The sequence below is a fragment of the Equus asinus genome, chromosome 27 (assembly GCF_041296235.1).
Source record: "Equus asinus isolate D_3611 breed Donkey chromosome 27, EquAss-T2T_v2, whole genome shotgun sequence".
NCBI lineage: Eukaryota > Metazoa > Chordata > Mammalia > Perissodactyla > Equidae > Equus > Equus asinus.
The window spans coordinates 41,470,430-41,541,549 of record NC_091816.1 but is presented as its reverse complement, the minus strand read 5'-3'; positions in this window follow the sequence as shown (position 1 = coordinate 41,541,549).

Here is a 71,120-nt window from a genome sequence, read left to right as displayed (position 1 = left end):
TCTGCTGTCCCGGCAAGCTTCACGGACACACGGTTTCCTGGCCCGCTTGGAGCAGTCTCATAACTCACCCTTCCCACTTAGCCCAGCCTTGACCTTCGCTGCCGTCTTTTGGCTTCTGAATTTCTCTGCCTTTCAAACGTTCCAGCAGATTCTGTCTAAAGACGGACATCATCTTTCATTGTGGATTATCCAGGTGTGATTTCTGTTCGCCTTCCATTTTCTGGGACCTTTGTCTCTTTTCCATAGGAGAATCATCATGGTATTTCTCAGCTATCCCCCTTAGACATGCTTATCAGTCCGTTCCCCTTCCTTCCAAGTGATTCATTTTGCATTTCTGGAATCACCGTATGTTCTCTAGGCCGAGGTGTGAGTGCTTTCGTGACTCTTGGTTGTTGTCTTTGAATTTGCACCGGTCACTTGAAGGAGTCTTTGCTGTCCTAGCCTGGGTCAAACTAAGCACTGGGAACACGTGGTCATCTGGGTTGGTTTGACATCCTGAGGTCAGAAACTCCAAACTCGAGGTGGTCCTGGCATCCCCCTTCACGGACACAATGTTTCCAGGACAAATTAGACGAGTCTGATGAATCCCTCTCTCCAGGAAAGATATTTTTCTGTCTCCTTTCCGGATTTGGGAAGTTTCGAACTTCACCCCTGATCCTGGAACGTTCCTCCAGCTGCCGTCTAGATACAGGCTTCCTTTATTTCTATAGGCTGTGCCATTTGTTTGCCTTACATCCTCAGCCCTGGCCTGTTTATTTTTCTTGAAACAGAATTGTAATGTTCTCATTTTCAGCCCACTTCCTTACATGTGGTGTCAAAACACATAATCCATAATCCTTCTACGGCAAGAGGTAGGGGGAGAGAATTTCGATGGAGGCAAACTGAGCACACTAGCCTGGGAGGGCAGCCTTCACGAAGGAACGAAGCCCTGTGGAAAAGGGTGCTTTTCAGCACCCTTGTAGAGCACTTGCAAACAAAGAGACATAGCCCAAGTGTGCCGGGACTCCATTCCTTCAAGGCTTCCAAGACATCTCTTGGGACACATTAGCATGTACCCGGTGGGCCCCCGTGACGCCAGAGCTATGGAAAGTGAGACTGATCTGCAAAGAATGCCAGGGGCCTAGGAAAGGAGGCATCGAGTCTTCTCTTCAACGTCCTCAAGACCTCATTCTTGACTTTGGCTTATGCTTAAGGCAGAAGGACCACGTAGGTCTGATAAGGCCCAAGTCCGGCCTCTTGCTTCCAATCAAGTTGCAAGCTTGAATCAGCATGGCCTCCCCATAGACTTGAATAGATGACAACGTTCTCCTCTCGGGGCTTGTCCCTCTATTCTCGCTTCTTGCCAAGGATTCCTTTCTTACCCCTCGAATCAGCGTCTGTTTTATGTCTTCCAGTTTCTGTGTCCGCTTTCTGTTTCTCAAAGCTGTTTCTGGGTATCCCTCCCTTTAATAACCTAGCCAAGGCCAATCCTCAGTCTGTAACCGTGCGGCCATCTTGGCGGACATGATCCTCGGGATGTCATAAACAACCTCAAAATTCGAAGTTGTCCTGACAACCTGCGTGCACACAGAGTTTCAGAGCCATCTCAGGCCAGTCTGACTCCTCACCCTTTCCTGGTAGGATAGTTTTCCTTTTTCTCGATTTCTTGTCGGTTTCTGTCTTGCCCCTCGAACTTTGGAAGGCCTGCTACATTCTCTCTAGACACTGGTTTCTGTCCTGTAAGATTATCCTGGGTTTCACCTCTTACATTTTATGTAGTTGGGCAAGTGGGTGGACGTTCCCCAGAGGAAGTCCTGGACTCCCTTCCAGGTTGAAGTTGCCCGGGCCATCCTCTGATGCGCAATGATCGTGTCATCTCCTAGCACTCTGCCGATTCCACCTTGGCAGGTCCCATGTTTTCCTTCCTTCTTCCTCTGGGGAAGTGTACCAGAGGCGTTCATGGATTGTAAAAGCCTCACGGTTCTTTTTCTGGTGCGTATTGATAAGGTGACCTCACCATTGCTACTTAGTTTATGATCCCTGTCCGCAGCGTACCATGAAATCTATATTTCCTAACACTGCTAATGTGATCTGCACCCGTGATGTGAAACAGTGAGGCCTGGGCCGGCCAAGCGGAACGTGGGCACTTACCCGCTCCGCCACAGGGCCGGCCCTCAATTGGACTTTTGGACCACCTTTTGCCTGAGCTTGGGAACACGTGGGCCTGTTTGGATTATTCGTGAAGGTGATTAGTAATAACATCCTGGACGGTAACCTTTTCCGTGGGTGCATGGGTTTAGCAGGCAGCATGTTCTGTGGCTAGTATTCCTCTTCATCTATTTGGAATGGTCTACCTTTCTGTAGCATCAGTACGCATTTTGAGGTGATTTTCCAGCCTTGGAAGTTCACCTTCTCTAATCTCTTTCAGCCCAAACGCTTTATGCCGTCATTCTGGACCCCATTTTGGATTTTTTTGCTTTTAGGTGAATTTATTGCCGCAACCCTGCATTAGAACATCCTATATCTTTCCGATTTGCATCCTCATCGATGTAGACTTCCGTGTAGCTGACATCATCTTCCCCTGCGTAAGCCTAATAGCAGGCCCTCACCACACACTTGTGCCTCATCATCTGTTTCACCCTCTCACACCTCCCTGCTTTGTCTCTGGGAACCCCCAATCAAATGTCCCGTGCCACCTGTTCCTGACCGCTTGTTTTGGCTTCTCCTACTCTTAAGTGAGGTCCTACGGTACTTGCCTTGCTCCCTGGGGCTTGTTTCACTTCCCTAAAACCCTCACAGGCATTCTGGTGGTCACAAATGGCTGGATTGCATCCTTGGTTCTGGCTGACTGGTATGCCATTGCGTGGCTATAGCCCATCTTCCTTCTGCACTCGTCCCTTGCTGGGCTCCAGGGAGGCTTCCAAGCCTTGGGTCGTGGGAGCGACGCTGTGGTGAACTCAGCGGTGCACATGTCTTTATGCAGGAGTGTTTCCGAGTTCTTTGGATCAACACGCCGCAGAGGAATAGCTGGATCATATGGGACATGGATTCTTCAAGTTCTGAGGCAGTTCCACACCGCTTGGCGTAGTGGCTGCACCGGTCTGCACTCCCACCAACGGTGCAGGAGGCTTCCCTTCTCTCCACCTCCTCTCTGACACTTGTGGCTTCCTGTCTGCTTCCTTATAGCCATTCTGACCACAGTGAGCTGCTGTGCCCTTGCAGTTTGCATTTGCATTGGCCTGAGACTTCATGACGGTGAACAAGTGTTCATGCACCCGTTGGCCCTCTTTCCATCTTCTTGGCAGAAATCTCTGTTTCCATCTTCTGCCCAGGTTTTCATTGGCTTGTTGTGTTTTTTTTCCTGGTGGGGATGTGTGAGTTGATTACATCTTTGGGCTTTTCACCCCTTGTCCGATGTGTGGTTTGCAAACATCCTCCCCCAGTCGTTGTGCTATCTTTGCATTCAGTCGATGGTTTCCTTCACTGGGCAGAAGCGTCCGCATTTGACGTGGTCCCGTTGGTTTCTTGTTGACTTGGTTGCCCTGGCCCAGTCGGACTTGCTTCTTCCAAACAGGCGGCTCAGACAGATGGCAAAGAGCACTCTGCCTAGGTCTTCGGCTACAAGGTTCACGGTTTCAAGTCTGCCATTCAAGGCTTCGATCCATTTCAGGTGGTGTGTGTGCCAGGTGTAACATCATGGTGTACTCTCGTTGTGTTCCATGTGGCTGTGCAGGCTTCCCAGCACCGTTTATGGTAGAGGCTCTCCTTTCTCCGCTGTCTCCTCTTGGCTCCCTGGTCGAAAATGGGCTGTCCATGTACGTTTGAGTTGGGCTCTGGGTTCTCGATTCTGTTGCATGGGTCTGTGTGCCTGTTTTGGGGCCCAGACTGTGCCGTCTCGGTACCTAGTGCTTCGTCCTATATGTTGAAATCGGAAAGTGTGCCACGTCCTGCTTTTTTCGTTTTCCTGAGGATTCCTTTGCCTAGTCAGGGTCTCTTGTTGCTGGCTAGAAACTTTAGGATTCCCTCTTCTGTCTCTGTCGGAAACATTGCTGCAACTTTGACTGGGATTGCATGGAATCCAGAGATTCCTTGCTCTGGTAGGGACGTTTCCAGTGTGTTGATGCTTCCACTCCTACATCCTGGAATCTCCTTCTTTCTCCTTGTGTCTTCTTGAATTTCTTTCCCCCAACGTTGGTTAGTTTTCCATTGCCATGGCTTTCACCTGTTTTGCTAAGTTTCTTCATAGAGATCTCATCCTTCTCACTGGCATGCAGTTTTTCACTTTTTCTTTTCAGCTTCAGTTTCTCTATGCTTTGCAACTTGGAATCGGTTTTGTTCTGGCAGAAGTGCATCGCTGAGCTCACATCTGCTGGCAATGCTCCTGTATTTGCTGTGGAAGTCTGGCCCTGTCTAACGTCCCTTCCCATCTGCCTCCACACTACCTCGGACGCCTGCCCCAGAATGCCTGAATCAGTGGTGAGCAGGCTCACCCGAGGGTCCACCCGGCCCACCCCGGGCCACCGACCCAGAAGGTGCGGACCTCACCGCTGCGCCACCGGCCGGCCCCTTTCATGTTCCGTTGGCAACCTGCAGTTGAGGGCAATGGGACTTGAATATGCTACTTGAGCCCAACTCTGGCACTGTGTAGATGAGGCCAGGTTGTTTTTCGGGTCCACTGCGATGTCAGAGGATTTGTCAGAATCGTGTCTCTGCTGTCCCGGCAAGCTTCACGGACACACGGTTTCCTGGCCCGCTTGGAGCAGTCTCATAACTCACCCTTCCCACTTAGCCCAGCCTTGACCTTCGCTGCCGTCTTTTGGCTTGTGAATTTCTCTGCCTTTCAAAGGTTCCAGCAGAGTCTGTCTAAAGACGGACATCATCTTTCATTGTGGATCATCCAGGTGTGATTTCTGTTCGAGTTCCATTTTCTGGGACCTTTGTCTCTTTTCCATAGGAGAATCGTCATGGTATTTCTCAGCTATCCCCCTTAGACATGCTTATCAGTCCGTTCCCCTTCCTTCCAAGTGATTCATTTTGCATTTCTGGAATCACCGTATGTTCTCTAGGCCGAGGTGTGAGTGCTTTCGTGACTCTTGGTTGTTGTCTTTGAATTTGCACCGGTCACTTGAAGGAGTCTTTGCTGTCCTAGCCTGGGTCAAACTGAGCACTGGGAACACGTGGTCATCTGGGTTGGTTTGACATCCTGAGGTCAGAAACTCCAAACTCGAGGTGGTCCTGGCATCCCCCTTCACGGACACAATGTTTCCAGGACAAATTAGACGAGTCTGATGAATCCCTCTCTCCAGGAAAGATATTTTTCTGTCTCCTTTCCGGATTTGGGAAGTTTCGAACTTCACCCCTGATCCTGGAACGTTCCTCCAGCTGCCGTCTAGATACAGGCTTCCTTTATTTCTATAGGCTGTGCCATTTGTTTGCCTTACATCCTCAGCCCTGGCCTGTTTATTTTTCTTGAAACAGAATTGTAATGTTCTCATTTTCAGCCCACTTCCTTACATGTGGTGTCAAAACACATAATCCATAATCCTTCTACGGCAAGAGGTAGGGGGAGAGAATTTCGATGGAGGCAAACTGAGCACACTAGCCTGGGAGGGCAGCCTTCACGAAGGAACGAAGCCCTGTGGAAAAGGGTGCTTTTCAGCACCCTTGTAGAGCACTTGCAAACAAAGAGACATAGCCCAAGTGTGCCGGGACTCCATTCCTTCAAGGCTTCCAAGACATCTCTTGGGACACATTAGCATGTACCCGGTGGGCCCCCGTGACGCCAGAGCTATGGAAAGTGAGACTGATCTGCAAAGAATGCCAGGGGCCTAGGAAAGGAGGCATCGAGTCTTCTCTTCAACGTCCTCAAGACCTCATTCTTGACTTTGGCTTATGCTTAAGGCAGAAGGACCACGTAGGTCTGATAAGGCCCAAGTCCGGCCTCTTGCTTCCAATCAAGTTGCAAGCTTGAATCAGCATGGCCTCCCCATAGACTTGAATAGATGACAACGTTCTCCTCTCGGGGCTTGTCCCTCTATTCTCGCTTCTTGCCAAGGATTCCTTTCTTACCCCTCGAATCAGCGTCTGTTTTATGTCTTCCAGTTTCTGTGTCCGCTTTCTGTTTCTCAAAGCTGTTTCTGGGTATCCCTCCCTTTAATAACCTAGCCAAGGCCAATCCTCAGTCTGTAACCGTGCGGCCATCTTGGCGGACATGATCCTCGGGATGACATAAACAACCTCAAAATTCGAAGTTGTCCTGACAACCTGCGTGCACACAGAGTTTCAGAGCCATCTCAGGCCAGTCTGACTCCTCACCCTTTCCTGGTAGGATAGTTTTCCTTTTTCTCGATTTCTTGTCGGTTTCTGTCTTGCCCCTCGAACTTTGGAAGGCCTGCTACATTCTCTCTAGACACTGGTTTCTGTCCTGTAAGATTATCCTGGGTTTCACCTCTTACATTTTATGTAGTTGGGCAAGTGGGTGGACGTTCCCCAGAGGAAGTCCTGGACTCCCTTCCAGGTTGAAGTTGCCCGGGCCATCCTCTGATGCGCAATGATCGTGTCATCTCCTAGCACTCTGCCGATTCCACCTTGGCAGGTCCCATGTTTTCCTTCCTTCTTCCTCTGGGGAAGTGTACCAGAGGCGTTCATGGATTGTAAAAGCCTCACGGTTCTTTTTCTGGTGCGTATTGATAAGGTGATCTCACCATTGCTACTTAGTTTATGATCCCTGTCCGCAGCATACCATGAAATCTATATTTCTTAACACTGCTAATGTGATCTACACCCGTGATGTGAAACAGTGAGGCCTGGGCCGGCCAAGCGGAACGTGGGCACTTACCCGCTCCGCCACAGGGCCGGCCCTCAATTGGACTTTTGGACCACCTTTTGCCTGAGCTTGGGAACACGTGGGCCTGTTTGGATTATTCGTGAAGGTGATTAGTAATAACATCCTGGACGGTAACCTTTTCCGTGGGTGCATGGGTTTAGCAGGCAGCATGTTCTGTGGCTAGTATTCCTCTTCATCTATTTGGAATGGTCTACCTTTCTGTAGCATCAGTACGCATTTTGAGCTGATTTTCCAGCCTTGGAAGTTCACCTTCTCTAATCTCTTTCAGCCCCAAAGCTTTATGCCGTCATTCTGGACCCCATTTTGGATTTTTTTTGCTTTTAGGTGAATTTATTGCCGCATCCCTGCATTAGAACATCCTATATCTTTCCGATTTGCATCCTCATCGATGTAGACTTCCGTGTAGCTGACATCATCTTCCCCTGCGTAAGCCTAATAGCAGGCCCTGACCACACACTTGTGCCTCATCATCTGTTTCACCCTCTCACACCTCCCCGCTTTGTCTCTGGGAACCCCCAATCAAATGTCCTGTGCCACCTGTTCCTGACCGCTTGTTTTGGCTTCTCCTACTCTTAAGTGAGGTCCTACGGTACTTGCCTTGCTCCCTGGGGCTTGTTTCACTTCCCTAAAACCCTCACAGGCATTCTGGTGGTCACAAATGGCTGGATTGCATCCTTGGTTCCGGCTGACTGGTATGCCATTGCGTGGCTATAGCCCATCTTCCTTCTGCACTCGTCCCTTGCTGGGCTCCAGGGAGGCTTCCAAGTCTTGGGTAGTGGGAGCGACGCTGTGGTGAACTCAGCGGTGCACATGTCTTTATGCAGGAGTGTTTCCGAGTTCTTTGGATCAACACGCCGCAGAGGAATAGCTGGATCATATGGGACATGGATTCTTCAAGTTCTGAGGCAGTTCCACACCGCTTGGCGTAGTGGCTGCACCGGTCTGCACTCCCACCAACGGTGCAGGAGGCTTCCCTTCTCTCCACCTCCTCTCTGACACTTGTGGCTTCCTGTCTGCTTCCTTATAGCCATTCTGACCACAGTGAGCTGCTGTGCCCTTGCAGTTTGCATTTGCATTGGCCTGAGACTTCATGACGGTGAACAAGTGTTCATGCACCCGTTGGCCCTCTTTCCATCTTCTTGGCAGAAATCTCTGTTTCCATCTTCTGCCCAGGTTTTCATTGGCTTGTTGTTTTTTTTTTTTTTCCTGTGGGGACGTGCGAGTTGATTGCATCTTTGGGCTTTTCACCCCTTGTCCGATGTGTGGTTTGCAAACATCCTCCCCCAGTCGTTGTGCTATCTTTGCATTCAGTCGATGGTTTCCTTCACTGGGCAGAAGCGTCCGCATTTGACGTGGTCCCGTTGGTTTCTTGTTGACTTGGTTGCCCTGGCCCAGTCGGACTTGCTTCTTCCAAACAGGCGGCTCAGACAGATGGCAAAGAGCACTCTGCCTAGGTCTTCGGCTACAAGGTTCACGGTTTCAAGTCTGCCATTCAAGGCTTTGATCCATTTCAGGTGGTGTGTGTGCCAGGTGTAACATCATGGTGTACTCTCGTTGTGTTCCATGTGGCTGTGCAGGCTTCCCAGCACCGTTTATGGTAGAGGCTCTCCTTTCTCCGCTGTCTCCTCTTGGCTCCCTGGTCGAAAATGGGCTGTCCATGTACGTTTGAGTTGGGCTCTGGGTTCTCGATTCTGTTGCATGGGTCTGTGTGCCTGTTTTGGGGCCCAGACTGTGCCGTCTCGGTACCTAGTGCTTCGTCCTATATGTTGAAATCGGAAAGTGTGCCACGTCCTGCTTTTTTCGTTTTCCTGAGGATTCCTTTGCCTAGTCAGGGTCTCTTGTTGCTGGCTAGAAACTTTAGGATTCCCTCTTCTGTCTCTGTGGGAAATATTGCTGCAACTTTGACTGGGATTGCATGGAATCCAGAGATTCCTTGTTCTGGTAGGGACGTTTCCAGTGTGAGGATGCTTCCACTCCTAGATCCTGGAATCTCCTTCTTTCTCCTTGTGTCTTCTTGAATTTCTTTCCCCCAACGTTGGTTAGTTTTGCATTGCCATGGCTTTCACCTGTTTTGCTAAGTTTCTTCATAGAGATCTCATCCTTCTCACTGGCATGCAGTTTTTCACTTTTTCTTTTCAGCTTCAGTTTCTCTATGCTTTGCAACTTGGAATCGGTTTTGTTCTGGCAGAAGTGCATCGCTGAGCTCACATCTGCTGGCAATGCTCCTGTCTTTGCTGTGGAAGTCTGGCCCTGTCTAACGTCCCTTCCCGTCTGCCTCTACACTACTTCCGACGCCTGCCCCAGAATGCCTGAAGCAGTGGTGAGCAGGCTCACCCGAGGGTCCACCCGGCCCACCCCGGGTCACCGACCCAGAAGGTGCGGACCTCACCGCTGTGCCACCGGCCGGCCCCTTTCATGTTCCGTTGGCAACCTGCAGTTGAGGGCAATGGGACTTGAATATGCTACTTGAGCCCAACTCTGGCACTGTGTAGATGAGGCCAGGTTGTTTTTCGGGTCCACTGCGATGTCAGAGGATTTGTCATAATCGTGTCTCTGCTGTCCCGGCAAGCTTCACGGACACACGGTTTCCTGGCCCGCTTGGAGCAGTCTCATAACTCACCCTTCCCACTTAGCCCAGCCTTGACCTTCGCTGCCGTCTTTTGGCTTGTGAATTTCTCTGCCTTTCAAAGGTTCCAGCAGAGTCTGTCTAAAGACGGACATCATCTTTCATTGTGGATCATCCAGGTGTGATTTCTGTTCGAGTTCCATTTTCTGGGACCTTTGTCTCTTTTCCATAGGAGAATCGTCATGGTATTTCTCAGCTATCCCCCTTAGACATGCTTATCAGTCCGTTCCCCTTCCTTCCAAGTGATTCATTTTGCATTTCTGGAATCACCGTATGTTCTCTAGGCCGAGGTGTGAGTGCTTTCGTGACTCTTGGTTGTTGTCTTTGAATTTGCACCGGTCACTTGAAGGAGTCTTTGCTGTCCTAGCCTGGGTCAAACGAAGCACTGGGAACACGTGGTCATCTGGGTTGGTCTGAAATCCTGAGGTCAGAAACTCCAAACTCGAGGTGGTCCTGGCATCCCCCTTCACGGACACAATGTTTCCAGGACAAATTAGACGAGTCTGATGAATCCCTCTCTCCAGGAAAGATATTTTTCTGTCTCCTTTCCGGATTTGGGAAGTTTCGAACTTCACCCCTGATCCTGGAACGTTCCCCCAGCTGCCGTCTAGATACAGGCTTCCTTTATTTCTATAGGCTGTGCCATTTGTTTGCCTTACATCCTCAGCCCTGGCCTGTTTATTTTTCTTGAAACAGAATTGTAATGTTCTCATTTTCAGCCCACTTCCTTACATGTGGTGTCAAAACACATAATCCATAATCCTTCTACGGCAAGAGGTAGGGGGAGAGAATTTCGATGGAGGCAAACTGAGCACACTAGCCTGGGAGGGCAGCCTTCACGAAGGAACGAAGCCCTGTGGAAAAGGGTGCTTTTCAGCACCCTTGTAGAGCACTTCCAAACAAAGAGACATAGCCCAAGCGTGACGGGGCTCCATTCCTTCAAGGCTCCCAAGACATCTCTTGGGACACATTAGCATGTACCCGGTGGGCCCCCGTGACGCCAGAGCTATGGAAAGTGAGACTGATCTGCAAAGAATGCCAGGGGCCAAGGAAAGGAGGCATCGAGTCTTCTCTTCAACGTCCTCAAGACCTCATTCTTGACTTTGGCTTATGCTTAAGGCAGAAGGACCACGTAGGTCTGATAAGGCCCAAGTCCGGCCTCTTGCTTCCAATCAAGTTGCAAGCTTGAATCAGCATGGCCTCCCCATAGACTTGAATAGATGACAACGTTCTCCTCTCGGGGCTTGTCCCTCTATTCTCGCTTCTTGCCAAGGATTCCTTTCTTACCCCTCGAATCAGCGTCTGTTACATGTCTTCCAGTTTCTGTGTCCGCTTTCTGTTTCTCAAAGCTGTTTCTGGGTATCCCTCCCTTTAATAGCCTAGCCTAGGCCAATCCTCAGTCTGTAACCGTGCGGCCATCTTGGCGGACATGATCCTCGTGATGTCATAAACAACCTCAAAATTCGAAGTTGTCCTGACAACCTGCGTGCACACAGAGTTTCAGAGCCATCTCAGGCCAGTCTGACTCCTCACCCTTTCCTGGTAGGATAGTTTTCCTTTTTCTCGATTTCTTGTCGGTTTCTGTCTTGCCCCTCGAACTTTGGAAGGCCTGCTACATTCTCTCTAGACACTGGTTTCTGTCCTGTAAGATTATCCTGGGTTTCACCTCTTACATTTTATGTAGATGGCCAAGTGGGTGGACGTTCCCCAGAGGAAGTCCTGGACTCCCTCCCAGGTTGAAGTTGCCCGGGCCGTCCTCTGATGCGCAATGATCGTGTCATCTCCTAGCACTCTGCCGATTCCACCTTGGCAGGTCCCATGTTTTCCTTCCTTCTTCCTCTGGGGAAGTGTACCAGAGGCGTTCATGGAATGTAAAAGACTCACGGTTCTTTTTCTGGTGCATATTGATAACGATACCTCACCATTGCTACTTAGTTTATGATCCCTGTCCGCACCGTACCATGAAATCTGTATTTCCTAACACTGCTAATGTGATCTGCACCCGTGATGTGAAACAGTGAGGCCTGGGCCGGCCAAGCGGAACGTGGGCGCTTACCCGCTCCGCCACAGGGCCGGCCCTGAATTGGACTTTTGGACCAACCTTTTGCCTGAGCTTGGGAACACGTGGGCCTGTTTGGATTATTCGTGAAGGTGATTAGTAGTAACATCCTGGACGGTAACCTTTTCCGTGGGTGCATGGGTTTAGCAGGCAGCATGTTCTGTGGCTAGTATTCCTCTTCATCTATTTGGAATGGTCTACCTTTCTGTAGCATCAGTACGTATTTTGAGGTGATTTTCCAGCCTTGGAAGTTCACCTTTTCTAATCTCTTTCAGCCCCAAAGCTTTATGCCGTCATTCTGGACCCCATTTTGGATTTTTTTTGCTTTTAGGTGAATTTATTGCCGCATCCCTGCATTAGAACATCCTATATCTTTCCGATTTGCATCCTCATCGATGTAGACTTCCGTGTAGCTGACATCATCTTCCCCTGCGTAAGCCTAATAGCAGGCCCTCACCACACACTTGTGCCTCATCATCTGTTTCACCCTCTCACACCTCCCCGCTTTGTCTCTGGGAACCCCCAATCAAATGTCCCGTGCCACCTGTTCCTGACCGCTTGTTTTTGCTTCTCCTACTCTTAAGTGAGGTCCTACGGTACTTGCCTTGCTCCCTGGGGCTTGTTTCACTTCCCTAAAACCCTCACAGCCATTCTGGTGGTCACAAATGGCTGGATTGCATCCTTGGTTCCGGCTGACTGGTATGCCATTGCGTGGCTATAGCCCATCTTCCTTCTGCACTCGTCCCTTGCTGGGCTCCAGGGAGGCTTCCAAGTCTTGGGTAGTGGGAGCGACGCTGTGGTGAACTCAGCGGTGCACATGTCTTTATGCAGGAGTGTTTCCGAGTTCTTTGGATCAACACGCCGCAGAGGAATAGCTGGATCATATGGGACATGGATTCTTCAAGTTCTGAGGCAGTTCCACACCGCTTGGCGTAGTGGCTGCACCGGTCTGCACTCCCACCAACGGTGCAGGAGGCTTCCCTTCTCTCCACCTCCTCTCTGACACTTGTGGCTTCCTGTCTGCTTCCTTATAGCCATTCTGACCACAGTGAGCTGCTGTGCCCTTGCAGTTTGCATTTGCATTGGCCTGAGACTTCATGACGGTGAACAAGTGTTCATGCACCCGTTGGCCCTCTTTCCATCTTCTTGGCAGAAATCTCTGTTTCCATCTTCTGCCCAGGTTTTCATTGGCTTGTTGTTTTTTTTTTTTTTCCAGTGGGGACGTGCGAGTTGATTGCATCTTTGGGCTTTTCACCCCTTGTCCGATGTGTGGTTTGCAAACATCCTCCCCCAGTCGTTGTGCTATCTTTGCATTCAGTCGATGGTTTCCTTCACTGGGCAGAAGCGTCCGCATTTGACGTGGTCCCGTTGGTTTCTTGTTGACTTGGTTGCCCTGGCCCAGTCGGACTTGCTTCTTCCAAACAGGCGGCTCAGACAGATGGCAAAGAGCACTCTGCCTAGGTCTTCGGCTACAAGGTTCACGGTTTCAAGTCTGCCATTCAAGGCTTTGATCCATTTCAGGTGGTGTGTGTGCCAGGTGTAACATCATGGTGTACTCTCGTTGTGTTCCATGTGGCTGTGCAGGCTTCCCAGCACCGTTTATGGTAGAGACTCTCCTTTCTCCGCTGTCTCCTCTTGGCTCCCTGGTCGAAAATGGGCTGTCCATGTAGGTTTGAGTTGGGCTCTGGGTTCTCGATTCTGTTGCATGGGTCTGTGTGCCTGGTTTGGGGCCCAGACTGTGCCGTCTCGGTACCTAGTGCTTCGTCCTATATGTTGAAATCGGAAAGTGTGCCACGTCCTGCTTTTTTCGTTTTCCTGAGGATTCCTTTGCCTAGTCAGGGTCTCTTGTTGCTGGCTAGAAACTTTAGGATTCCCTCTTCTGTCTCTGTGGGAAATATTGCTGCAACTTTGACTGGGATTGCATGGAATCCAGAGATTCCTTGCTCTGGTAGGGACGTTTCCAGTGTGAGGATGCTTCCACTCCTAGATCCTGGAATCTCCTTCTTTCTCCTTGTGTCTTCTTGAATTTCTTTCCCCCAACGTTGGTTAGTTTTGCATTGCCATGGCTTTCACCTGTTTTGCTAAGTTTCTTCATAGAGATCTCATCCTTCTCACTGGCATGCAGTTTTTCACTTTTTCTTTTCAGCTTCAGTTTCTCTATGCTTTGCAACTTGGAATCGGTTTTGTTCTGGCAGAAGTGCATCGCTGAGCTCACATCTGCTGGCAATGCTCCTGTCTTTGCTGTGGAAGTCTGGCCCTGTCTAACGTCCCTTCCCGTCTGCCTCTACACTACTTCCGACGCCTGCCCCAGAATGCCTGAAGCAGTGGTGAGCAGGCTCACCCGAGGGTCCACCCGGCCCACCCCGGGTCACCGACCCAGAAGGTGCGGACCTCACCGCTGTGCCACCGGCCGGCCCCTTTCATGTTCCGTTGGCAACCTGCAGTTGAGGGCAATGGGACTTGAATATGCTACTTGAGCCCAACTCTGGCACTGTGTAGATGAGGCCAGGTTGTTTTTCGGGTCCACTGCGATGTCAGAGGATTTGTCATAATCGTGTCTCTGCTGTCCCGGCAAGCTTCACGGACACACGGTTTCCTGGCCCGCTTGGAGCAGTCTCATAACTCACCCTTCCCACTTAGCCCAGCCTTGACCTTCGCTGCCGTCTTTTGGCTTGTGAATTTCTCTGCCTTTCAAAGGTTCCAGCAGAGTCTGTCTAAAGACGGACATCATCTTTCATTGTGGATCATCCAGGTGTGATTTCTGTTCGAGTTCCATTTTCTGGGACCTTTGTCTCTTTTCCATAGGAGAATCGTCATGGTATTTCTCAGCTATCCCCCTTAGACATGCTTATCAGTCCGTTCCCCTTCCTTCCAAGTGATTCATTTTGCATTTCTGGAATCACCGTATGTTCTCTAGGCCGAGGTGTGAGTGCTTTCGTGACTCTTGGTTGTTGTCTTTGAATTTGCACCGGTCACTTGAAGGAGTCTTTGCTGTCCTAGCCTGGGTCAAACGAAGCACTGGGAACACGTGGTCATCTGGGTTGGTCTGAAATCCTGAGGTCAGAAACTCCAAACTCGAGGTGGTCCTGGCATCCCCCTTCACGGACACAATGTTTCCAGGACAAATTAGACGAGTCTGATGAATCCCTCTCTCCAGGAAAGATATTTTTCTGTCTCCTTTCCGGATTTGGGAAGTTTCGAACTTCACCCCTGATCCTGGAACGTTCCCCCAGGTGCCGTCTAGATACGGGCTTCCTTTATTTCTATAGGCTGTGCCATTTGTTTGCCTTACATCCTCAGCCCTGGCCTGTTTATTTTTCTTGAAACAGAATTGTAATGTTCTCATTTTCAGCCCACTTCCTTACATGTGGTGTCAAAACACATAATCCATAATCCTTCTACGGCAAGAGGTAGGGGGAGAGAATTTCGATGGAGGCAAACTGAGCACACTAGCCTGGGAGGGCAGCCTTCACGAAGGAACGAAGCCCTGTGGAAAAGGGTGCTTTTCAGCACCCTTGTAGAGCACTTCCAAACAAAGAGACATAGCCCAAGCGTGACGGGGCTCCATTCCTTCAAGGCTCCCAAGACATCTCTTGGGACACATTAGCATGTACCCGGTGGGCCCCCGTGACGCCAGAGCTATGGAAAGTGAGACTGATCTGCAAAGAATGCCAGGGGCCAAGGAAAGGAGGCATCGAGTCTTCTCTTCAACGTCCTCAAGACCTCATTCTTGACTTTGGCTTATGCTTAAGGCAGAAGGACCACGTAGGTCTGATAAGGCCCAAGTCCGGCCTCTTGCTTCCAATCAAGTTGCAAGCTTGAATCAGCATGGCCTCCCCATAGACTTGAATAGATGACAACGTTCTCCTCTCGGGGCTTGTCCCTCTATTCTCGCTTCTTGCCAAGGATTCCTTTCTTACCCCTCGAATCAGCGTCTGTTACATGTCTTCCAGTTTCTGTGTCCGCTTTCTGTTTCTCAAAGCTGTTTCTGGGTATCCCTCCCTTTAATAGCCTAGCCTAGGCCAATCCTCAGTCTGTAACCGTGCGGCCATCTTGGCGGACATGATCCTCGTGATGTCATAAACAACCTCAAAATTCGAAGTTGTCCTGACAACCTGCGTGCACACAGAGTTTCAGAGCCATCTCAGGCCAGTCTGACTCCTCACCCTTTCCTGGTAGGATAGTTTTCCTTTTTCTCGATTTCTTGTCGGTTTCTGTCTTGCCCCTCGAACTTTGGAAGGCCTGCTACATTCTCTCTAGACACTGGTTTCTGTCCTGTAAGATTATCCTGGGTTTCACCTCTTACATTTTATGTAGATGGCCAAGTGGGTGGACGTTCCCCAGAGGAAGTCCTGGACTCCCTCCCAGGTTGAAGTTGCCCGGGCCGTCCTCTGATGCGCAATGATCGTGTCATCTCCTAGCACTCTGCCGATTCCACCTTGGCAGGTCCCATGTTTTCCTTCCTTCTTCCTCTGGGGAAGTGTACCAGAGGCGTTCATGGAATGTAAAAGACTCACGGTTCTTTTTCTGGTGCATATTGATAACGATACCTCACCATTGCTACTTAGTTTATGATCCCTGTCCGCACCGTACCATGAAATCTGTATTTCCTAACACTGCTAATGTGATCTGCACCCGTGATGTGAAACAGTGAGGCCTGGGCCGGCCAAGCGGAACGTGGGCGCTTACCCGCTCCGCCACAGGGCCGGCCCTGAATTGGACTTTTGGACCAACCTTTTGCCTGAGCTTGGGAACACGTGGGCCTGTTTGGATTATTCGTGAAGGTGATTAGTAGTAACATCCTGGACGGTAACCTTTTCCGTGGGTGCATGGGTTTAGCAGGCAGCATGTTCTGTGGCTAGTATTCCTCTTCATCTATTCGGAATGGTCTACCTTTCTGTAGCATCAGTACGCATTTTGAGGTGATTTTCCAGCCTTGGAAGTTCACCTTCTCTAATCTCTTTCAGCCCCAAAGCTTTATGCCGTCATTCTGGACCCCATTTTGGATTTTTTTTGCTTTTAGGTGAATTTATTGCCGCATCCCTGCATTAGAACATCCTATATCTTTCCGATTTGCATCCTCATCGATGTAGACTTCCGTGTAGCTGACATCATCTTCCCCTGCGTAAGCCTAATAGCAGGCCCTCACCACACACTTGTGCCTCATCATCTGTTTCACCCTCTCACACCTCCCCGCTTTGTCTCTGGGAACCCCCAATCAAATGTCCCGTGCCACCTGTTCCTGACCGCTTGTTTTGGCTTCTCCTACTCTTAAGTGAGGTCCTACGGTACTTGCCTTGCTCCCTGGGGCTTGTTTCACTTCCCTAAAACCCTCACAGCCATTCTGGTGGTCACAAATGGCTGGATTGCATCCTTGGTTCCGGCTGACTGGTATGCCATTGCGTGGCTATAGCCCATCTTCCTTATGCACTCGTCCCTTGCTGGGCTCCAGGGAGGCTTCCAAGTCTTGGGTAGTGGGAGCGACGCTGTGGTGAACTCAGCGGTGCACATGTCTTTATGCAGGAGTGTTTCCGAGTTCTTTGGATCAACACGCCGCAGAGGAATAGCTGGATCATATGGGACATGGATTCTTCAAGTTCTGAGGCAGTTCCACACCGCTTGGCGTAGTGGCTGCACCGGTCTGCACTCCCACCAACGGTGCAGGAGGCTTCCCTTCTCTCCACCTCCTCTCTGACACTTGTGGCTTCCTGTCTGCTTCCTTATAGCCATTCTGACCACAGTGAGCTGCTGTGCCCTTGCAGTTTGCATTTGCATTGGCCTGAGACTTCATGACGGTGAACAAGTGTTCATGCACCCGTTGGCCCTCTTTCCATCTTCTTGGCAGAAATCTCTGTTTCCATCTTCTGCCCAGGTTTTCATTGGCTTGTTGTTTTTTTTTTTTTTCCAGTGGGGACGTGCGAGTTGATTTCATCTTTGGGCTTTTCACCCCTTGTCCGATGTGTGGTTTGCAAACATCCTCCCCCAGTCGTTGTGCTATCTTTGCATTCAGTCGATGGTTTCCTTCACTGGGCAGAAGCGTCCGCATTTGACGTGGTCCCGTTGGTTTCTTGTTGACTTGGTTGCCCTGGCCCAGTCGGACTTGCTTCTTCCAAACAGGCGGCTCAGACAGATGGCAAAGAGCACTCTGCCTAGGTCTTCTGCTACAAGGTTCACGGTTTCAAGTCTGCCATTCAAGGCTTTGATCCATTTCAGGTGGTGTGTGTGCCAGGTGTAACATCATGGTGTACTCTCGTTGTGTTCCATGTGGCTGTGCAGGCTTCCCAGCACCGTTTATGGTAGAGACTCTCCTTTCTCCGCTGTCTCCTCTTGGCTCCCTGGTCGAAAATGGGCTGTCCATGTAGGTTTGAGTTGGGCTCTGGGTTCTCGATTCTGTTGCATGGGTCTGTGTGCCTGTTTTGGGGCCCAGACTGTGCCGTCTCAGTACCTAGTGCTTCGTCCTATATGTTGAAATCGGAAAGTGTGCCACGTCCTGCTTTTTTCGTTTTCCTGAGGATTCCTTTGCCTAGTCAGGGTCTCTTGTTGCTGGCTAGAAACTTTAGGATTCCCTCTTCTGTCTCTGTCGGAAACATTGCTGCAACTTTGACTGGGATTGCATGGAATCCAGAGATTCCTTGCTCTGGTAGGGACGTTTCCAGTGTGTTGATGCTTCCACTCCTACATCCTGGAATCTCCTTCTTTCTCCTTGTGTCTTCTTGAATTTCTTTTCCCCAACGTTGGTTAGTTTTGCATTGCCATGGCTTTCACCTGTTTTGCTAAGTTTCTTCATAGAGATCTCATCCTTCTCACTGGCATGCAGTTTTTCACTTTTTCTTTTCAGCTTCAGTTTCTCAATGCTTTGCAACTTGGAATCGGTTTTGTTCTGGCAGAAGTGCATCGCTGAGCTCACATCTGCTGGCAATGCTCCTGTCTTTGCTGTGGAAGTCTGGCCCTGTCTAACGTCCCTTCCCGTCTGCCTCTACACTACTTCCGACGCCTGCCCCAGAATGCCTGAAGCAGTGGTGAGCAGGCTCACCCGAGGGTCCACCCGGCCCACCCCGGGCCACCGACCCAGAAGGTGCGGACCTCACCGCTGCGCCACCGGCCGGCCCCTTTCATGTTCCATTGGCAACCTGCAGTTGAGGGCAATGGGACTTGAATATGCTACTTGAGCCCAACTCTGGCACTGTGTAGATGAGGCCAGGTTGTTTTTCGGGTCCACTGCGATGTCAGAGGATTTGTCATAATCGTGTCTCTGCTGTCCCGGCAAGCTTCACGGACACACGGTTTCCTGGCCCGCTTGGAGCAGTCTCATAACTCACCCTTCCCACTTAGCCCAGCCTTGACCTTCGCTGCCGTCTTTTGGCTTGTGAATTTCTCTGCCTTTCAAAGGTTCCAGCAGAGTCTGTCTAAAGACGGACATCATCTTTCATTGTGGATCATCCAGGTGTGATTTCTGTTCGAGTTCCATTTTCTGGGACCTTTGTCTCTTTTCCATAGGAGAATCGTCATGGTATTTCTCAGCTATCCCCCTTAGACATGCTTATCAGTCCGTTCCCCTTCCTTCCAAGTGATTCATTTTGCATTTCTGGAATCACCGTATGTTCTCTAGGCCGAGGTGTGAGTGCTTTCGTGACTCTTGGTTGTTGTCTTTGAATTTGCACCGGTCACTTGAAGGAGTCTTTGCTGTCCTAGCCTGGGTCAAACGAAGCACTGGGAACACGTGGTCATCTGGGTTGGTCTGAAATCCTGAGGTCAGAAACTCCAAACTCGAGGTGGTCCTGGCATCCCCCTTCACGGACACAATGTTTCCAGGACAAATTAGACGAGTCTGATGAATCCCTCTCTCCAGGAAAGATATTTTTCTGTCTCCTTTCCGGATTTGGGAAGTTTCGAACTTCACCCCTGATCCTGGAACGTTCCCCCAGGTGCCGTCTAGATACGGGCTTCCTTTATTTCTATAGGCTGTGCCATTTGTTTGCCTTACATCCTCAGCCCTGGCCTGTTTATTTTTCTTGAAACAGAATTGTAATGTTCTCATTTTCAGCCCACTTCCTTACATGTGGTGTCAAAACACATAATCCATAATCCTTCTACGGCAAGAGGTAGGGGGAGAGAATTTCGATGGAGGCAAACTGAGCACACTAGCCTGGGAGGGCAGCCTTCACGAAGGAACGAAGCCCTGTGGAAAAGGGTGCTTTTCAGCACCCTTGTAGAGCACTTCCAAACAAAGAGACATAGCCCAAGCGTGACGGGGCTCCATTCCTTCAAGGCTCCCAAGACATCTCTTGGGACACATTAGCATGTACCCGGTGGGCCCCCGTGACGCCAGAGCTATGGAAAGTGAGACTGATCTGCAAAGAATGCCAGGGGCCAAGGAAAGGAGGCATCGAGTCTTCTCTTCAACGTCCTCAAGACCTCATTCTTGACTTTGGCTTATGCTTAAGGCAGAAGGACCACGTAGGTCTGATAAGGCCCAAGTCCGGCCTCTTGCTTCCAATCAAGTTGCAAGCTTGAATCAGCATGGCCTCCCCATAGACTTGAATAGATGACAGCGTTCTCCTCTCGGGGCTTGTCCCTCTATTCTCGCTTCTTGCCAAGGATTCCTTTCTTACCCCTCGAATCAGCGTCTGTTACATGTCTTCCAGTTTCTGTGTCCGCTTTCTGTTTCTCAAAGCTGTTTCTGGGTATCCCTCCCTTTAATAGCCTAGCCTAGGCCAATCCTCAGTCTGTAACCGTGCGGCCATCTTGGCGGACATGATCCTCGTGATGTCATAAACAACCTCAAAATTCGAAGTTGTCCTGACAACCTGCGTGCACACAGAGTTTCAGAGCCATCTCAGGCCAGTCTGACTCCTCACCCTTTCCTGGTAGGATAGTTTTCCTTTTTCTCGATTTCTTGTCGGTTTCTGTCTTGCCCCTCGAACTTTGGAAGGCCTGCTACATTCTCTCTAGACACTGGTTTCTGTCCTGTAAGATTATCCTGGGTTTCACCTCTTACATTTTATGTAGATGGCCAATTGGGTGGACGTTCCCCAGAGGAAGTCCTGGACTCCCTCCCAGGTTGAAGTTGCCCGGGCCGTCCTCTGATGCGCAATGATCATGTCATCTCCTAGCACTCTGCCGATTCCACCTTGGCAGGTCCCATGATTTCCTTCCTTCTTCCTCTGGGGAAGTGTACCAGAGGCGTTCATGGAATGTAAAAGACTCACGGTTCTTTTTCTGGTGCATATTGATAACGATACCTCACCATTGCTACTTAGTTTATGATCCCTGTCCGCACCGTACCATGAAATCTGTATTTCCTAACACTGCTAATGTGATCTGCACCCGTGATGTGAAACAGTGAGGCCTGGGCCGGCCAAGCCGAACGTGGGCGCTTACCCGCTCCGCCACAGGGCCGGCCCTGAATTGGACTTTTGGACCAACCTTTTGCCTGAGCTTGGGAACACGTGGGCCTGTTTGGATTATTCGTGAAGGTGATTAGTAGTAACATCCTGGACGGTAACCTTTTCCGTGGGTGCATGGGTTTAGCAGGCAGCATGTTCTGTGGCTAGTATTCCTCTTCATCTATTCGGAATCGTCTACCTTTCTGTAGCATCAGTACGCATTTTGAGGTGATTTTCCAGCCTTGGAAGTTCACCTTCTCTAATCTCTTTCAGCCCCAAAGCTTTATGCCGTCATTCTGGACCCCATTTTGGATTTTTTTTGCTTTTAGGTGAATTTATTGCCGCATCCCTGCATTAGAACATCCTATATCTTTCCGATTTGCATCCTCATCGATGCAGACTTCCGTGTAGCTGACATCATCTTCCCCTGCGTAAGCCTAATAGCAGGCCCTCACCACACACTTGTGCCTCATCATCTGTTTCACCCTCTCACAACTCCCCGCTTTGTCTCTGGGAACCCCCAATCAAATGTCCCGTGCCACCTGTTCCTGACCGCTTGTTTTGGCTTCTCCTACTCTTAAGTGAGGTCCTACGGTCCTTGCCTTGCTCCCTGGGGCTTGTTTCACTTCCCTAAAACCCTCACAGCCATTCTGGTGGTCACAAATGGCTGGATTGCATCCTTGGTTCCGGCTGACTGGTATGCCATTGCGTGGCTATAGCCCATCTTCCTTCTGCACTCGTCCCTTGCTGGGCTCCAGGGAGGCTTCCAAGTCTTGGGTAGTGGGAGCAACCCTGTGGTGAACTCAGCGGTGCACATGTCTTTATGCAGGAGTGTTTCCGAGTTCTTTTGATCAACACGCCGCAGAGGAATAGCTGGATCATATGGGACATGGATTCTTCAAGTTCTGAGGCAGTTCCACACCGCTTGGCGTAGTGGCTGCACCGGTCTGCACTCCCACCAACGGTGCAGGAGGCTTCCCTTCTCTCCACCTCCTCTCTGACACTTGTGGCTTCCTGTCTGCTTCCTTATAGCCATTCTGACCACAGTGAGCTGCTGTGCCCTTGCAGTTTGCATTTGCATGGGCCTGAGACTTCATGACGGTGAACAAGTGTTCATGCACCCGTTGGCCCTCTTTCGATCTTCTTGGCAGAAATCTCTGTTTCCATCTTCTGCCCAGGTTTTCATTGGCTTGTTGTTTTTTTTTTTTTTCCTGTGGGGACGTGCGAGTTGATTGCATCTTTGGGCTTTTCACCCCTTGTCCGATGTGTGGTTTGCAAACATCCTCCCCCAGTCGTTGTGCTATCTTTGCATTCAGTCGATGGTTTCCTTCACTGGGCAGAAGCGTCCGCATTTGACGTGGTCCCGTTGGTTTCTTGTTGACTTGGTTGCCCTGGCCCAGTCGGACTTGCTTCTTCCAAACAGGCGGCTCAGACAGATGGCAAAGAGCACTCTGCCTAGGTCTTCGGCTACAAGGTTCACGGTTTCAAGTCTGCCATTCAAGGCTTTGATCCATTTCAGGTGGTGTGTGTGCCAGGTGTAACATCATGGTGTACTCTCGTTGTGTTCCATGTGGCTGTGCAGGCTTCCCAGCACCGTTTATGGTAGAGACTCTCCTTTCTCCGCTGTCTCCTCTTGGCTCCCTGGTCGAAAATGGGCTGTCCATGTAGGTTTGAGTTGGGCTCTGGGTTCTCGATTCTGTTGCATGGGTCTGTGTGCCTGTTTTGGGGCCCAGACTGTGCCGTCTCGGTACCTAGTGCTTCGTCCTATATGTTGAAATCGGAAAGTGTGCCACGTCCTGCTTTTTTCGTTTTCCTGAGGATTCCTTTGCCTAGTCAGGGTCTCTTGTTGCTGGCTAGAAACTTTAGGATTCCCTCTTCTGTCTCTGTGGGAAACATTGCTGCAACTTTGACTGGGATTGCATGGAATCCAGAGATTCCTTGCTCTGGTAGGGACGTTTCCAGTGTGTTGATGCTTCCACTCTTACATCCTGGAATCTCCTTCTTTCTCCTTGTGTCTTCTTGAATTTCTTTCCCCGAACGTTGGTTAGTTTTCCATTGCCATGGCTTTCACCTGTTTTGCTAAGTTTCTTCATAGAGATCTCATCCTTCTCACTGGCATGCAGTTTTTCACTTTTTCTTTTCAGCTTCAGTTTCTCTATGCTTTGCAACTTGGAATCGGTTTTGTTCTGGCAGAAGTGCATCGCTGAGCTCACATCTGCTGGCAATGCTCCTGTCTTTGCTGTGGAAGTCTGGCCTTGTCTAACGTCCCTTCCCGTCTGCCTCTACACTACTTCGGACGCCTGCCCCAGAATGCCTGAAGCAGTGGTGAGCAGGCTCACCCGAGGGTCCACCCGGCCCACCCCGGGCCACCGACCCAGAAGGTGCGGACCTCACCGCTGCGCCACCGGCCGGCCCCTTTCATGTTCCGTTGGCAACCTGCAGTTGAGGGCAATGGGACTTGAATATGCTACTTGAGCCCAACTCTGGCACTGTGTAGATGAGGCCAGGTTGTTTTTCGGGTCCACTGCGATGTCAGAGGATTTGTCAGAATCGTGTCTCTGCTGTCCCGGCAAGCTTCACGGACACACGGTTTCCTGGCCCGCTTGGAGCAGTCTCATAACTCACCCTTCCCACTTAGCCCAGCCTTGACCTTCGCTGCCGTCTTTTGGCTTGTGAATTTCTCTGCCTTTCAAAGGTTCCAGCAGAGTCTGTCTAAAGACGGACATCATCTTTCATTGTGGATCATCCAGGTGTGATTTCTGTTCGAGTTCCATTTTCAGGGACCTTTGTCTCTTTTCCATAGGAGAATCGTCATGGTATTTCTCAGCTATCCCCCTTAGACATGCTTATCAGTCCGTTCCCCTTCCTTCCAAGTGATTCATTTTGCATTTCTGGAATCACCGTATGTTCTCTAGGCCGAGGTGTGAGTGCTTTCGTGACTCTTGGTTGTTGTCTTTGAATTTGCACCGGTCACTTGAAGGAGTCTTTGCTGTCCTAGCCTGGGTCAAACGAAGCACTGGGAACACGTGGTCATCTGGGTTGGTTTGACATCCTGAGGTCAGAAACTCCAAACTCGAGGTGGTCCTGGCATCCCCCTTCACGGACACAATGTTTCCAGGACAAATTAGACGAGTCTGATGAATCCCTCTCTCCAGGAAAGATATTTTTCTGTCTCCTTTCCGGATTTGGGAAGTTTCGAACTTCACCCCTGATCCTGGAACGTTCCCCCAGGTGCCGTCTAGATACGGGCTTCCTTTATTTCTATAGGCTGTGCCATTTGTTTGCCTTACATCCTCAGCCCTGGCCTGTTTATTTTTCTTGAAACAGAATTGTAATGTTCTCATTTTCAGCCCACTTCCTTACATGTGGTGTCAAAACACATAATCCATAATCCTTCTACGGCAAGAGGTAGGGGGAGAGAATTTCGATGGAGGCAAACTGAGCACACTAGCCTGGGAGGGCAGCCTTCACGAAGGAACGAAGCCCTGTGGAAAAGGGTGCTTTTCAGCACCCTTGTAGAGCACTTCCAAACAAAGAGACATAGCCCAAGCGTGACGGGGCTCCATTCCTTCAAGGCTCCCAAGACATCTCTTGGGACACATTAGCATGTACCCGGTGGGCCCCCGTGACGCCAGAGCTATGGAAAGTGAGACTGATCTGCAAAGAATGCCAGGGGCCAAGGAAAGGAGGCATCGAGTCTTCTCTTCAACGTCCTCAAGACCTCATTCTTGACTTTGGCTTATGCTTAAGGCAGAAGGACCACGTAGGTCTGATAAGGCCCAAGTCCGGCCTCTTGCTTCCAATCAAGTTGCAAGCTTGAATCAGCATGGCCTCCCCATAGACTTGAATAGATGACAGCGTTCTCCTCTCGGGGCTTGTCCCTCTATTCTCGCTTCTTGCCAAGGATTCCTTTCTTACCCCTCGAATCAGCGTCTGTTACATGTCTTCCAGTTTCTGTGTCCGCTTTCTGTTTCTCAAAGCTGTTTCTGGGTATCCCTCCCTTTAATAGCCTAGCCTAGGCCAATCCTCAGTCTGTAACCGTGCGGCCATCTTGGCGGACATGATCCTCGTGATGTCATAAACAACCTCAAAATTCGAAGTTGTCCTGACAACCTGCGTGCACACAGAGTTTCAGAGCCATCTCAGGCCAGTCTGACTCCTCACCCTTTCCTGGTAGGATAGTTTTCCTTTTTCTCGATTTCTTGTCGGTTTCTGTCTTGCCCCTCGAACTTTGGAAGGCCTGCTACATTCTCTCTAGACACTGGTTTCTGTCCTGTAAGATTATCCTGGGTTTCACCTCTTACATTTTATGTAGATGGCCAATTGGGTGGACGTTCCCCAGAGGAAGTCCTGGACTCCCTCCCAGGTTGAAGTTGCCCGGGCCGTCCTCTGATGCGCAATGATCATGTCATCTCCTAGCACTCTGCCGATTCCACCTTGGCAGGTCCCATGATTTCCTTCCTTCTTCCTCTGGGGAAGTGTACCAGAGGCGTTCATGGAATGTAAAAGACTCACGGTTCTTTTTCTGGTGCATATTGATAACGATACCTCACCATTGCTACTTAGTTTATGATCCCTGTCCGCACCGTACCATGAAATCTGTATTTCCTAACACTGCTAATGTGATCTGCACCCGTGATGTGAAACAGTGAGGCCTGGGCCGGCCAAGCGGAACGTGGGCGCTTACCCGCTCCGCCACAGGGCCGGCCCTGAATTGGACTTTTGGACCAACCTTTTGCCTGAGCTTGGGAACACGTGGGCCTGTTTGGATTATTCGTGAAGGTGATTAGTAGTAACATCCTGGACGGTAACCTTTTCCGTGGGTGCATGGGTTTAGCAGGCAGCATGTTCTGTGGCTAGTATTCCTCTTCATCTATTCGGAATCGTCTACCTTTCTGTAGCATCAGTACGCATTTTGAGGTGATTTTCCAGCCTTGGAAGTTCACCTTCTCTAATCTCTTTCAGCCCCAAAGCTTTATGCCGTCATTCTGGACCCCATTTTGGATTTTTTTTGCTTTTAGGTGAATTTATTGCCGCATCCCTGCATTAGAACATCCTATATCTTTCCGATTTGCATCCTCATCGATGCAGACTTCCGTGTAGCTGACATCATCTTCCCCTGCGTAAGCCTAATAGCAGGCCCTCACCACACACTTGTGCCTCATCATCTGTTTCACCCTCTCACAACTCCCCGCTTTGTCTCTGGGAACCCCCAATCAAATGTCCCGTGCCACCTGTTCCTGACCGCTTGTTTTGGCTTCTCCTACTCTTAAGTGAGGTCCTACGGTCCTTGCCTTGCTCCCTGGGGCTTGTTTCACTTCCCTAAAACCCTCACAGCCATTCTGGTGGTCACAAATGGCTGGATTGCATCCTTGGTTCCGGCTGACTGGTATGCCATTGCGTGGCTATAGCCCATCTTCCTTCTGCACTCGTCCCTTGCTGGGCTCCAGGGAGGCTTCCAAGTCTTGGGTAGTGGGAGCAACCCTGTGGTGAACTCAGCGGTGCACATGTCTTTATGCAGGAGTGTTTCCGAGTTCTTTTGATCAACACGCCGCAGAGGAATAGCTGGATCATATGGGACATGGATTCTTCAAGTTCTGAGGCAGTTCCACACCGCTTGGCGTAGTGGCTGCACCGGTCTGCACTCCCACCAACGGTGCAGGAGGCTTCCCTTCTCTCCACCTCCTCTCTGACACTTGTGGCTTCCTGTCTGCTTCCTTATAGCCATTCTGACCACAGTGAGCTGCTGTGCCCTTGCAGTTTGCATTTGCATGGGCCTGAGACTTCATGACGGTGAACAAGTGTTCATGCACCCGTTGGCCCTCTTTCGATCTTCTTGGCAGAAATCTCTGTTTCCATCTTCTGCCCAGGTTTTCATTGGCTTGTTGTTTTTTTTTTTTTTCCTGTGGGGACGTGCGAGTTGATTGCATCTTTGGGCTTTTCACCCCTTGTCCGATGTGTGGTTTGCAAACATCCTCCCCCAGTCGTTGTGCTATCTTTGCATTCAGTCGATGGTTTCCTTCACTGGGCAGAAGCGTCCGCATTTGACGTGGTCCCGTTGGTTTCTTGTTGACTTGGTTGCCCTGGCCCAGTCGGACTTGCTTCTTCCAAACAGGCGGCTCAGACAGATGGCAAAGAGCACTCTGCCTAGGTCTTCGGCTACAAGGTTCACGGTTTCAAGTCTGCCATTCAAGGCTTTGATCCATTTCAGGTGGTGTGTGTGCCAGGTGTAACATCATGGTGTACTCTCGTTGTGTTCCATGTGGCTGTGCAGGCTTCCCAGCACCGTTTATGGTAGAGACTCTCCTTTCTCCGCTGTCTCCTCTTGGCTCCCTGGTCGAAAATGGGCTGTCCATGTAGGTTTGAGTTGGGCTCTGGGTTCTCGATTCTGTTGCATGGGTCTGTGTGCCTGTTTTGGGGCCCAGACTGTGCCGTCTCGGTACCTAGTGCTTCGTCCTATATGTTGAAATCGGAAAGTGTGCCACGTCCTGCTTTTTTCGTTTTCCTGAGGATTCCTTTGCCTAGTCAGGGTCTCTTGTTGCTGGCTAGAAACTTTAGGATTCCCTCTTCTGTCTCTGTGGGAAACATTGCTGCAACTTTGACTGGGATTGCATGGAATCCAGAGATTCCTTGCTCTGGTAGGGACGTTTCCAGTGTGTTGATGCTTCCACTCTTACATCCTGGAATCTCCTTCTTTCTCCTTGTGTCTTCTTGAATTTCTTTCCCCGAACGTTGGTTAGTTTTCCATTGCCATGGCTTTCACCTGTTTTGCTAAGTTTCTTCATAGAGATCTCATCCTTCTCACTGGCATGCAGTTTTTCACTTTTTCTTTTCAGCTTCAGTTTCTCTATGCTTTGCAACTTGGAATCGGTTTTGTTCTGGCAGAAGTGCATCGCTGAGCTCACATCTGCTGGCAATGCTCCTGTCTTTGCTGTGGAAGTCTGGCCCTGTCTAACGTCCCTTCCCGTCTGCCTCTACACTACTTCCGACGCCTGCCCCAGAATGCCTGAAGCAGTGGTGAGCAGGCTCACCCGAGGGTCCACCCGGCCCACCCCGGGTCACCGACCCAGAAGGTGCGGACCTCACCGCTGTGCCACCGGCCGGCCCCTTTCATGTTCCGTTGGCAACCTGCAGTTGAGGGCAATGGGACTTGAATATGCTACTTGAGCCCAACTCTGGCACTGTGTAGATGAGGCCAGGTTGTTTTTCGGGTCCACTGCGATGTCAGAGGATTTGTCATAATCGTGTCTCTGCTGTCCCGGCAAGCTTCACGGACACACGGTTTCCTGGCCCGCTTGGAGCAGTCTCATAACTCACCCTTCCCACTTAGCCCAGCCTTGACCTTCGCTGCCGTCTTTTGGCTTGTGAATTTCTCTGCCTTTCAAAGGTTCCAGCAGAGTCTGTCTAAAGACGGACATCATCTTTCATTGTGGATCATCCAGGTGTGATTTCTGTTCGAGTTCCATTTTCTGGGACCTTTGTCTCTTTTCCATAGGAGAATCGTCATGGTATTTCTCAGCTATCCCCCTTAGACATGCTTATCAGTCCGTTCCCCTTCCTTCCAAGTGATTCATTTTGCATTTCTGGAATCACCGTATGTTCTCTAGGCCGAGGTGTGAGTGCTTTCGTGACTCTTGGTTGTTGTCTTTGAATTTGCACCGGTCACTTGAAGGAGTCTTTGCTGTCCTAGCCTGGGTCAAACGAAGCACTGGGAACACGTGGTCATCTGGGTTGGTCTGAAATCCTGAGGTCAGAAACTCCAAACTCGAGGTGGTCCTGGCATCCCCCTTCACGGACACAATGTTTCCAGGACAAATTAGACGAGTCTGATGAATCCCTCTCTCCAGGAAAGATATTTTTCTGTCTCCTTTCCGGATTTGGGAAGTTTCGAACTTCACCCCTGATCCTGGAACGTTCCCCCAGGTGCCGTCTAGATACGGGCTTCCTTTATTTCTATAGGCTGTGCCATTTGTTTGCCTTACATCCTCAGCCCTGGCCTGTTTATTTTTCTTGAAACAGAATTGTAATGTTCTCATTTTCAGCCCACTTCCTTACATGTGGTGTCAAAACACATAATCCATAATCCTTCTACGGCAAGAGGTAGGGGGAGAGAATTTCGATGGAGGCAAACTGAGCACACTAGCCTGGGAGGGCAGCCTTCACGAAGGAACGAAGCCCTGTGGAAAAGGGTGCTTTTCAGCACCCTTGTAGAGCACTTCCAAACAAAGAGACATAGCCCAAGCGTGACGGGGCTCCATTCCTTCAAGGCTCCCAAGACATCTCTTGGGACACATTAGCATGTACCCGGTGGGCCCCCGTGACGCCAGAGCTATGGAAAGTGAGACTGATCTGCAAAGAATGCCAGGGGCCAAGGAAAGGAGGCATCGAGTCTTCTCTTCAACGTCCTCAAGACCTCATTCTTGACTTTGGCTTATGCTTAAGGCAGAAGGACCACGTAGGTCTGATAAGGCCCAAGTCCGGCCTCTTGCTTCCAATCAAGTTGCAAGCTTGAATCAGCATGGCCTCCCCATAGACTTGAATAGATGACAACGTTCTCCTCTCGGGGCTTGTCCCTCTATTCTCGCTTCTTGCCAAGGATTCCTTTCTTACCCCTCGAATCAGCGTCTGTTACATGTCTTCCAGTTTCTGTGTCCGCTTTCTGTTTCTCAAAGCTGTTTCTGGGTATCCCTCCCTTTAATAGCCTAGCCTAGGCCAATCCTCAGTCTGTAACCGTGCGGCCATCTTGGCGGACATGATCCTCGTGATGTCATAAACAACCTCAAAATTCGAAGTTGTCCTGACAACCTGCGTGCACACAGAGTTTCAGAGCCATCTCAGGCCAGTCTGACTCCTCACCCTTTCCTGGTAGGATAGTTTTCCTTTTTCTCGATTTCTTGTCGGTTTCTGTCTTGCCCCTCGAACTTTGGAAGGCCTGCTACATTCTCTCTAGACACTGGTTTCTGTCCTGTAAGATTATCCTGGGTTTCACCTCTTACATTTTATGTAGATGGCCAAGTGGGTGGACGTTCCCCAGAGGAAGTCCTGGACTCCCTCCCAGGTTGAAGTTGCCCGGGCCGTCCTCTGATGCGCAATGATCGTGTCATCTCCTAGCACTCTGCCGATTCCACCTTGGCAGGTCCCATGTTTTCCTTCCTTCTTCCTCTGGGGAAGTGTACCAGAGGCGTTCATGGAATGTAAAAGACTCACGGTTCTTTTTCTGGTGCATATTGATAACGATACCTCACCATTGCTACTTAGTTTATGATCCCTGTCCGCACCGTACCATGAAATCTGTATTTCCTAACACTGCTAATGTGATCTGCACCCGTGATGTGAAACAGTGAGGCCTGGGCCGGCCAAGCGGAACGTGGGCGCTTACCCGCTCCGCCACAGGGCCGGCCCTGAATTGGACTTTTGGACCAACCTTTTGCCTGAGCTTGGGAACACGTGGGCCTGTTTGGATTATTCGTGAAGGTGATTAGTAGTAACATCCTGGACGGTAACCTTTTCCGTGGGTGCATGGGTTTAGCAGGCAGCATGTTCTGTGGCTAGTATTCCTCTTCATCTATTCGGAATGGTCTACCTTTCTGTAGCATCAGTACGCATTTTGAGGTGATTTTCCAGCCTTGGAAGTTCACCTTCTCTAATCTCTTTCAGCCCCAAAGCTTTATGCCGTCATTCTGGACCCCATTTTGGATTTTTTTTGCTTTTAGGTGAATTTATTGCCGCATCCCTGCATTAGAACATCCTATATCTTTCCGATTTGCATCCTCATCGATGTAGACTTCCGTGTAGCTGACATCATCTTCCCCTGCGTAAGCCTAATAGCAGGCCCTCACCACACACTTGTGCCTCATCATCTGTTTCACCCTCTCACACCTCCCCGCTTTGTCTCTGGGAACCCCCAATCAAATGTCCCGTGCCACCTGTTCCTGACCGCTTGTTTTGGCTTCTCCTACTCTTAAGTGAGGTCCTACGGTACTTGCCTTGCTCCCTGGGGCTTGTTTCACTTCCCTAAAACCCTCACAGCCATTCTGGTGGTCACAAATGGCTGGATTGCATCCTTGGTTCCGGCTGACTGGTATGCCATTGCGTGGCTATAGCCCATCTTCCTTATGCACTCGTCCCTTGCTGGGCTCCAGGGAGGCTTCCAAGTCTTGGGTAGTGGGAGCGACGCTGTGGTGAACTCAGCGGTGCACATGTCTTTATGCAGGAGTGTTTCCGAGTTCTTTGGATCAACACGCCGCAGAGGAATAGCTGGATCATATGGGACATGGATTCTTCAAGTTCTGAGGCAGTTCCACACCGCTTGGCGTAGTGGCTGCACCGGTCTGCACTCCCACCAACGGTGCAGGAGGCTTCCCTTCTCTCCACCTCCTCTCTGACACTTGTGGCTTCCTGTCTGCTTCCTTATAGCCATTCTGACCACAGTGAGCTGCTGTGCCCTTGCAGTTTGCATTTGCATTGGCCTGAGACTTCATGACGGTGAACAAGTGTTCATGCACCCGTTGGCCCTCTTTCCATCTTCTTGGCAGAAATCTCTGTTTCCATCTTCTGCCCAGGTTTTCATTGGCTTGTTGTTTTTTTTTTTTTTCCAGTGGGGACGTGCGAGTTGATTTCATCTTTGGGCTTTTCACCCCTTGTCCGATGTGTGGTTTGCAAACATCCTCCCCCAGTCGTTGTGCTATCTTTGCATTCAGTCGATGGTTTCCTTCACTGGGCAGAAGCGTCCGCATTTGACGTGGTCCCGTTGGTTTCTTGTTGACTTGGTTGCCCTGGCCCAGTCGGACTTGCTTCTTCCAAACAGGCGGCTCAGACAGATGGCAAAGAGCACTCTGCCTAGGTCTTCTGCTACAAGGTTCACGGTTTCAAGTCTGCCATTCAAGGCTTTGATCCATTTCAGGTGGTGTGTGTGCCAGGTGTAACATCATGGTGTACTCTCGTTGTGTTCCATGTGGCTGTGCAGGCTTCCCAGCACCGTTTATGGTAGAGACTCTCCTTTCTCCGCTGTCTCCTCTTGGCTCCCTGGTCGAAAATGGGCTGTCCATGTAGGTTTGAGTTGGGCTCTGGGTTCTCGATTCTGTTGCATGGGTCTGTGTGCCTGTTTTGGGGCCCAGACTGTGCCGTCTCAGTACCTAGTGCTTCGTCCTATATGTTGAAATCGGAAAGTGTGCCACGTCCTGCTTTTTTCGTTTTCCTGAGGATTCCTTTGCCTAGTCAGGGTCTCTTGTTGCTGGCTAGAAACTTTAGGATTCCCTCTTCTGTCTCTGTCGGAAACATTGCTGCAACTTTGACTGGGATTGCATGGAATCCAGAGATTCCTTGCTCTGGTAGGGACGTTTCCAGTGTGTTGATGCTTCCACTCCTACATCCTGGAATCTCCTTCTTTCTCCTTGTGTCTTCTTGAATTTCTTTTCCCCAACGTTGGTTAGTTTTGCATTGCCATGGCTTTCACCTGTTTTGCTAAGTTTCTTCATAGAGATCTCATCCTTCTCACTGGCATGCAGTTTTTCACTTTTTCTTTTCAGCTTCAGTTTCTCAATGCTTTGCAACTTGGAATCGGTTTTGTTCTGGCAGAAGTGCATCGCTGAGCTCACATCTGCTGGCAATGCTCCTGTCTTTGCTGTGGAAGTCTGGCCCTGTCTAACGTCCCTTCCCGTCTGCCTCTACACTACTTCCGACGCCTGCCCCAGAATGCCTGAAGCAGTGGTGAGCAGGCTCACCCGAGGGTCCACCCGGCCCACCCCGGGCCACCGACCCAGAAGGTGCGGACCTCACCGCTGCGCCACCGGCCGGCCCCTTTCATGTTCCATTGGCAACCTGCAGTTGAGGGCAATGGGACTTGAATATGCTACTTGAGCCCAACTCTGGCACTGTGTAGATGAGGCCAGGTTGTTTTTCGGGTCCACTGCGATGTCAGAGGATTTGTCATAATCGTGTCTCTGCTGTCCCGGCAAGCTTCACGGACACACGGTTTCCTGGCCCGCTTGGAGCAGTCTCATAACTCACCCTTCCCACTTAGCCCAGCCTTGACCTTCGCTGCCGTCTTTTGGCTTGTGAATTTCTCTGCCTTTCAAAGGTTCCAGCAGAGTCTGTCTAAAGACGGACATCATCTTTCATTGTGGATCATCCAGGTGTGATTTCTGTTCGAGTTCCATTTTCTGGGACCTTTGTCTCTTTTCCATAGGAGAATCGTCATGGTATTTCTCAGCTATCCCCCTTAGACATGCTTATCAGTCCGTTCCCCTTCCTTCCAAGTGATTCATTTTGCATTTCTGGAATCACCGTATGTTCTCTAGGCCGAGGTGTGAGTGCTTTCGTGACTCTTGGTTGTTGTCTTTGAATTTGCACCGGTCACTTGAAGGAGTCTTTGCTGTCCTAGCCTGGGTCAAACGAAGCACTGGGAACACGTGGTCATCTGGGTTGGTCTGAAATCCTGAGGTCAGAAACTCCAAACTCGAGGTGGTCCTGGCATCCCCCTTCACGGACACAATGTTTCCAGGACAAATTAGACGAGTCTGATGAATCCCTCTCTCCAGGAAAGATATTTTTCTGTCTCCTTTCCGGATTTGGGAAGTTTCGAACTTCACCCCTGATCCTGGAACGTTCCCCCAGGTGCCGTCTAGATACGGGCTTCCTTTATTTCTATAGGCTGTGCCATTTGTTTGCCTTACATCCTCAGCCCTGGCCTGTTTATTTTTCTTGAAACAGAATTGTAATGTTCTCATTTTCAGCCCACTTCCTTACATGTGGTGTCAAAACACATAATCCATAATCCTTCTACGGCAAGAGGTAGGGGGAGAGAATTTCGATGGAGGCAAACTGAGCACACTAGCCTGGGAGGGCAGCCTTCACGAAGGAACGAAGCCCTGTGGAAAAGGGTGCTTTTCAGCACCCTTGTAGAGCACTTCCAAACAAAGAGACATAGCCCAAGCGTGACGGGGCTCCATTCCTTCAAGGCTCCCAAGACATCTCTTGGGACACATTAGCATGTACCCGGTGGGCCCCCGTGACGCCAGAGCTATGGAAAGTGAGACTGATCTGCAAAGAATGCCAGGGGCCAAGGAAAGGAGGCATCGAGTCTTCTCTTCAACGTCCTCAAGACCTCATTCTTGACTTTGGCTTATGCTTAAGGCAGAAGGACCACGTAGGTCTGATAAGGCCCAAGTCCGGCCTCTTGCTTCCAATCAAGTTGCAAGCTTGAATCAGCATGGCCTCCCCATAGACTTGAATAGATGACAGCGTTCTCCTCTCGGGGCTTGTCCCTCTATTCTCGCTTCTTGCCAAGGATTCCTTTCTTACCCCTCGAATCAGCGTCTGTTACATGTCTTCCAGTTTCTGTGTCCGCTTTCTGTTTCTCAAAGCTGTTTCTGGGTATCCCTCCCTTTAATAGCCTAGCCTAGGCCAATCCTCAGTCTGTAACCGTGCGGCCATCTTGGCGGACATGATCCTCGTGATGTCATAAACAACCTCAAAATTCGAAGTTGTCCTGACAACCTGCGTGCACACAGAGTTTCAGAGCCATCTCAGGCCAGTCTGACTCCTCACCCTTTCCTGGTAGGATAGTTTTCCTTTTTCTCGATTTCTTGTCGGTTTCTGTCTTGCCCCTCGAACTTTGGAAGGCCTGCTACATTCTCTCTAGACACTGGTTTCTGTCCTGTAAGATTATCCTGGGTTTCACCTCTTACATTTTATGTAGATGGCCAATTGGGTGGACGTTCCCCAGAGGAAGTCCTGGACTCCCTCCCAGGTTGAAGTTGCCCGGGCCGTCCTCTGATGCGCAATGATCATGTCATCTCCTAGCACTCTGCCGATTCCACCTTGGCAGGTCCCATGATTTCCTTCCTTCTTCCTCTGGGGAAGTGTACCAGAGGCGTTCATGGAATGTAAAAGACTCACGGTTCTTTTTCTGGTGCATATTGATAACGATACCTCACCATTGCTACTTAGTTTATGATCCCTGTCCGCACCGTACCATGAAATCTGTATTTCCTAACACTGCTAATGTGATCTGCACCCGTGATGTGAAACAGTGAGGCCTGGGCCGGCCAAGCGGAACGTGGGCGCTTACCCGCTCCGCCACAGGGCCGGCCCTGAATTGGACTTTTGGACCAACCTTTTGCCTGAGCTTGGGAACACGTGGGCCTGTTTGGATTATTCGTGAAGGTGATTAGTAGTAACATCCTGGACGGTAACCTTTTCCGTGGGTGCATGGGTTTAGCAGGCAGCATGTTCTGTGGCTAGTATTCCTCTTCATCTATTCGGAATCGTCTACCTTTCTGTAGCATCAGTACGCATTTTGAGGTGATTTTCCAGCCTTGGAAGTTCACCTTCTCTAATCTCTTTCAGCCCCAAAGCTTTATGCCGTCATTCTGGACCCCATTTTGGATTTTTTTTGCTTTTAGGTGAATTTATTGCCGCATCCCTGCATTAGAACATCCTATATCTTTCCGATTTGCATCCTCATCGATGCAGACTTCCGTGTAGCTGACATCATCTTCCCCTGCGTAAGCCTAATAGCAGGCCCTCACCACACACTTGTGCCTCATCATCTGTTTCACCCTCTCACAACTCCCCGCTTTGTCTCTGGGAACCCCCAATCAAATGTCCCGTGCCACCTGTTCCTGACCGCTTGTTTTGGCTTCTCCTACTCTTAAGTGAGGTCCTACGGTCCTTGCCTTGCTCCCTGGGGCTTGTTTCACTTCCCTAAAACCCTCACAGCCATTCTGGTGGTCACAAATGGCTGGATTGCATCCTTGGTTCCGGCTGACTGGTATGCCATTGCGTGGCTATAGCCCATCTTCCTTCTGCACTCGTCCCTTGCTGGGCTCCAGGGAGGCTTCCAAGTCTTGGGTAGTGGGAGCAACCCTGTGGTGAACTCAGCGGTGCACATGTCTTTATGCAGGAGTGTTTCCGAGTTCTTTTGATCAACACGCCGCAGAGGAATAGCTGGATCATATGGGACATGGATTCTTCAAGTTCTGAGGCAGTTCCACACCGCTTGGCGTAGTGGCTGCACCGGTCTGCACTCCCACCAACGGTGCAGGAGGCTTCCCTTCTCTCCACCTCCTCTCTGACACTTGTGGCTTCCTGTCTGCTTCCTTATAGCCATTCTGACCACAGTGAGCTGCTGTGCCCTTGCAGTTTGCATTTGCATGGGCCTGAGACTTCATGACGGTGAACAAGTGTTCATGCACCCGTTGGCCCTCTTTCGATCTTCTTGGCAGAAATCTCTGTTTCCATCTTCTGCCCAGGTTTTCATTGGCTTGTTGTTTTTTTTTTTTTTCCTGTGGGGACGTGCGAGTTGATTGCATCTTTGGGCTTTTCACCCCTTGTCCGATGTGTGGTTTGCAAACATCCTCCCCCAGTCGTTGTGCTATCTTTGCATTCAGTCGATGGTTTCCTTCACTGGGCAGAAGCGTCCGCATTTGACGTGGTCCCGTTGGTTTCTTGTTGACTTGGTTGCCCTGGCCCAGTCGGACTTGCTTCTTCCAAACAGGCGGCTCAGACAGATGGCAAAGAGCACTCTGCCTAGGTCTTCGGCTACAAGGTTCACGGTTTCAAGTCTGCCATTCAAGGCTTTGATCCATTTCAGGTGGTGTGTGTGCCAGGTGTAACATCATGGTGTACTCTCGTTGTGTTCCATGTGGCTGTGCAGGCTTCCCAGCACCGTTTATGGTAGAGACTCTCCTTTCTCCGCTGTCTCCTCTTGGCTCCCTGGTCGAAAATGGGCTGTCCATGTAGGTTTGAGTTGGGCTCTGGGTTCTCGATTCTGTTGCATGGGTCTGTGTGCCTGTTTTGGGGCCCAGACTGTGCCGTCTCGGTACCTAGTGCTTCGTCCTATATGTTGAAATCGGAAAGTGTGCCACGTCCTGCTTTTTTCGTTTTCCTGAGGATTCCTTTGCCTAGTCAGGGTCTCTTGTTGCTGGCTAGAAACTTTAGGATTCCCTCTTCTGTCTCTGTGGGAAACATTGCTGCAACTTTGACTGGGATTGCATGGAATCCAGAGATTCCTTGCTCTGGTAGGGACGTTTCCAGTGTGTTGATGCTTCCACTCTTACATCCTGGAATCTCCTTCTTTCTCCTTGTGTCTTCTTGAATTTCTTTCCCCGAACGTTGGTTAGTTTTCCATTGCCATGGCTTTCACCTGTTTTGCTAAGTTTCTTCATAGAGATCTCATCCTTCTCACTGGCATGCAGTTTTTCACTTTTTCTTTTCAGCTTCAGTTTCTCTATGCTTTGCAACTTGGAATCGGTTTTGTTCTGGCAGAAGTGCATCGCTGAGCTCACATCTGCTGGCAATGCTCCTGTCTTTGCTGTGGAAGTCTGGCCTTGTCTAACGTCCCTTCCCGTCTGCCTCTACACTACTTCGGACGCCTGCCCCAGAATGCCTGAAGCAGTGGTGAGCAGGCTCACCCGAGGGTCCACCCGGCCCACCCCGGGCCACCGACCCAGAAGGTGCGGACCTCACCGCTGCGCCACCGGCCGGCCCCTTTCATGTTCCGTTGGCAACCTGCAGTTGAGGGCAATGGGACTTGAATATGCTACTTGAGCCCAACTCTGGCACTGTGTAGATGAGGCCAGGTTGTTTTTCGGGTCCACTGCGATGTCAGAGGATTTGTCAGAATCGTGTCTCTGCTGTCCCGGCAAGCTTCACGGACACACGGTTTCCTGGCCCGCTTGGAGCAGTCTCATAACTCACCCTTCCCACTTAGCCCAGCCTTGACCTTCGCTGCCGTCTTTTGGCTTGTGAATTTCTCTGCCTTTCAAAGGTTCCAGCAGAGTCTGTCTAAAGACGGACATCATCTTTCATTGTGGATCATCCAGGTGTGATTTCTGTTCGAGTTCCATTTTCAGGGACCTTTGTCTCTTTTCCATAGGAGAATCGTCATGGTATTTCTCAGCTATCCCCCTTAGACATGCTTATCAGTCCGTTCCCCTTCCTTCCAAGTGATTCATTTTGCATTTCTGGAATCACCGTATGTTCTCTAGGCCGAGGTGTGAGTGCTTTCGTGACTCTTGGTTGTTGTCTTTGAATTTGCACCGGTCACTTGAAGGAGTCTTTGCTGTCCTAGCCTGGGTCAAACGAAGCACTGGGAACACGTGGTCATCTGGGTTGGTTTGACATCCTGAGGTCAGAAACTCCAAACTCGAGGTGGTCCTGGCATCCCCCTTCACGGACACAATGTTTCCAGGACAAATTAGACGAGTCTGATGAATCCCTCTCTCCAGGAAAGATATTTTTCTGTCTCCTTTCCGGATTTGGGAAGTTTCGAACTTCACCCCTGATCCTGGAACGTTCCCCCAGGTGCCGTCTAGATACGGGCTTCCTTTATTTCTATAGGCTGTGCCATTTGTTTGCCTTACATCCTCAGCCCTGGCCTGTTTATTTTTCTTGAAACAGAATTGTAATGTTCTCATTTTCAGCCCACTTCCTTACATGTGGTGTCAAAACACATAATCCATAATCCTTCTACGGCAAGAGGTAGGGGGAGAGAATTTCGATGGAGGCAAACTGAGCACACTAGCCTGGGAGGGCAGCCTTCACGAAGGAACGAAGCCCTGTGGAAAAGGGTGCTTTTCAGCACCCTTGTAGAGCACTTCCAAACAAAGAGACATAGCCCAAGCGTGACGGGGCTCCATTCCTTCAAGGCTCCCAAGACATCTCTTGGGACACATTAGCATGTACCCGGTGGGCCCCCGTGACGCCAGAGCTATGGAAAGTGAGACTGATCTGCAAAGAATGCCAGGGGCCAAGGAAAGGAGGCATCGAGTCTTCTCTTCAACGTCCTCAAGACCTCATTCTTGACTTTGGCTTATGCTTAAGGCAGAAGGACCACGTAGGTCTGATAAGGCCCAAGTCCGGCCTCTTGCTTCCAATCAAGTTGCAAGCTTGAATCAGCATGGCCTCCCCATAGACTTGAATAGATGACAGCGTTCTCCTCTCGGGGCTTGTCCCTCTATTCTCGCTTCTTGCCAAGGATTCCTTTCTTACCCCTCGAATCAGCGTCTGTTACATGTCTTCCAGTTTCTGTGTCCGCTTTCTGTTTCTCAAAGCTGTTTCTGGGTATCCCTCCCTTTAATAGCCTAGCCTAGGCCAATCCTCAGTCTGTAACCGTGCGGCCATCTTGGCGGACATGATCCTCGTGATGTCATAAACAACCTCAAAATTCGAAGTTGTCCTGACAACCTGCGTGCACACAGAGTTTCAGAGCCATCTCAGGCCAGTCTGACTCCTCACCCTTTCCTGGTAGGATAGTTTTCCTTTTTCTCGATTTCTTGTCGGTTTCTGTCTTGCCCCTCGAACTTTGGAAGGCCTGCTACATTCTCTCTAGACACTGGTTTCTGTCCTGTAAGATTATCCTGGGTTTCACCTCTTACATTTTATGTAGATGGCCAATTGGGTGGACGTTCCCCAGAGGAAGTCCTGGACTCCCTCCCAGGTTGAAGTTGCCCGGGCCGTCCTCTGATGCGCAATGATCATGTCATCTCCTAGCACTCTGCCGATTCCACCTTGGCAGGTCCCATGATTTCCTTCCTTCTTCCTCTGGGGAAGTGTACCAGAGGCGTTCATGGAATGTAAAAGACTCACGGTTCTTTTTCTGGTGCATATTGATAACGATACCTCACCATTGCTACTTAGTTTATGATCCCTGTCCGCACCGTACCATGAAATCTGTATTTCCTAACACTGCTAATGTGATCTGCACCCGTGATGTGAAACAGTGAGGCCTGGGCCGGCCAAGCGGAACGTGGGCGCTTACCCGCTCCGCCACAGGGCCGGCCCTGAATTGGACTTTTGGACCAACCTTTTGCCTGAGCTTGGGAACACGTGGGCCTGTTTGGATTATTCGTGAAGGTGATTAGTAGTAACATCCTGGACGGTAACCTTTTCCGTGGGTGCATGGGTTTAGCAGGCAGCATGTTCTGTGGCTAGTATTCCTCTTCATCTATTCGGAATCGTCTACCTTTCTGTAGCATCAGTACGCATTTTGAGGTGATTTTCCAGCCTTGGAAGTTCACCTTCTCTAATCTCTTTCAGCCCCAAAGCTTTATGCCGTCATTCTGGACCCCATTTTGGATTTTTTTTGCTTTTAGGTGAATTTATTGCCGCATCCCTGCATTAGAACATCCTATATCTTTCCGATTTGCATCCTCATCGATGCAGACTTCCGTGTAGCTGACATCATCTTCCCCTGCGTAAGCCTAATAGCAGGCCCTCACCACACACTTGTGCCTCATCATCTGTTTCACCCTCTCACAACTCCCCGCTTTGTCTCTGGGAACCCCCAATCAAATGTCCCGTGCCACCTGTTCCTGACCGCTTGTTTTGGCTTCTCCTACTCTTAAGTGAGGTCCTACGGTCCTTGCCTTGCTCCCTGGGGCTTGTTTCACTTCCCTAAAACCCTCACAGCCATTCTGGTGGTCACAAATGGCTGGATTGCATCCTTGGTTCCGGCTGACTGGTATGCCATTGCGTGGCTATAGCCCATCTTCCTTCTGCACTCGTCCCTTGCTGGGCTCCAGGGAGGCTTCCAAGTCTTGGGTAGTGGGAGCAACCCTGTGGTGAACTCAGCGGTGCACATGTCTTTATGCAGGAGTGTTTCCGAGTTCTTTTGATCAACACGCCGCAGAGGAATAGCTGGATCATATGGGACATGGATTCTTCAAGTTCTGAGGCAGTTCCACACCGCTTGGCGTAGTGGCTGCACCGGTCTGCACTCCCACCAACGGTGCAGGAGGCTTCCCTTCTCTCCACCTCCTCTCTGACACTTGTGGCTTCCTGTCTGCTTCCTTATAGCCATTCTGACCACAGTGAGCTGCTGTGCCCTTGCAGTTTGCATTTGCATGGGCCTGAGACTTCATGACGGTGAACAAGTGTTCATGCACCCGTTGGCCCTCTTTCGATCTTCTTGGCAGAAATCTCTGTTTCCATCTTCTGCCCAGGTTTTCATTGGCTTGTTGTTTTTTTTTTTTTTCCTGTGGGGACGTGCGAGTTGATTGCATCTTTGGGCTTTTCACCCCTTGTCCGATGTGTGGTTTGCAAACATCCTCCCCCAGTCGTTGTGCTATCTTTGCATTCAGTCGATGGTTTCCTTCACTGGGCAGAAGCGTCCGCATTTGACGTGGTCCCGTTGGTTTCTTGTTGACTTGGTTGCCCTGGCCCAGTCGGACTTGCTTCTTCCAAACAGGCGGCTCAGACAGATGGCAAAGAGCACTCTGCCTAGGTCTTCTGCTACAAGGTTCACGGTTTCAAGTCTGCCATTCAAGGCTTTGATCCATTTCAGGTGGTGTGTGTGCCAGGTGTAACATCATGGTGTACTCTCGTTGTGTTCCATGTGGCTGTGCAGGCTTCCCAGCACCGTTTATGGTAGAGGCTCTCCTTTCTCCGCTGTCTCCTCTTGGCTCCCTGGTCGAAAATGGGCTGTCCATGTAGGTTTGAGTTGGGCTCTGGGTTCTCGATTCTGTTGCATGGGTCTGTGTGCCTGTTTTGGGGCCCAGACTGTGCCGTCTCGGTACCTAGTGCTTCGTCCTATATGTTGAAATCGGAAAGTGTGCCACGTCCTGCTTTTTTCGTTTTCCTGAGGATTCCTTTGCCTAGTCAGGGTCTCTTGTTGCTGGCTAGAAACTTTAGGATTCCCTCTTCTGTCTCTGTGGGAAACATTGCTGCAACTTTGACTGGGATTGCATGGAATCCAGAGATTCCTTGCTCTGGTAGGGACGTTTCCAGTGTGTTGATGCTTCCACTCTTACATCCTGGAATCTCCTTCTTTCTCCTTGTGTCTTCTTGAATTTCTTTCCCCGAACGTTGGTTAGTTTTCCATTGCCATGGCTTTCACCTGTTTTGCTAAGTTTCTTCATAGAGATCTCATCCTTCTCACTGGCATGCAGTTTTTCACTTTTTCTTTTCAGCTTCAGTTTCTCTATGCTTTGCAACTTGGAATCGGTTTTGTTCTGGCAGAAGTGCATCGCTGAGCTCACATCTGCTGGCAATGCTCCTGTCTTTGCTGTGGAAGTCTGGCCTTGTCTAACGTCCCTTCCCGTCTGCCTCTACACTACTTCGGACGCCTGCCCCAGAATGCCTGAAGCAGTGGTGAGCAGGCTCACCCGAGGGTCCACCCGGCCCACCCCGGGCCACCGACCCAGAAGGTGCGGACCTCACCGCTGCGCCACCGGCCGGCCCCTTTCATGTTCCGTTGGCAACCTGCAGTTGAGGGCAATGGGACTTGAATATGCTACTTGAGCCCAACTCTGGCACTGTGTAGATGAGGCCAGGTTGTTTTTCGGGTCCACTGCGATGTCAGAGGATTTGTCAGAATCGTGTCTCTGCTGTCCCGGCAAGCTTCACGGACACACGGTTTCCTGGCCCGCTTGGAGCAGTCTCATAACTCACCCTTCCCACTTAGCCCAGCCTTGACCTTCGCTGCCGTCTTTTGGCTTGTGAATTTCTCTGCCTTTCAAAGGTTCCAGCAGAGTCTGTCTAAAGACGGACATCATCTTTCATTGTGGATCATCCAGGTGTGATTTCTGTTCGAGTTCCATTTTCAGGGACCTTTGTCTCTTTTCCATAGGAGAATCGTCATGGTATTTCTCAGCTATCCCCCTTAGACATGCTTATCAGTCCGTTCCCCTTCCTTCCAAGTGATTCATTTTGCATTTCTGGAATCACCGTATGTTCTCTAGGCCGAGGTGTGAGTGCTTTCGTGACTCTTGGTTGTTGTCTTTGAATTTGCACCGGTCACTTGAAGGAGTCTTTGCTGTCCTAGCCTGGGTCAAACGAAGCACTGGGAACACGTGGTCATCTGGGTTGGTTTGACATCCTGAGGTCAGAAACTCCAAACTCGAGGTGGTCCTGGCATCCCCCTTCACGGACACAATGTTTCCAGGACAAATTAGACGAGTCTGATGAATCCCTCTCTCCAGGAAAGATATTTTTCTGTCTCCTTTCCGGATTTGGGAAGTTTCGAACTTCACCCCTGATCCTGGAACGTTCCCCCAGGTGCCGTCTAGATACGGGCTTCCTTTATTTCTATAGGCTGTGCCATTTGTTTGCCTTACATCCTCAGCCCTGGCCTGTTTATTTTTCTTGAAACAGAATTGTAATGTTCTCATTTTCAGCCCACTTCCTTACATGTGGTGTCAAAACACATAATCCATAATCCTTCTACGGCAAGAGGTAGGGGGAGAGAATTTCGATGGAGGCAAACTGAGCACACTAGCCTGGGAGGGCAGCCTTCACGAAGGAACGAAGCCCTGTGGAAAAGGGTGCTTTTCAGCACCCTTGTAGAGCACTTCCAAACAAAGAGACATAGCCCAAGCGTGACGGGGCTCCATTCCTTCAAGGCTCCCAAGACATCTCTTGGGACACATTAGCATGTACCCGGTGGGCCCCCGTGACGCCAGAGCTATGGAAAGTGAGACTGATCTGCAAAGAATGCCAGGGGCCAAGGAAAGGAGGCATCGAGTCTTCTCTTCAACGTCCTCAAGACCTCATTCTTGACTTTGGCTTATGCTTAAGGCAGAAGGACCACGTAGGTCTGATAAGGCCCAAGTCCGGCCTCTTGCTTCCAATCAAGTTGCAAGCTTGAATCAGCATGGCCTCCCCATAGACTTGAATAGATGACAGCGTTCTCCTCTCGGGGCTTGTCCCTCTATTCTCGCTTCTTGCCAAGGATTCCTTTCTTACCCCTCGAATCAGCGTCTGTTACATGTCTTCCAGTTTCTGTGTCCGCTTTCTGTTTCTCAAAGCTGTTTCTGGGTATCCCTCCCTTTAATAGCCTAGCCTAGGCCAATCCTCAGTCTGTAACCGTGCGGCCATCTTGGCGGACATGATCCTCGTGATGTCATAAACAACCTCAAAATTCGAAGTTGTCCTGACAACCTGCGTGCACACAGAGTTTCAGAGCCATCTCAGGCCAGTCTGACTCCTCACCCTTTCCTGGTAGGATAGTTTTCCTTTTTCTCGATTTCTTGTCGGTTTCTGTCTTGCCCCTCGAACTTTGGAAGGCCTGCTACATTCTCTCTAGACACTGGTTTCTGTCCTGTAAGATTATCCTGGGTTTCACCTCTTACATTTTATGTAGATGGCCAAGTGGGTGGACGTTCCCCAGAGGAAGTCCTGGACTCCCTCCCAGGTTGAAGTTGCCCGGGCCGTCCTCTGATGTGCAATGATCGTGTCATCTCCTAGCACTCTGCCGATTCCACCTTGGCAGGTCCCATGTTTTCCTTCCTTCTTCCTCTGGGGAAGTGTACCAGAGGCGTTCATGGAATGTAAAAGACTCACGGTTCTTTTTCTGGTGCATATTGATAACGATACCTCACCATTGCTACTTAGTTTATGATCCCTGTCCGCACCGTACCATGAAATCTGTATTTCCTAACACTGCTAATGTGATCTGCACCCGTGATGTGAAACAGTGAGGCCTGGGCCGGCCAAGCGGAACGTGGGCGCTTACCCGCTCCGCCACAGGGCCGGCCCTGAATTGGACTTTTGGACCAACCTTTTGCCTGAGCTTGGGAACACGTGGGCCTGTTTGGATTATTCGTGAAGGTGATTAGTAGTAACATCCTGGACGGTAACCTTTTCCGTGGGTGCATGGGTTTAGCAGGCAGCATGTTCTGTGGCTAGTATTCCTCTTCATCTATTCGGAATCGTCTACCTTTCTGTAGCATCAGTACGCATTTTGAGGTGATTTTCCAGCCTTGGAAGTTCACCTTCTCTAATCTCTTTCAGCCCCAAAGCTTTATGCCGTCATTCTGGACCCCATTTTGGATTTTTTTTGCTTTTAGGTGAATTTATTGCCGCATCCCTGCATTAGAACATCCTATATCTTTCCGATTTGCATCCTCATCGATGTAGACTTCCGTGTAGCTGACATCATCTTCCCCTGCGTAAGCCTAATAGCAGGCCCTCACCACACACTTGTGCCTCATCATCTGTTTCACCCTCTCACACCTCCCCGCTTTGTCTCTGGGAACCTCCAATCAAATGTCCCGTGCCACCTGTTCCTGACCGCTTGTTTTGGCTTCTCCTACTCTTAAGTGAGGTCCTACGGTACTTGCCTTGCTCCCTGGGGCTTGTTTCACTGCCCTAAAACCCTCACAGCCATTCTGGTGGTCACAAATGGCTGGATTGCATCCTTGGTTCCGGCTGACTGGTATGCCATTGCGTGGCTATAGCCCATCTTCCTTCTGCACTCGTCCCTTGCTGGGCTCCAGGGAGGCTTCCAAGTCTTGGGTAGTGGGAGCGACGCTGTGGTGAACTCAGCGGTGCACATGTCTTTATGCAGGAGTGTTTCCGAGTTCTTTGGATCAACACGCCGCAGAGGAATAGCTGGATCATATGGGACATGGATTCTTCAAGTTCTGAGGCAGTTCCACACCGCTTGGCGTAGTGGCTGCACCGGTCTGCACTCCCACCAACGGTGCAGGAGGCTTCCCTTCTCTCCACCTCCTCTCTGACACTTGTGGCTTCCTGTCTGCTTCCTTATAGCCATTCTGACCACAGTGAGCTGCTGTGCCCTTGCAGTTTGCATTTGCATTGGCCTGAGACTTCATGACGGTGAACAAGTGTTCATGCACCCCTTGGCCCTCTTTCCATCTTCTTGGCAGAAATCTCTGTTTCCATCTTCTGCCCAGGTTTTCATTGGCTTGTTGTTTTTTTTTTTTTTCCTGTGGGGACGTGCGAGTTGATTGCATCTTTGGGCTTTTCACCCCTTGTCCGATGTGTGGTTTGCAAACATCCTCCCCCAGTCGTTGTGCTATCTTTGCATTCAGTCGATGGTTTCCTTCACTGGGCAGAAGCGTCCGCATTTGACGTGGTCCCGTTGGTTTCTTGTTGACTTGGTTGCCCTGGCCCAGTCGGACTTGCTTCTTCCAAACAGGCGGCTCAGACAGATGGCAAAGAGCACTCTGCCTAGGTCTTCGGCTACAAGGTTCACGGTTTCAAGTCTGCCATTCAAGGCTTTGATCCATTTCAGGTGGTGTGTGTGCCAGGTGTAACATCATGGTGTACTCTCGTTGTGTTCCATGTGGCTGTGCAGGCTTCCCAGCACCGTTTATGGTAGAGACTCTCCTTTCTCCGCTGTCTCCTCTTGGCTCCCTGGTCGAAAATGGGCTGTCCATGTAGGTTTGAGTTGGGCTCTGGGTTCTCGATTCTGTTGCATGGGTCTGTGTGCCTGGTTTGGGGCCCAGACTGTGCCGTCTCGGTACCTAGTGCTTCGTCCTATATGTTGAAATCGGAAAGTGTGCCACGTCCTGCTTTTTCCGTTTTCCTGAGGATTCCTTTGCCTAGTCAGGGTCTCTTGTTGCTGGCTAGAAACTTTAGGATTCCCTCTTCTGTCTCTGTCGGAAACATTGCTGCAACTTTGACTGGGATTGCATGGAATCCAGAGATTCCTTGCTCTGGTAGGGACGTTTCCAGTGTGTTGATGCTTCCACTCCTACATCCTGGAATCTCCTTCTTTCTCCTTGTGTCTTCTTGAATTTCTTTCCCCCAACGTTGGTTAGTTTTCCATTGCCATGGCTTTCACCTGTTTTGCTAAGTTTCTTCATAGAGATCTCATCCTTCTCACTGGCATGCAGTTTTTCACTTTTTCTTTTCAGCTTCAGTTTCTCAATGCTTTGCAACTTGGAATCGGTTTTGTTCTGGCAGAAGTGCATCGCTGAGCTCACATCTGCTGGCAATGCTCCTGTCTTTGCTGTGGAAGTCTGGCCCTGTCTAACGTCCCTTCCCGTCTGCGTCTACACTACCTTGGACGCCTGCCCCAGAATGCCTGAAGCAGTGGTGAGCAGGCTCACCCGAGGGTCCACCCGGCCCACCCCGGGCCACCGACCCAGAAGGTGCGGACCTCACCGCTGCGCCACCGGCCGGCCCCTTTCATGTTCCGTTGGCAACCTGCAGTTGAGGGCAATGGGACTTGAATATGCTACTTGAGCCCAACTCTGGCACTGTGTAGATGAGGCCAGGTTGTTTTTCGGGTCCACTGCGATGTCAGAGGATTTGTCAGAATCGTGTCTCTGCTGTCCCGGCAAGCTTCACGGACACACGGTTTCCTGGCCCGCTTGGAGCAGTCTCATAACTCACCCTTCCCACTTAGCCCAGCCTTGACCTTCGCTGCCGTCTTTTGGCTTGTGAATTTCTCTGCCTTTCAAAGGTTCCAGCAGAGTCTGTCTAAAGACGGACATCATCTTTCATTGTGGATCATCCAGGTGTGATTTCTGTTCGAGTTCCATTTTCTGGGACCTTTGTCTCTTTTCCATAGGAGAATCGTCATGGTATTTCTCAGCTATCCCCCTTAGACATGCTTATCAGTCCGTTCCCCTTCCTTCCAAGTGATTCATTTTGCATTTCTGGAATCACCGTATGTTCTCTAGGCCGAGGTGTGAGTGCTTTCGTGACTCTTGGTTGTTGTCTTTGAATTTGCACCGGTCACTTGAAGGAGTCTTTGCTGTCCTAGCCTGGGTCAAACGAAGCACTGGGAACACGTGGTCATCTGGGTTGGTTTGACATCCTGAGGTCAGAAACTCCAAACTCGAGGTGGTCCTGGCATCCCCCTTCACGGACACAATGTTTCCAGGACAAATTAGACGAGTCTGATGAATCCCTCTCTCCAGGAAAGATATTTTTCTGTCTCCTTTCCGGATTTGGGAAGTTTCGAACTTCACCCCTGATCCTGGAACGTTCCCCCAGGTGCCGTCTAGATACGGGCTTCCTTTATTTCTATAGGCTGTGCCATTTGTTTGCCTTACATCCTCAGCCCTGGCCTGTTTATTTTTCTTGAAACAGAATTGTAATGTTCTCATTTTCAGCCCACTTCCTTACATGTGGTGTCAAAACACATAATCCATAATCCTTCTACGGCAAGAGGTAGGGGGAGAGAATTTCGATGGAGGCAAACTGAGCACACTAGCCTGGGAGGGCAGCCTTCACGAAGGAACGAAGCCCTGTGGAAAAGGGTGCTTTTCAGCACCCTTGTAGAGCACTTCCAAACAAAGAGACATAGCCCAAGCGTGACGGGGCTCCATTCCTTCAAGGCTCCCAAGACATCTCTTGGGACACATTAGCATGTACCCGGTGGGCCCCCGTGACGCCAGAGCTATGGAAAGTGAGACTGATCTGCAAAGAATGCCAGGGGCCAAGGAAAGGAGGCATCGAGTCTTCTCTTCAACGTCCTCAAGACCTCATTCTTGACTTTGGCTTATGCTTAAGGCAGAAGGACCACGTAGGTCTGATAAGGCCCAAGTCCGGCCTCTTGCTTCCAATCAAGTTGCAAGCTTGAATCAGCATGGCCTCCCCATACACTTGAATAGATGACAACGTTCTCCTCTCGGGGCTTGTCCCTCTATTCTCGCTTCTTGCCAAGGATTCCTTTCTTACCCCTCGAATCAGCGTCTGTTACATGTCTTCCAGTTTCTGTGTCCGCTTTCTGTTTCTCAAAGCTGTTTCTGGGTATCCCTCCCTTTAATAGCCTAGCCTAGGCCAATCCTCAGTCTGTAACCGTGCGGCCATCTTGGCGGACATGATCCTCGTGATGTCATAAACAACCTCAAAATTCGAAGTTGTCCTGACAACCTGCGTGCACACAGAGTTTCAGAGCCATCTCAGGCCAGTCTGACTCCTCACCCTTTCCTGGTAGGATAGTTTTCCTTTTTCTCGATTTCTTGTCGGTTTCTGTCTTGCCCCTCGAACTTTGGAAGGCCTGCTACATTCTCTCTAGACACTGGTTTCTGTCCTGTAAGATTATCCTGGGTTTCACCTCTTACATTTTATGTAGATGGCCAAGTGGGTGGACGTTCCCCAGAGGAAGTCCTGGACTCCCTCCCAGGTTGAAGTTGCCCGGGCCGTCCTCTGATGCGCAATGATCGTGTCATCTCCTAGCACTCTGCCGATTCCACCTTGGCAGGTCCCATGTTTTCCTTCCTTCTTCCTCTGGGGAAGTGTACCAGAGGCGTTCATGGAATGTAAAAGACTCACGGTTCTTTTTCTGGTGCATATTGATAACGATACCTCACCATTGCTACTTAGTTTATGATCCCTGTCCGCACCGTACCATGAAATCTGTATTTCCTAACACTGCTAATGTGATCTGCACCCGTGATGTGAAACAGTGAGGCCTGGGCCGGCCAAGTGGAACGTGGGCGCTTACCTGCTCCGCCACAGGGCCGGCCCTGAATTGGACTTTTGGACCAACCTTTTGCCTGAGCTTGGGAACACGTGGGCCTGTTTGGATTATTCGTGAAGGTGATTAGTAGTAACATCCTGGACGGTAACCTTTTCCGTGGGTGCATGGGTTTAGCAGGCAGCATGTTCTGTGGCTAGTATTCCTCTTCATCTATTTGGAATGGTCTACCTTTCTGTAGCATCAGTACGCATTTTGAGGTGATTTTCCAGCCTTGGAAGTTCACCTTCTCTAATCTCTTTCAGCCCCAAAGCTTTATGCCGTCATTCTGGACCCCATTTTGGATTTTTTTTGCTTTTAGGTGAATTTATTGCCGCATCCCTGCATTAGAACATCCTATATCTTTCCGATTTGCATCCTCATCGATGTAGACTTCCGTGTAGCTGACATCATCTTCCCCTGCGTAAGCCTAATAGCAGGCCCTCACCACACACTTGTGCCTCATCATCTGTTTCACCCTCTCACACCTCCCCGCTTTGTCTCTGGGAACCCCCAATCAAATGTCCCGTGCCACCTGTTCCTGACTGCTTGTTTTGGCTTCTCCTACTCTTAAGTGAGGTCCTACGGTACTTGCCTTGCTCCCTGGGGCTTGTTTCACTTCCCTAAAACCCTCACAGCCATTCTGGTGGTCACAAATGGCTGGATTGCATCCTTGGTTCCGGCTGACTGGTATGCCATTGCGTGGCTATAGCCCATCTTCCTTCTGCACTCGTCCCTTGCTGGGCTCCAGGGAGGCTTCCAAGTCTTGGGTAGTGGGAGCAACCCTGTGGTGAACTCAGCGGTGCACATGTCTTTATGCAGGAGTGTTTCCGAGTTCTTTTGATCAACACGCCGCAGAGGAATAGCTGGATCATATGGGACATGGATTCTTCAAGTTCTGAGGCAGTTCCACACCGCTTGGCGTAGTGGCTGCACCGGTCTGCACTCCCACCAACGGTGCAGGAGGCTTCCCTTCTCTCCACCTCCTCTCTGACACTTGTGGCTTCCTGTCTGCTTCCTTATAGCCATTCTGACCACAGTGAGCTGCTGTGCCCTTGCAGTTTGCATTTGCATTGGCCTGAGACTTCATGACGGTGAACAAGTGTTCATGCACCCGTTGGCCCCCTTTCGATCTTCTTGGCAGAAATCTCTGTTTCCATCTTCTGCCCAGGTTTTCATTGGCTTGTTGTTTTTTTTTTTTTCCTGTGGGGACGTGCGAGTTGATTGCATCTTTGGGCTTTTCACCCCTTGTCCGATGTGTGGTTTGCAAACATCCTCCCCCAGTCGTTGTGCTATCTTTGCATTCAGTCGATGGTTTCCTTCACTGGGCAGAAGCGTCCGCATTTGACGTGGTCCCGTTGGTTTCTTGTTGACTTGGTTGCCCTGGCCCAGTCGGACTTGCTTCTTCCAAACAGGCGGCTCAGACAGATGGCAAAGAGCACTCTGCCTAGGTCTTCTGCTACAAGGTTCACGGTTTCAAGTCTGCCATTCAAGGCTTTGATCCATTTCAGGTGGTGTGTGTGCCAGGTGTAACATCATGGTGTACTCTCGTTGTGTTCCATGTGGCTGTGCAGGCTTCCCAGCACCGTTTATGGTAGAGGCTCTCCTTTCTCCGCTGTCTCCTCTTGGCTCCCTGGTCGAAAATGGGCTGTCCATGTAGGTTTGAGTTGGGCTCTGGGTTCTCGATTCTGTTGCATGGGTCTGTGTGCCTGTTTTGGGGCCCAGACTGTGCCGTCTCGGTACCTAGTGCTTCGTCCTATATGTTGAAATCGGAAAGTGTGCCACGTCCTGCTTTTTTCGTTTTCCTGAGGATTCCTTTGCCTAGTCAGGGTCTCTTGTTGCTGGCTAGAAACTTTAGGATTCCCTCTTCTGTCTCTGTCGGAAACATTGCTGCAACTTTGACTGGGATTGCATGGAATCCAGAGATTCCTTGCTCTGGTAGGGACGTTTCCAGTGTGTTGATGCTTCCACTCCTACATCCTGGAATCTCCTTCTTTCTCCTTGTGTCTTCTTGAATTTCTTTCCCCCAACGTTGGTTAGTTTTGCATTGCCATGGCTTTCACCTGTTTTGCTTAGTTTCTTCATAGAGATCTCATCCTTCTCACTGGCATGCAGTTTTTCACTTTTTCTTTTCAGCTTCAGTTTCTCTATGCTTTGCAACTTGGAATCGGTTTTGTTCTGGCAGAAGTGCATCGCTGAGCTCACATCTGCTGGCAATGCTCCTGTCTTTGCTGTGGAAGTCTGGCCCTGTCTAACGTCCCTTCCCGTCTGCCTCTACACTACTTCGGACGCCTGCCCCAGAATGCCTGAAGCAGTGGTGAGCAGGCTCACCCGAGGGTCCACCCGGCCCACCCCGGGCCACCGACCCAGAAGGTGCGGACCTCACCGCTGCGCCACCGGCCGGCCCCTTTCATGTTCCGTTGGCAACCTGCAGTTGAGGGCAATGGGACTTGAATATGCTACTTGAGCCCAACTCTGGCACTGTGTAGATGAGGCCAGGTTGTTTTTCGGGTCCACTGCGATGTCAGAGGATTTGTCAGAATCGTGTCTCTGCTGTCCCGGCAAGCTTCACGGACACACGGTTTCCTGGCCCGCTTGGAGCAGTCTCATAACTCACCCTTCCCACTTAGCCCAGCCTTGACCTTCGCTGCCGTCTTTTGGCTTGTGAATTTCTCTGCCTTTCAAAGGTTCCAGCAGAGTCTGTCTAAAGACGGACATCATCTTTCATTGTGGATCATCCAGGTGTGATTTCTGTTCGAGTTCCATTTTCAGGGACCTTTGTCTCTTTTCCATAGGAGAATCGTCATGGTATTTCTCAGCTATCCCCCTTAGACATGCTTATCAGTCCGTTCCCCTTCCTTCCAAGTGATTCATTTTGCATTTCTGGAATCACCGTATGTTCTCTAGGCCGAGGTGTGAGTGCTTTCGTGACTCTTGGTTGTTGTCTTTGAATTTGCACCGGTCACTTGAAGGAGTCTTTGCTGTCCTAGCCTGGGTCAAACTAAGCACTGGGAACACGTGGTCATCTGGGTTGGTTTGACATCCTGAGGTCAGAAACTCCAAACTCGAGGTGGTCCTGGCATCCCCCTTCACAGACACAATGTTTCCAGGACAAATTAGACGAGTCTGATGAATCCCTCTCTCCAGGAAAGATATTTTTCTGTCTCCTTTCCGGATTTGGGAAGTTTCGAACTTCACCCCTGATCCTTGAACGTGCCCCCACGTGCCGTCTAGATACGGGCTTACTTTATTACTATAGGCTGTGCCATTTGTTTGCCTTACATCCTCAGCCCTGGCCTGTTTATTTTTCTTGAAACAGAATTGTAATGTTCTCATTTTCAGCCCACTTCCTTACATGTGGTGTCAAAACACATAATCCATAATCCTTCTACGGCAAGAGGTAGGGGGAGAGAATTTCGATGGAGGCAAACTGAGCACACTAGCCTGGGTGGGCAGCCTTCACGAAGGAACGGATCCCTGTGGAAAAGGGTGCTTTTCAGCACCCTTGTAGAGCACTTCCAAACAAAGAGACATAGCCCAAGCGTGACGGGGCTCCATTCCTTCAAGGCTCCCAAGACATCTCTTGGGACACATTAGCATGTACCCGGTGGGCCCCCGTGACGCCAGAGCTATGGAAAGTGAGACTGATCTGCAAAGAATGCCAGGGGCCAAGGAAAGGAGGCATCGAGTCTTCTCTTCAACGTCCTCAAGACCTCATTCTTGACTTTGGCTTATGCTTAAGGCAGAAGGACCACGTAGGTCTGATAAGGCCCAAGTCCGGCCTCTTGCTTCCAATCAAGTTGCAAGCTTGAATCAGCATGGCCTCCCCATACACTTGAATAGATGACAACGTTCTCCTCTCGGGGCTTGTCCCTCTATTCTCGCTTCTTGCCAAGGATTCCTTTCTTACCCCTCGAATCAGCGTCTGTTACATGTCTTCCAGTTTCTGTGTCCGCTTTCTGTTTCTCAAAGCTGTTTCTGGGTATCCCTCCCTTTAATAGCCTAGCCTAGGCCAATCCTCAGTCTGTAACCGTGCGGCCATCTTGGCGGACATGATCCTCGTGATGTCATAAACAACCTCAAAATTCGAAGTTGTCCTGACAACCTGCGTGCACACAGAGTTTCAGAGCCATCTCAGGCCAGTCTGACTCCTCACCCTTTCCTGGTAGGATAGTTTTCCTTTTTCTCGATTTCTTGTCGGTTTCTGTCTTGCCCCTCGAACTTTGGAAGGCCTGCTACATTCTCTCTAGACACTGGTTTCTGTCCTGTAAGATTATCCTGGGTTTCACCTCTTACATTTTATGTAGATGGCCAAGTGGGTGGACGTTCCCCAGAGGAAGTCCTGGACTCCCTCCCAGGTTGAAGTTGCCCGGGCCGTCCTCTGATGCGCAATGATCGTGTCATCTCCTAGCACTCTGCCGATTCCACCTTGGCAGGTCCCATGTTTTCCTTCCTTCTTCCTCTGGGGAAGTGTACCAGAGGCGTTCATGGAATGTAAAAGACTCACGGTTCTTTTTCTGGTGCATATTGATAACGATACCTCACCATTGCTACTTAGTTTATGATCCCTGTCCGCACCGTACCATGAAATCTGTATTTCCTAACACTGCTAATGTGATCTGCACCCGTGATGTGAAACAGTGAGGCCTGGGCCGGCCAAGCGGAACGTGGGCGCTTACCCGCTCCGCCACAGGGCCGGCCCTGAATTGGACTTTTGGACCAACCTTTTGCCTGAGCTTGGGAACACGTGGGCCTGTTTGGATTATTCGTGAAGGTGATTAGTAGTAACATCCTGGACGGTAACCTTTTCCGTGGGTGCATGGGTTTAGCAGGCAGCATGTTCTGTGGCTAGTATTCCTCTTCATCTATTCGGAATGGTCTACCTTTCTGTAGCATCAGTACGCATTTTGAGGTGATTTTCCAGCCTTGGAAGTTCACCTTCTCTAATCTCTTTCAGCCCCAAAGCTTTATGCCGTCATTCTGGACCCCATTTTGGATTTTTTTTTCTTTTAGGTGAATTTATTGCCGCATCCCTGCATTAGAACATCCTATATCTTTCCGATTTGCATCCTCATCGATGTAGACTTCCGTGTAGCTGACATCATCTTCCCCTGCGTAAGCCTAATAGCAGGCCCTCACCACAAACTTGTGCCTCATCATCTGTTTCACCCTCTCACACCTCCCCGCTTTGTCTCTGGGAACCCCCAATCAAATGTCCCGTGCCACCTGTTCCTGACCGCTTGTTTTTGCTTCTCCTACTCTTAAGTGAGGTCCTACGGTACTTGCCTTGCTCCCTGGGGCTTGTTTCACTTCCCTAAAACCCTCACAGCCATTCTGGTGGTCACAAATGGCTGGATTGCATCCTTGGTTCCGGCTGACTAGTATGCCATTGCGTGGCTATAGCCCATCTTCCTTCTGCACTCGTCCCTTGCTGGGCTCCAGGGAGGCTTCCAAGTCTTGGGTAGTAGGAGCGACGCTGTGGTGAACTCAGCGGTGCACATGTCTTTATGCAGGAGTGTTTCCGAGTTCTTTGGATCAACACGCCGCAGAGGAATAGCTGGATCATATGGGACATGGATTCTTCAAGTTCTGAGGCAGTTCCACACTGCTTGGCGTAGTGGCTGCACCGGTCTGCACTCCCACCAATGGTGCAGGAGGCTTCCCTTCTCTCCACCTCCTCTCTGACACTTGTGGCTTCCTGTCTGCTTCCTTATAGCCATTCTGACCACAGTGAGCTGCTGTGCCCTTGCAGTTTGCATTTGCATTGGCCTGAGACTTCATGACGGTGAACAAGTGTTCATGCACCCGTTGGCCCTCTTTCGATCTTCTTGGCAGAAATCTCTGTTTCCATCTTCTGCCCAGGTTTTCATTGGCTTGTTGTTTTTTTTTTTTCTTCCTGTGGGGACGTGCGAGTTGATTGCATCTTTGGGCTTTTCACCCCTTGTCCGATGTGTGGTTTGCAAACATCCTCCCCCAGTCGTTGTGCTATCTTTGCATTCAGTCGATGGTTTCCTTCACTGGGCAGAAGCGTCCGCATTTGATGTGGTCCCGTTGGTTTCTTGTTGACTTGGTTGCCCTGGCCCAGTCAGACTTGCTTCTTCCAAACAGGCGGCTCAGACAGATGGCAAAGAGCACTCTGCCTAGGTCTTCTGCTACAAGGTTCACGGTTTCAAGTCTGCCATTCAAGGCTTTGATCCATTTCAGGTGGTGTGTGTGCCAGGTGTAACATCATGGTGTACTCTCGTTGTGTTCCATGTGGCTGTGCAGGCTTCCCAGCACCGTTTATGGTAGAGACTCTCCTTTCTCCGCTGTCTCCTCTTGGCTCCCTGGTCGAAAATGGGCTGTCCATGTAGGTTTGAGTTGGGCTCTGGGTTCTCGATTCTGTTGCATGGGTCTGTGTGCCTGTTTTGGGGCCCAGACTGTGCCGTCTCGGTACCTAGTGCTTCGTCCTATATGTTGAAATCGGAAAGTGTGCCACGTCCTGCTTTTTTCGTTTTCCTGAGGATTCCTTTGCCTAGTCAGGGTCTCTTGTTGCTGGCTAGAAACTTTAGGATTCCCTCTTCTGTCTCTGTGGGAAACATTGCTGCAACTTTGACTGGGATTGCATGGAATCCAGAGATTCCTTGCTCTGGTAGGGACGTTTCCAGTGTGTTGATGCTTCCACTCCTACATCCTGGAATCTCCTTCTTTCTCCTTGTGTCTTCTTGAATTTCTTTTCCCCAACGTTGGTTAGTTTTCCATTGCCATGGCTTTCACCTGTTTTGATAAGTTTCTTCATAGAGATCTCATCCTTCTCACTGGCATGCAGTTTTTCACTTTTTCTTTTCAGCTTCAGTTTCTCAATGCTTTGCAACTTGGAATCGGTTTTGTTCTGGCAGAAGTGCATCGCTGAGCTCACATCTGCTGGCAATGCTCCTGTCTTTGCTGTGGAAGTCTGGCCCTGTCTAAGGTCCCTTCCCGTCTGCCTCTACACTACCTCGGACGCCTGCCCCAGAATGCCTGAAGCAGTGGTGAGCAGGCTCACCCGAGGGTCCACCCGGCCCACCCCGGGCCACCGACCCAGAAGGTGCGGACCTCACCGCTGCGCCACCGGCCGGCCCCTTTCATGTTCCGTTGGCAACCTGCAGTTGAGGGCAATGGGACTTGAATATGCTACTTGAGCCCAACTCTGGCACTGTGTAGATGAGGCCAGGTTGTTTTTCGGGTCCACTGCGATGTCAGATGATTTGTCATAATCGTGTCTCTGCTGTCCCGGCAAGCTTCACGGACACACGGTTTCCTGGCCTGCTTGGAGCAGTCTCATAACTCACCCTTCCCACTTAGCCCAGCCTTGACCTTCGCTGCCGTCTTTTGGCTTGTGAATTTCTCTGCCTTTCAAAGGTTCCAGCAGAGTCTGTCTAAAGACGGACATCATCTTTCATTGTGGATCATCCAGGTGTGATTTCTGTTCGAGTTCCATTTTCTGGGACCTTTGTCTCTTTTCCATAGGAGAATCGTCATGGTATTTCTCAGCTATCCCCCTTAGACATGCTTATCAGTCCGTTCCCCTTCCTTCCAAGTGATTCATTTTGCATTTCTGGAATCACCGTATGTTCTCTAGGCCGAGGTGTGAGTGCTTTCGTGACTCTTGGTTGTTGTCTTTGAATTTGCACCGGTCACTTGAAGGAGTCTTTGCTGTCCTAGCCTGGGTCAAACTAAGCACTGGGAACACGTGGTCATCTGGGTTGGTTTGACATCCTGAGGTCAGAAACTCCAAACTCGAGGTGGTCCTGGCATCCCCCTTCACAGACACAATGTTTCCAGGACAAATTAGACGAGTCTGATGAATCCCTCTCTCCAGGAAAGATATTTTTCTGTCTCCTTTCCGGATTTGGGAAGTTTCGAACTTCACCCCTGATCCTGGAACGTGCCCCCACGTGCCGTCTAGATACGGGCTTACTTTATTACTATAGGCTGTGCCATTTGTTTGCCTTACATCCTCAGCCCTGGCCTGTTTATTTTTCTTGAAACAGAATTGTAATGTTCTCATTTTCAGCCCACTTCCTTACATGTGGTGTCAAAACACATAATCCATAATCCTTCTACGGCAAGAGGTAGGGGGAGAGAATTTCGATGGAGGCAAACTGAGCACACTAGCCTGGGTGGGCAGCCTTCACGAAGGAACGGATCCCTGTGGAAAAGGGTGCTTTTCAGCACCCTTGTAGAGCACTTCCAAACAAAGAGACATAGCCCAAGCGTGACGGGGCTCCATTCCTTCAAGGCTTCCAAGACATCTCTTGGGACACATTAGACTGTACCCGGTGGGCCCCCGTGATGCCAGAGCTATGGAAAGTGAGACTGATCTGCAAAGAATGCCAGGGGCCAAGGAAAGGAGGCATCGAGTCTTCTCTTCAACGTCCTCAAGACCTCATTCTTGACTTTGGCTTATGCTTAAGGCAGAAGGACCACGTAGGTCTGATAAGGCCCAAGTCCGGCCTCTTGCTTCCAATCAAGTTGCAAGCTTGAATCAGCATGGCCTCCCCATACACTTGAATAGAGGACAACGTTCTCCTCTCGGGGCTTGTCCCTCTATTCTCGCTTCTTGCCAAGGATTCCTTTCTTACCCCTCGAATCAGCGTCTGTTACACGTCTTCCAGTTCTGTGTCCGCTTTCTGTTTCTCAAAGCTGTTTCTGGGTATCCCTCCCTTTAATAGCCTAGCCTAGGCCAATCCTCAGTCTGTAACCGTACGGCCATCTTGGCGGACATGATCCTCGTGATGTCATAAACAACCTCAAAATTCGAAGTTGTCCTGACAACCTGCGTGCACACAGAGTTTCAGAGCCATCTCAGGCCAGTCTGACTCCTCACCCTTTCCTGGTAGGATAGTTTTCCTTTTTCTCGATTTCTTGTCAGTTTCTGTCTTGCCCCTCGAACTTTGGAAGGCCTGCTACATTCTCTCTAGACACTGGTTTCTGTCCTGTAAGATTATCCTGGGTTTCTCCTCTTACATTCTATGTAGATGGCCAAGTGGGTGGAAGTTCCCTAGAGAAAGTCCTGGACTCCCTCCCAGGTTGAAGTTGCCCGGGCCGTCCTCTGATGCACAATGATCGTGTCATCTCCTAGCACTTTGCCGATTCCACCTTGGCAGGTCCCATGTTTTCCTTCCTTCTTCCTCTGGGGAAGTGTACCAGAGGCGTTCATGGATTGTAAAAGCCTCACGGTTCTTTTTCTGGTGCGTATTGATAACGTGACCCCACCATTGCTACTTAGTTTATGATCCCTGTCCGCACCGTACCATGAAATCCGTATTTCCTAACACTGCTAATGTGATCTGCACCCGTGATGTGAAACAGTGAGGCCTGGGCCAGCCAAGCGGAACGTGGGCACTTACCCGCTCCGCCACAGGGCCGGCCCTGAATTGGACTTTTGGACCAACCTTTTGCTTGAGCTTGGGAACACGTGGGCCTGTTTGGATTATTCGTGAAGGTGACTAGTAGTAACATCCTGGACGGTAACCTTTTCCGTGGGTGCATGGGTTTAGCAGGCAGCATGTTCTGTGGCTAGTATTCCTCTTCATCTATTTGGAATGGTCTACCTTTCTGTAGCATCAGTACGCATTTTGAGGTGACTTTCCAGCCTTGGAAGTTCACCTTCTCTAATCTCTTTCAGCCCCAAAGCTTTATGCCGTCATTCTGGACCCCATTTTGGATTTTTTTTGCTTTTAGGTGAATTTATTGCCGCAACCCTGCATTAGAACATCCTATATCTTTCCGATTTGCATCCTCATCGATGTAGACTTCCGTGTAGCTGACATCATCTTCCCCTGCGTAAGCCTAATAGCAGGCCCTCACCACACACTTGTGCCTCATCATCTGTTTCACCCTCTCACACCTCCCCGCTTTGTCTCTGGGAACCCCCAATCAAATGTCCCGTGCCACCTGTTCCTGACCGCTTGTTTTTGCTTCTCCTACTCTTAAGTGAGGTCCTACGGTACTTGCCTTGCTCCCTGGGGCTTGTTTCACTTCCCTAAAACCCTCACAGCCATTCTGGTGGTCACAAATGGCTGGATTGCATCCTTGGTTCCGGCTGACTGGTATGCCATTGCGTGGCTATAGCCCATCTTCCTTCTGCACTCGTCCCTTGCTGGGCTCCAGGGAGGCTTCCAAGCCTTGGGTCGTGGGAGCGACGCTGTGGTGAACTCAGCGGTGCACATGTCTTTATGCAGGAGTGTTTCCGAGTTCTTTGGATCAACACGCCGCAGAGGAATAGCTGGATCATATGGGACATGGATTCTTCAAGTTCTGAGGCAGTTCCACACCGCTTGCTGTAGTGGCTGCACCGGTCTGCACTCCCACCAACGGTGCAGGAGGCTTCCCTTCTCTCCAACTCCTCTCTGACACTTGTGGCTTCCTGTCTGCTTCCTTATAGCCATTCTGACCACAGTGAGCTGCTGTGCCCTTGCAGTTTGCATTTGCATTGGCCTGAGACTTCATGACGGTGAACAAGTGTTCATGCACCCGTTGGCCCTCTTTCCATCTTCTTGGCAGAAATCTCTGTTTCCATCTTCTGCCCAGGTTTTCATTGGCTTGTTGTGTTTTTTTTTCTTGTGGGGACGTGCGAGTTGATTACATCTTTGGGCTTTTCACCCCTTGTCCGATGTGTGGTTTGCAAACATCCTCCCCCAGTCGTTGTGCTATCTTTGCATTCAGTCGATGGTTTCCTTCACTGGGCAGAAGCGTCCGCATTTGACGTGGTCCCGTTGGTTTCTTGTTGACTTGGTTGCCCTGGCCCAGTCGGACTTGCTTCTTCCAAACAGGCGGCTCAGACAGATGGCAAAGAGCACTCTGCCTAGGTCTTCGGCTACAAGGTTCACGGTTTCAAGTCTGCCATTCAAGGCTTTGATCCATTTCAGGTGGTGTGTGTGCCAGGTGTAACATCATGGTGTACTCTCGTTGTGTTCCATGTGGCTGTGCAGGCTTCCCAGCACCGTTTATGGTAGAGGCTCTCCTTTCTCCGCTGTCTCCTCTTGGCTCCCTGGTCGAAAATGGGCTGTCCATGTAGGTTTGAGTTGGGCTCTGGGTTCTCGATTCTGTTGCATGGGTCTGTGTGCCTGGTTTGGGGCCCAGACTGTGCCGTCTCGGTACCTAGTGCTTCGTCCTATATGTTGAAATCGGAAAGTGTGCCACGTCCTGCTTTTTTCGTTTTCCTGAGGATTCCTTTGCCTAGTCAGGGTCTCTTGTTGCTGGCTAGAAACTTTAGGATTCCCTCTTCTGTCTCTGTGGGAAACATTGCTGCAACTTTGACTGGGATTGCATGGAATCCAGAGATTCCTTGCTCTGGTAGGGACGTTTCCAGTGTGTTGATGCTTCCACTCCTACATCCTGGAATCTCCTTCTTTCTCCTTGTGTCTTCTTGAATTTCTTTCCCCCAACGTTGGTTAGTTTTGCATTGCCATGGCTTTCACCTGTTTTGCTAAGTTTCTTCATAGAGATCTCATCCTTCTCACTGGCATGCAGTTTTTCACTTTTTCTTTTCAGCTTCAGTTTCTCTATGCTTTGCAACTTGGAATCGGTTTTGTTCTGGCAGAAGTGCATCGCTGAGCTCACATCTGCTGGCAATGCTCCTGTCTTTGCTGTGGAAGTCTGGCCCTGTCTAACGTCCCTTCCCGTCTGCCTCTACACTACCTCGGACGCCTGCCCAAGAATGCCTGAAGCAGTGGTGAGGAGGCTCACCCGAGGGTCCACCCGGCCCACCCCGGGCCACCGACCCAGAAGGTGCGGAACTCACCGCTGTGCCACCGGCCGGCCCCTTTCATGTTCCATTGGCAACCTGCAGTTGAGGGCAATGGGACTTGAATATGCTACTTGAGCCCAACTCTGGCACTGTGTAGATGAGGCCAGGTTGTTTTTCGGGTCCACTGCGATGTCAGAGGATTTGTCAGAATCGTGTCTCTGCTGTCCCGGCAAGCTTCACGGACACACGGTTTCCTGGCCCGCTTGGAGCAGTCTCATAACTCACCCTTCCCACTTAGCCCAGCCTTGACCTTCGCTGCCGTCTTTTGGCTTGTGAATTTCTCTGCCTTTCAAAGGTTCCAGCAGAGTCTGTCTAAAGACGGACATCATCTTTCATTGTGGATCATCCAGGTGTGATTTCTGTTCGAGTTCCATTTTCTGGGACCTTTGTCTCTTTTCCATAGGAGAATCGTCATGGTATTTCTCAGCTATCCCCCTTAGACATGCTTATCAGTCCGTTCCCCTTCCTTCCAAGTGATTCATTTTGCATTTCTGGAATCACCGTATGTTCTCTAGGCCGAGGTGTGAGTGCTTTCGTGACTCTTGGTTGTTGTCTTTGAATTTGCACCGGTCACTTGAAGGAGTCTTTGCTGTCCTAGCCTGGGTCAAACGAAGCACTGGGAACACGTGGTCATCTGGGTTGGTTTGACATCCTGAGGTCAGAAACTCCAAACTCGAGGTGGTCCTGGCATCCCCCTTCACGGACACAATGTTTCCAGGACAAATTAGACGAGTCTGATGAATCCCTCTCTCCAGGAAAGATATTTTTCTGTCTCCTTTCCGGATTTGGGAAGTTTCGAACTTCACCCCTGATCCTGGAACGTTCCCCCAGGTGCCGTCTAGATACGGGCTTCCTTTATTTCTATAGGCTGTGCCATTTGTTTGCCTTACATCCTCAGCCCTGGCCTGTTTATTTTTCTTGAAACAGAATTGTAATGTTCTCATTTTCAGCCCACTTCCTTACATGTGGTGTCAAAACACATAATCCATAATCCTTCTACGGCAAGAGGTAGGGGGAGAGAATTTCGATGGAGGCAAACTGAGCACACTAGCCTGGGAGGGCAGCCTTCACGAAGGAACGAAGCCCTGTGGAAAAGGGTGCTTTTCAGCACCCTTGTAGAGCACTTCCAAACAAAGAGACATAGCCCAAGCGTGACGGGGCTCCATTCCTTCAAGGCTCCCAAGACATCTCTTGGGACACATTAGCATGTACCCGGTGGGCCCCCGTGACGCCAGAGCTATGGAAAGTGAGACTGATCTGCAAAGAATGCCAGGGGCCAAGGAAAGGAGGCATCGAGTCTTCTCTTCAACGTCCTCAAGACCTCATTCTTGACTTTGGCTTATGCTTAAGGCAGAAGGACCACGTAGGTCTGATAAGGCCCAAGTCCGGCCTCTTGCTTCCAATCAAGTTGCAAGCTTGAATCAGCATGGCCTCCCCATACACTTGAATAGATGACAACGTTCTCCTCTCGGGGCTTGTCCCTCTATTCTCGCTTCTTGCCAAGGATTCCTTTCTTACCCCTCGAATCAGCGTCTGTTACATGTCTTCCAGTTTCTGTGTCCGCTTTCTGTTTCTCAAAGCTGTTTCTGGGTATCCCTCCCTTTAATAGCCTAGCCTAGGCCAATCCTCAGTCTGTAACCGTGCGGCCATCTTGGCGGACATGATCCTCGTGATGTCATAAACAACCTCAAAATTCGAAGTTGTCCTGACAACCTGCGTGCACACAGAGTTTCAGAGCCATCTCAGGCCAGTCTGACTCCTCACCCTTTCCTGGTAGGATAGTTTTCCTTTTTCTCGATTTCTTGTCGGTTTCTGTCTTGCCCCTCGAACTTTGGAAGGCCTGCTACATTCTCTCTAGACACTGGTTTCTGTCCTGTAAGATTATCCTGGGTTTCACCTCTTACATTTTATGTAGATGGCCAAGTGGGTGGACGTTCCCCAGAGGAAGTCCTGGACTCCCTCCCAGGTTGAAGTTGCCCGGGCCGTCCTCTGATGCGCAATGATCGTGTCATCTCCTAGCACTCTGCCGATTCCACCTTGGCAGGTCCCATGTTTTCCTTCCTTCTTCCTCTGGGGAAGTGTACCAGAGGCGTTCATGGAATGTAAAAGACTCACGGTTCTTTTTCTGGTTTATATTGATAACGATACCTCACCATTGCTACTTAGTTTATGATCCCTGTCCGCACCGTACCATGAAATCTGTATTTCCTAACACTGCTAATGTGATCTGCACCCGTGATGTGAAACAGTGAGGCCTGGGCCGGCCAAGTGGAACGTGGGCGCTTACCTGCTCCGCCACAGGGCCGGCCCTGAATTGGACTTTTGGACCAACCTTTTGCCTGAGCTTGGGAACACGTGGGCCTGTTTGGATTATTCGTGAAGGTGATTAGTAGTAACATCCTGGACGGTAACCTTTTCCGTGGGTGCATGGGTTTAGCAGGCAGCATGTTCTGTGGCTAGTATTCCTCTTCATCTATTTGGAATGGTCTACCTTTCTGTAGCATCAGTACGCATTTTGAGGTGATTTTCCAGCCTTGGAAGTTCACCTTCTCTAATCTCTTTCAGCCCCAAAGCTTTATGCCGTCATTCTGGACCCCATTTTGGATTTTTTTTGCTTTTAGGTGAATTTATTGCCGCATCCCTGCATTAGAACATCCTATATCTTTCCGATTTGCATCCTCATCGATGTAGACTTCCGTGTAGCTGACATCATCTTCCCCTGCGTAAGCCTAATAGCAGGCCCTCACCACACACTTGTGCCTCATCATCTGTTTCACCCTCTCACACCTCCCCGCTTTGTCTCTGGGAACCCCCAATCAAATGTCCCGTGCCACCTGTTCCTGACTGCTTGTTTTGGCTTCTCCTACTCTTAAGTGAGGTCCTACGGTACTTGCCTTGCTCCCTGGGGCTTGTTTCACTTCCCTAAAACCCTCACAGCCATTCTGGTGGTCACAAATGGCTGGATTGCATCCTTGGTTCCGGCTGACTGGTATGCCATTGCGTGGCTATAGCCCATCTTCCTTCTGCACTCGTCCCTTGCTGGGCTCCAGGGAGGCTTCCAAGTCTTGGGTAGTGGGAGCAACCCTGTGGTGAACTCAGCGGTGCACATGTCTTTATGCAGGAGTGTTTCCGAGTTCTTTGGATCAACACGCCGCAGAGGAATAGCTGGATCATATGGGACATGGATTCTTCAAGTTCTGAGGCAGTTCCACACCGCTTGGCGTAGTGGCTGCACCGGTCTGCACTCCCACCAACGGTGCAGGAGGCTTCCCTTCTCTCCACCTCCTCTCTGACACTTGTGGCTTCCTGTCTGCTTCCTTATAGCCATTCTGACCACAGTGAGCTGCTGTGCCCTTGCAGTTTGCATTTGCATTGGCCTGAGACTTCATGACGGTGAACAAGTGTTCATGCACCCGTTGGCCCCCTTTCGATCTTCTTGGCAGAAATCTCTGTTTCCATCTTCTGCCCAGGTTTTCATTGGCTTGTTGTTTTTTTTTTTTTTCCTGTGGGGACGTGCGAGTTGATTGCATCTTTGGGCTTTTCACCCCTTGTCCGATGTGTGGTTTGCAAACATCCTCCCCCAGTCGTTGTGCTATCTTTGCATTCAGTCGATGGTTTCCTTCACTGGGCAGAAGCGTCCGCATTTGACGTGGTCCCGTTGGTTTCTTGTTGACTTGGTTGCCCTGGCCCAGTCGGACTTGCTTCTTCCAAACAGGCGGCTCAGACAGATGGCAAAGAGCACTCTGCCTAGGTCTTCTGCTACAAGGTTCACGGTTTCAAGTCTGCCATTCAAGGCTTTGATCCATTTCAGGTGGTGTGTGTGCCAGGTGTAACATCATGGTGTACTCTCGTTGTGTTCCATGTGGCTGTGCAGGCTTCCCAGCACCGTTTATGGTAGAGGCTCTCCTTTCTCCGCTGTCTCCTCTTGGCTCCCTGGTCGAAAATGGGCTGTCCATGTAGGTTTGAGTTGGGCTCTGGGTTCTCGATTCTGTTGCATGGGTCTGTGTGCCTGTTTTGGGGCCCAGACTGTGCCGTCTCGGTACCTAGTGCTTCGTCCTATATGTTGAAATCGGAAAGTGTGCCACGTCCTGCTTTTTTCGTTTTCCTGAGGATTCCTTTGCCTAGTCAGGGTCTCTTGTTGCTGGCTATAAACTTTAGGATTCCCTCTTCTGTCTCTGTGGGAAACATTGCTGCAACTTTGACTGGGATTGCATGGAATCCAGAGATTCCTTGCTCTGGTAGGGACGTTTCCAGTGTGTTGATGCTTCCACTCCTACATCCTGGAATCTCCTTCTTTCTCCTTGTGTCTTCTTGAATTTCTTTCCCCCAACGTTGGTTAGTTTTGCATTGCCATGGCTTTCACCTGTTTTGCTTAGTTTCTTCATAGAGATCTCATCCTTCTCACTGGCATGCAGTTTTTCACTTTTTCTTTTCAGCTTCAGTTTCTCTATGCTTTGCAACTTGGAATCGGTTTTGTTCTGGCAGAAGTGCATCGCTGAGCTCACATCTGCTGGCAATGCTCCTGTCTTTGCTGTGGAAGTCTGGCCCTGTCTAACGTCCCTTCCCGTCTGCCTCTACACTACTTCGGACGCCTGCCCCAGAATGCCTGAAGCAGTGGTGAGCAGGCTCACCCGAGGGTCCACCCGGCCCACCCCGGGCCACCGACCCAGAAGGTGCGGACCTCACCGCTGCGCCACCGGCCGGCCCCTTTCATGTTCCGTTGGCAACCTGCAGTTGAGGGCAATGGGACTTGAATATGCTACTTGAGCCCAACTCTGGCACTGTGTAGATGAGGCCAGGTTGTTTTTCGGGTCCACTGCGATGTCAGAGGATTTGTCAGAATCGTGTCTCTGCTGTCCCGGCAAGCTTCACGGACACACGGTTTCCTGGCCCGCTTGGAGCAGTCTCATAACTCACCCTTCCCACTTAGCCCAGCCTTGACCTTCGCTGCCGTCTTTTGGCTTGTGAATTTCTCTGCCTTTCAAAGGTTCCAGCAGAGTCTGTCTAAAGACGGACATCATCTTTCATTGTGGATCATCCAGGTGTGATTTCTGTTCGAGTTCCATTTTCTGGGACCTTTGTCTCTTTTCCATAGGAGAATCGTCATGGTATTTCTCAGCTATCCCCCTTAGACATGCTTATCAGTCCGTTCCCCTTCCTTCCAAGTGATTCATTTTGCATTTCTGGAATCACCGTATGTTCTCTAGGCCGAGGTGTGAGTGCTTTCGTGACTCTTGGTTGTTGTCTTTGAATTTGCACCGGTCACTTGAAGGAGTCTTTGCTGTCCTAGCCTGGGTCAAACGAAGCACTGGGAACACGTGGTCATCTGGGTTGGTTTGACATCCTGAGGTCAGAAACTCCAAACTCGAGGTGGTCCTGGCATCCCCCTTCACGGACACAATGTTTCCAGGACAAATTAGACGAGTCTGATGAATCCCTCTCTCCAGGAAAGATATTTTTCTGTCTCCTTTCCGGATTTGGGAAGTTTCGAACTTCACCCCTGATCCTGGAACGTTCCCCCAGGTGCCGTCTAGATACGGGCTTCCTTTATTTCTATAGGCTGTGCCATTTGTTTGCCTTACATCCTCAGCCCTGGCCTGTTTATTTTTCTTGAAACAGAATTGTAATGTTCTCATTTTCAGCCCACTTCCTTACATGTGGTGTCAAAACACATAATCCATAATCCTTCTACGGCAAGAGGTAGGGGGAGAGAATTTCGATGGAGGCAAACTGAGCACACTAGCCTGGGAGGGCAGCCTTCACGAAGGAACGGATCCCTGTGGAAAAGGGTGCTTTTCAGCACCCTTGTAGAGCACTTCCAAACAAAGAGACATAGCCCAAGCGTGACGGGGCTCCATTCCTTCAAGGCTCCCAAGACATCTCTTGGGACACATTAGCATGTACCCGGTGGGCCCCCGTGACGCCAGAGCTATGGAAAGTGAGACTGATCTGCAAAGAATGCCAGGGGCCAAGGAAAGGAGGCATCGAGTCTTCTCTTCAACGTCCTCAAGACCTCATTCTTGACTTTGGCTTATGCTTAAGGCAGAAGGACCACGTAGGTCTGATAAGGCCCAAGTCCGGCCTCTTGCTTCCAATCAAGTTGCAAGCTTGAATCAGCATGGCCTCCCCATACACTTGAATAGATGACAACGTTCTCCTCTCGGGGCTTGTCCCTCTATTCTCGCTTCTTGCCAAGGATTCCTTTCTTACCCCTCGAATCAGCGTCTGTTACATGTCTTCCAGTTTCTGTGTCCGCTTTCTGTTTCTCAAAGCTGTTTCTGGGTATCCCTCCCTTTAATAGCCTAGCCTAGGCCAATCCTCAGTCTGTAACCGTGCGGCCATCTTGGCGGACATGATCCTCGTGATGTCATAAACAACCTCAAAATTCGAAGTTGTCCTGACAACCTGCGTGCACACAGAGTTTCAGAGCCATCTCAGGCCAGTCTGACTCCTCACCCTTTCCTGGTAGGATAGTTTTCCTTTTTCTCGATTTCTTGTCGGTTTCTGTCTTGCCCCTCGAACTTTGGAAGGCCTGCTACATTCTCTCTAGACACTGGTTTCTGTCCTGTAAGATTATCCTGGGTTTCACCTCTTACATTTTATGTAGATGGCCAAGTGGGTGGACGTTCCCCAGAGGAAGTCCTGGACTCCCTCCCAGGTTGAAGTTGCCCGGGCCGTCCTCTGATGCGCAATGATCGTGTCATCTCCTAGCACTCTGCCGATTCCACCTTGGCAGGTCCCATGTTTTCCTTCCTTCTTCCTCTGGGGAAGTGTACCAGAGGCGTTCATGGAATGTAAAAGACTCACGGTTCTTTTTCTGGTGCATATTGATAACGATACCTCACCATTGCTACTTAGTTTATGATCCCTGTCCGCACCGTACCATGAAATCTGTATTTCCTAACACTGCTAATGTGATCTGCACCCGTGATGTGAAACAGTGAGGCCTGGGCCGGCCAAGCGGAACGTGGGCGCTTACCCGCTCCGCCACAGGGCCGGCCCTGAATTGGACTTTTGGACCAACCTTTTGCCTGAGCTTGGGAACACGTGGGCCTGTTTGGATTATTCGTGAAGGTGATTAGTAGTAACATCCTGGACGGTAACCTTTTCCGTGGGTGCATGGGTTTAGCAGGCAGCATGTTCTGTGGCTAGTATTCCTCTTCATCTATTCGGAATCGTCTACCTTTCTGTAGCATCAGTACGCATTTTGAGGTGATTTTCCAGCCTTGGAAGTTCACCTTCTCTAATCTCTTTCAGCCCCAAAGCTTTATGCCGTCATTCGGGACCCCATTTTGGATTTTTTTTTTCTTTTAGGTGAATTTATTGCCGCATCCCTGCATTAGAACATCCTATATCTTTCCGATTTGCATCCTCATCGATGTAGACTTCCGTGTAGCTGACATCATCTTCCCCTGCGTAAGCCTAATAGCAGGCCCTCACCACAAACTTGTGCCTCATCATCTGTTTCACCCTCTCACACCTCCCCGCTTTGTCTCTGGGAACCCCCAATCAAATGTCCCGTGCCACCTGTTCCTGACCGCTTGTTTTGGCTTCTCCTACTCTTAAGTGAGGTCCTACGGTACTTGCCTTGCTCCCTGGGGCTTGTTTCACTTCCCTAAAACCCTCACAGCCATTCTGGTGGTCACAAATGGCTGGATTGCATCCTTGGTTCCGGCTGACTAGTATGCCATTGCGTGGCTATAGCCCATCTTCCTTCTGCACTCGTCCCTTGCTGGGCTCCAGGGAGGCTTCCAAGTCTTGGGTAGTAGGAGCGACGCTGTGGTGAACTCAGCGGTGCACATGTCTTTATGCAGGAGTGTTTCCGAGTTCTTTGGATCAACACGCCGCAGAGGAATAGCTGGATCATATGGGACATGGATTCTTCAAGTTCTGAGGCAGTTCCACACTGCTTGGCGTAGTGGCTGCACCGGTCTGCACTCCCACCAACGGTGCAGGAGGCTTCCCTTCTCTCCACCTCCTCTCTGACACTTGTGGCTTCCTGTCTGCTTCCTTATAGCCATTCTGACCACAGTGAGCTGCTGTGCCCTTGCAGTTTGCATTTGCATTGGCCTGAGACTTCATGACGGTGAACAAGTGTTCATGCACCCATTGGCCCTCTTTCGATCTTCTTGGCAGAAATCTCTGTTTCCATCTTCTGCCCAGGTTTTCATTGGCTTGTTGTTTTTTTTTTTTCTTCCTGTGGGGACGTGCGAGTTGATTGCATCTTTGGGCTTTTCACCCCTTGTCCGATGTGTGGTTTGCAAACATCCTCCCCCAGTCGTTGTGCTATCTTTGCATTCAGTCGATGGTTTCCTTCACTGGGCAGAAGCGTCCGCATTTGACGTGGTCCCGTTGGTTTCTTGTTGACTTGGTTGCCCTGGCCCAGTCAGACTTGCTTCTTCCAAACAGGCGGCTCAGACAGATGGCAAAGAGCACTCTGCCTAGGTCTTCTGCTACAAGGTTCACGGTTTCAAGTCTGCCATTCAAGGCTTTGATCCATTTCAGGTGGTGTGTGTGCCAGGTGTAACATCATGGTGTACTCTCGTTGTGTTCCATGTGGCTGTGCAGGCTTCCCAGCACCGTTTATGGTAGAGACTCTCCTTTCTCCGCTGTCTCCTCTTGGCTCCCTGGTCGAAAATGGGCTGTCCATGTAGGTTTGAGTTGGGCTCTGGGTTCTCGATTCTGTTGCATGGGTCTGTGTGCCTGTTTTGGGGCCCAGACTGTGCCGTCTCGGTACCTAGTGCTTCGTCCTATATGTTGAAATCGGAAAGTGTGCCACGTCCTGCTTTTTTCGTTTTCCTGAGGATTCCTTTGCCTAGTCAGGGTCTCTTGTTGCTGGCTAGAAACTTTAGGATTCCCTCTTCTGTCTCTGTGGGAAACATTGCTGCAACTTTGACTGGGATTGCATGGAATCCAGAGATTCCTTGCTCTGGTAGGGACGTTTCCAGTGTGTTGATGCTTCCACTCCTACATCCTGGAATCTCCTTCTTTCTCCTTGTGTCTTCTTGAATTTCTTTTCCCCAACGTTGGTTAGTTTTCCATTGCCATGGCTTTCACCTGTTTTGATAAGTTTCTTCATAGAGATCTCATCCTTCTCACTGGCATGCAGTTTTTCACTTTTTCTTTTCAGCTTCAGTTTCTCAATGCTTTGCAACTTGGAATCGGTTTTGTTCTGGCAGAAGTGCATCGCTGAGCTCACATCTGCTGGCAATGCTCCTGTCTTTGCTGTGGAAGTCTGGCCCTGTCTAAGGTCCCTTCCCGTCTGCCTCTACACTACCTCGGACGCCTGCCCCAGAATGCCTGAAGCAGTGGTGAGCAGGCTCACCCGAGGGTCCACCCGGCCCACCCCGGGCCACCGACCCAGAAGGTGCGGACCTCACCGCTGCGCCACCGGCCGGCCCGTTTCATGTTCCGTTGGCAACCTGCAGTTGAGGGCAATGGGACTTGAATATACTACTTGAGCCCAACTCTGGCACTGTGTAGATGAGGCCAGGTTGTTTTTCGGGTCCACTGCGATGTCAGATGATTTGTCATAATCGTGTCTCTGCTGTCCCGGCAAGCTTCACGGACACACGGTTTCCTGGCCCGCTTGGAGCAGTCTCATAACTCACCCTTCCCACTTAGCCCAGCCTTGACCTTCGCTGCCGTCTTTTGGCTTGTGAATTTCTCTGCCTTTCAAAGGTTCCAGCAGAGTCTGTCTAAAGACGGACATCATCTTTCATTGTGGATCATCCAGGTGTGATTTCTGTTCGAGTTCCATTTTCTGGGACCTTTGTCTCTTTTCCATAGGAGAATCGTCATGGTATTTCTCAGCTATCCCCCTTAGACATGCTTATCAGTCCGTTCCCCTTCCTTCCAAGTGATTCATTTTGCATTTCTGGAATCACCGTATGTTCTCTAGGCCGAGGTGTGAGTGCTTTCGTGACTCTTGGTTGTTGTCTTTGAATTTGCACCGGTCACTTGAAGGAGTCTTTGCTGTCCTAGCCTGGGTCAAACTAAGCACTGGGAACACGTGGTCATCTGGGTTGGTTTGACATCCTGAGGTCAGAAACTCCAAACTCGAGGTGGTCCTGGCATCCCCCTTCACAGACACAATGTTTCCAGGACAAATTAGACGAGTCTGATGAATCCCTCTCTCCAGGAAAGATATTTTTCTGTCTCCTTTCCGGATTTGGGAAGTTTCGAACTTCACCCCTGATCCTGGAACGTGCCCCCACGTGCCGTCTAGATACGGGCTTACTTTATTACTATAGGCTGTGCCATTTGTTTGCCTTACATCCTCAGCCCTGGC